This window comes from Mustela lutreola, chromosome 15, assembly GCF_030435805.1.
Source record: "Mustela lutreola isolate mMusLut2 chromosome 15, mMusLut2.pri, whole genome shotgun sequence".
Classification (NCBI taxonomy): domain Eukaryota; kingdom Metazoa; phylum Chordata; class Mammalia; order Carnivora; family Mustelidae; genus Mustela; species Mustela lutreola.
Window position 1 is genome coordinate 10333647 of NC_081304.1, and position 72089 is coordinate 10405735.

Below are 72089 nucleotides of genomic sequence, written 5' to 3' on the forward strand. Positions count from 1 at the left end.
AGTGCTGTGAATTGTGTAAGGCTGATGACTCACAGGCCTGTACCCCTGGCAAACAATACATTCTTTGTTAATTAAAAAAAAAAATGTCCAGCTCTTCAACACCCTTTCTGTGATGTGATCCCATTGGCTCTCCTGGTCCTTGGACGTTCATATTAGGACAGGAATTTCATCAGCAGCTCTCCTGAATTTAGAGACTTGCACAGGACAGAAAAGTGTATGTATTTATAGTCTTGCCCCTAGGCCATGTTAATTTTCCTTCCCTCCTGGGAAGGTAGTCTGAAGGTGTATTAGTCAGTGTTCTCCAGAGAAACCAACAGGAGAGGGAGAGAGAAAAGTAGACATAGATGAGGCAAGACCAAAATAACTACAACCATTCATGACAAATATCCAACAGAGGTAAATCTCATTGGGTCTCAGGGACTTGAAAGCAAAAAGGTAGAAATTAATGTCAAATGGTCAGGATTTTGAAGGAAAAGTGCCACTGGGTCACATAAAAATAAACAAAAAATAGGAATCCACCCAAAAAACATGTAGTGTAAATCATTCAATACAGTGTCACCCCAAAAAGACCATAGATATTCCATAACATTGATTATATCTAAACTGATGTTCCAAATTCCATTGTAAGTGGTTTTATATAATATCTTATAGAGGAAAAGAAAAGGGTTGGAGTAGAGTGAGCTGATAAAAAAAAAAAAAATCAGCCTGTTCTATAAAATGACTATTAACTTGGTAGCAATTGGACTTCTCTGTGACCAATTGCCTATAATATATTAGGAGCAGGAAGTTAATTGGTGAATGAGGCAGAGAAAAAATTCCGTATGGGTTTCCCTTCCCACACATGTGCAAAGGCTAGCAGGAAAAAAAAAATATATATATATATAATGACAGCCCTCGGACGGCAAGTCAGATGGCTCAGACTTTGCCGTATCCAGCCGCAGCCCTGGCACAGAGCGGGCAGCCTGCCATCATTCAAAAATCAGCAATTCCTGGGCATGGAAAAAAAAAATGTGAATGTCTTTTAAAGGGAAAATGTACCCTGCCATCGAAGAAGATGGAAACAAAACATAAACAGATTCAGAAGTATGGTATTTTGATGGCTGAAGTTTAGAAAATGTGGAAAAGGAGGAAATGAGATGAAATAAGAATGCCATCTAATTATCCTTTTTTACTTACCCATATACAGAAATTAGATGTTGGTGGACTCCCAGAGAAAGTTCAGATTCCCACAAACGATTCAAAGCTTGGCCTTAAGTACCAGCAGATTAAAAAAAAAAAAAAAAAAAAAAAAAAAAAAAAAAAAAAAGCAGATACTTAAAAAAAAGACAGATTAAAAAATAGCTGCATGGCTATTTTGGTGTTTATAGCTGAGGGAAGCTTTAGGACTATAAAGCAGTCCAGTTCTTGAACTACTTTAAAATAAATTAAATAATAGAAAATGCCTTGACTGATTCACCCAAACCTGTTGATAGCATTTCAGAAATAAAACGAAAAAAAAAAAAAAAAAAAGAAATACTAAACTTTCCTGTGTTTAAAAACAAACAAAAAACCTCTGATGAGAGTTGAATGTGGTGTTTTTAAGAGTATTAGTTATATTTTGTTAGTGTCCAGGGACCATGATTGTCTATGAGATCCAAAGAGCTACAATGAGCTGTACTTTCAGTAAAGTTGAGAAAATCACTACTTTGAGAAGAAATGACACCCCCCACACACACACCAAAATCTATACTAAGTTGAATTTGGAGATTTCAGAAACAATGCTATACTGCATAGTGGATGGCATGCAAATGAACTTGATGCCTTGACTCCTTGCCGTCTCCAAGCAGTTGACAGGGGGACTGGCCTGGAACACACCCTCACAAGGCAGAAGAACCCGGGGCTTTGTAAGAAGTCAACTATTATAAAAACGTTGGATTTAAACCATTACATGTAAATGAAGGAAAGAAAGAATGGAAGAAATTTTCAAATGTCTTAGAAGAGTAAAAGTGCTGAGTGCCCTCAGCTAGCTTTGTAAAAAGTTTTTTGATACAGTTTCCAAAAGAGGCTTGAGGAGGTCCAGCCCCAGTCCCCACCTCTAGAATTGGAGGATCTTCCAAAGGCAATTGGGTTCACACCCTTGATAAGATATCTGCAGGCAGAGCACACAGGAGTCAGGCTACTGTTCTATCTCCCACTTCAAGGAAAGTGCAGGTTACTCCCCCGGATCCCTGGAAGAATGCCGGGTATCTTTGTGGAAACACTTTCCAGCGCTATGCTTCCAGAAAGAGAAGAAATTCTCATGCATGTCTGTTCTACTCCTTTATCCCATTCCGAATGGGTTCATTTGGAACTGATCAAAAACATACCATGAACTTGTTTCTGACCTGGGTGTCTCTGAATTAAAGCAAAGTGTCTCTCCTTTGAACAGATGCCTAGGACATGGGCTGGGCACCAGGGGTAAGTGGGAGAGTCACGGCCCATGTAAGTTATGTAACATTTATCTGTGGGAACCAGATAAGCGGGCCAGCTGAGGATCATAACAGAAGGCATTTCTTGGAAACACTGATTCACAGAGAGTAGGTGAGGGAAATGTCACAGGCAAGACAACCAATTTTTCCCTTCAGAAGCCGGACCTCAATCAGTTGTAATTGCATCAAAGGCTCTGAGACCCCCGATGTTTCAGGGGGTGAAATGTGAATGATTACATTGTATCATGAGTAATAGGCAAGTCTCAAACATTGCAAAAAGTCCTTTAAATAAAGATTTGCATGTCTGCTCAAGGCATGCAAAGGGCTCAGAATGCAGCCAATGTCAGTGTTCCAGGGGGACATAAGGGATCCATCCTTTATTGCTCCCGGTCAACTAGTTCCTTATAAACCTTAGTAAATTAACTGTGACGCCAAAGGAAAAGTGAGAAAGGGTATCAAAGTCCAACATCACCGGCTGTGTCCTAGAAATAACACATCAAAACCACAGATGAAGACAGCTCTCCAGCTATGAAATCAACCTTATTTTTTTTAATTTTTTTTAGTCACCGAACTCAGAGATCATTGTGAACCTTTTGCTTGCATATCTAATTTCCCAAAGAAAATTTACCTCTATTGAGTCATCAAGTATATTTCCAAATTTCCAGCACAGCAATGGATGATTCCTATGTATGCTTTATTTGTTTATTTACCTACTTATTTATTCATTTATTTCAGAGAGAGGGAGAGCACACGTGCATACGATTGGGGCAGGTTTGGAGATGGGAATGTGGCAGAAAGCAGAGGGAGAGAGAATCTCAAGCAGGCTCCAAGCCCAGCACAGAGCCCAAAGGCGAGTTCTAGCTCACAACTCTGAGATCCTGACCTGAGCCAAAAATCAAGAGTCAGACACTTAATGGACTGAGCTACACAGGCACTCCCTGTTTTTTTAGAAAATTACTACAGTGTTTGGCAAAATAGCGATCGAATGTGAAGCTATTATTTTTTTCTGCATCCATCAACTACCGATTCTCCAACTCACTGTGTATTAGCAAGAACACATGAAATGTGGATCTCAGTTAAATCTGAACATATTTTCCCATCCAAACACGAGCTCTCTGCCAAACTTAGAAGAAAGTGCATCGTATTCTTTTGCTATAGTCTCCAAAGGCAGCCGCAAGATTATAGCTCTGATTGTAGACAGAACGGAGTACATTGTGTTCACTTTCCTGTTCTCGTCATAATCATTGCATGAACATGAATAGTTATCAGTGAGACGTAGTTGGACAATCAAATGACAGTAATCACAAGAGTGTAAACAAATCAAGGAAAACCAGTGGGGATGAGAAACAAGGCTCTGGAAACTTTCCTGTGGAGGGTTCATGCACTCTCTGAATGGCCGTTGACTTGAAAATCCATGGATCGTCAGGTCATCAACGCTAAGAGCCCAAGAGGATCACCGGGTCTCAAATAATGCCTCACGTCACAGACTGATAGATTTAGTGGGGGGAAATCTAGCATTCGATTTCCACAATTTTCCTTTCAGTAAGCTTCTTGCAAGCTTACTTCTGTGGAGTGTTAAAATGAGTATCATCTTTTCATCACTGACCAAATTATTTTATTCCAATGAAAATGAATTGTTAGGATGAAAACAAATGAGGGGTGCACCCCTGCTCCTGACTATTGAGGAGATGATTTTTGGTAAAGTGGAAGAAATCATCTACTGTGATTTTTACGTAGCTAGGCAAAGAAACGTTGATGATATGAAAGAATCAAGAGTATCTAAGAAAAGTAATAACCAAACACTTTGCTGTCAAGGTTCTGAGACCCTGGTGCTTATACAGAATTTGAAAACTCCCATTTCCCACTTTGTCTATCTGCACTGAAATGGCCTGTCCTGGGGCACCTGGGTGGTATTCTTGCTTTGGTGGCTCAGGTCATGATCTTAAGAGTCCTAGGATCGACCCCACATCAAGCTCCCTGCTCAGCAGGGAGTCCGTTTCTCCCTCTCTTTCTCCTCCTCTCCCTGCCAGTATACCCTCACTCTCTCATATAAATAAATAAAATCTTATCAAAAAAAAAAAAAAAAGAAAGAAAGAAAAGAAAAAACAATTGTCCCTTTCAAAGAGCCCACAGCCATAGTGACAAAGTTCATTTGCGTTCTAAGGGCTTCAAATTTTATTTTGATAAAAATGGGATATGGTAGAGTAGATAGATTGTTTTTAAAAGCTCATGCAACTAAACAAAATGCTAAAGTGTGCCATCGCCTAAAATGTTCCAAACTTCCACAAATTAAAGGGGATGATACAGAGTAAAAGTCAGCTGAGAATCTAGATGAAGATCACTTCCTTTAAAGACAGAAAAAAAAAAAAAAAACACAATAGAGACGATCCAGATTGATGATTTTAGTTGTCTCCGTCTGTGGCTGAGCAAAACGAAACAAAACAAACCCATGGAATTATCAGGAATTCATAGTCGAATGAGCATCTTTGCTCTCGGAGAGCACATTGTATGACCTTACACATGTCTTCATTCCCCAAGTCTGAAGCCGTGTCTCTGCTTAGATGAAGCACAGACTTGGCCTTGCAGCATGCTGTATTATGCTCCATCTGAATACACACAAGCTGTCAGACACTCGACCTGAGAACCACAAAGCATGTAGGCTGACCCAAAACGTTTACCTGTTTCGAATCAAACCGTTCCCAAATATCTAATCAAAACCATTTCATTTTTCAGCACCATCAGCACAATTCTTGGCATTTAAAATTTGGGGTTTCTCCCCATCAGCATAAATGGCACTACACCATCATTTAGTGGGTATTATTGTCATCCTCTTGCTGAAAATGGCTCATGTTACATATATAGTCCAAAAAAAAAAAAAAATCTGACAGAAATAAAGAATGGGGCATGAGGTCAGCAGGCCTCCGAGGGGAAAAAGGAACTAGAAGGCCATGTTGGAGTGACCAAGGAACTTGCTCTGACCACACAGATGTTTCTCAGTTGTTACAAAAGAACTCACAGCAATCCTTGGGACTTGTAGGTGCCTTTTAATCCTCTGTAATTACATTCTTCTAAACTATCGTTATGCTTCTACCTTATGGGGCCGTTCTTTTGATGATTCTTTTAAGATGAGAGGTCTGATTCTTCACAGCACCCCATTTTTGGAGAGCCTTGGGTTTCTAACAAAAAATAATTGAAAACTATCTAATATCAATAGCAGGTCATTTTATTTGTGTCTGTCTCAGTTTCTGCCCCCCATCCTTACCAGACTCCTACAGACCTGTCAGAAGGTATAGTGGTGATGAGCCCTGGGTGTTACACGCAACTGATGAATCACTGCACTACATCAAACATTAATGATGCCCTCTATGTTGGTTAATTGAACATAATAATAAAAAAAATTTTTTTTAAAGATTTTATTTATTTATTTGACAGACAGAGATCACAAGTAGGCAGAGAGGCAGGCAGAGAGAGGTGGGGGGAAGCAGGCTCCCCGCCGAGCAGGGAGCCCGATGTGGGGCTCGATCCCAGGACCCTGAGATCATGACCTGAGCCGAAGGCAGAGGCTTTAATCCACTGAGCCACCCAGGTGCCCCAACAATAAAAAAAATTTTTTAAAGTACAGTGGAATGGCTTATTAAAGTGGCCTATCATTCAACCTTACTATATATGATATCCATGCATATATACCTGAATAAAAGATCCATTTATACACTCCAGCATATAGGAAGTTTTACAAATATTTGGATGCTAAATTTGTTACAATTCGCAAGTGCAATGACAAGAAATAACGCACAGTGCTCATTTTCCCACTTCGGTATGGAAAAAGCGGTCTTATTGGTGTGCTAAGGTTTGCCTGCAGTTCTGAATGACCACTCACCAAAGCAACTATGAACAAGCCCGTCTTCCAGAAAAGTCTTCAACAAATTAAAAAGAAAAAAAAAAAAAGGTGGAAACTTCAGGAATTCAGAGAGTCATTTCCCCAAATTACTAAAATTATATTCATTTCAGCATAAAATGCAATGAATCTTCTGCCGTGCCAGCATGCTGAGATTTCCAGGCTTAGCACAATTGTCCCTGTTTACAGTTCTTGTTATTAAGTCATTAACATGACTCAGACATATTCTAGCATTTGAAGCAATGTCTGAACCTTTCCTCCAGTTTGACAGATGGGATACACCCTCACTCCCGGCTCAGTTTCATGCTCTGGTAGCAAAGGTGGGTCTGATTTCTGAGCAGTGAACGTCTATGCTGCTTGTCTACTTTCAATCGTGAATTCGTGCTCAAGATGCCAACTGGTTTCTCAGCCCAATACAAATTAGTTGGAGGGCCTGTCTGTTCATTTCAGGTAAAAATAGGTAGATGCTTTGCTAAAGACCTTTATGACATTATTTCACTCAATTTGTAGTACCCATAGGTTGACAGGCTGAGTTAAAAGAGATTAGGGGACAAGACGTTAAGATGCTGACCATCCATCACACAAGCAATCCAAAATGCTGAGTACCTACTTTCATTGGTCCGTTAGATCTGTCATTAGGAAAGATCACAGACTGGGGAGCCTTAACAACAGAAATTATTTTTCTCACAGTTCTGGAGGCTGAGAGCTCAAGAGCAGGGTGCCAGCATGGTCAGGTTCTGGTAAAAGGTCTCTTTGCAGGCGTGCAGATACCTGCTTTCTTGCTGGATCTTCACGTGGAGTGTGTGTGCGGATGGGATGGAGGATGAGAGGCAGAGGGGAAACTTTGGTGCCTCCTCTTATAAAGTCACTAATCCCAGAGCACCTGGGTGGCTCTGTCGATGAAGCATCTGCCTTCGCCTCAGGTCATGATCCCAGGGTCCTGGGATTATCCTGCATGGAGCTCCGAGCTCCGTGCTCATTAGATACCATGCTTCTCCCACCGCCTGCCACTCCCCTCCTTGTGCTCGCCCTATTTCTCTCTCTCTGACAAATAAATAAATAAAATCTTAAAAATAAATAAATAAATAAAGTCACTAGTCCCATCATGGGGACCTCACCTTTATGACCTCTAACCCCACTTAATTTCAAAAGGTCTCCAAACAACAGGGTTGCAACAAATGGGTGTTGAAGGCGTACAAACATTCAGTCTCCCACTATGTGTCAACAAGGTCACCCAGCGGAGTGCCCAGTAGACAGGTCCCTGGGCAGGAAGACTCCAGCTACTACCACCCAGTAGACTGGGAGATAGAGATTCCTATGTCATGGCTTACATAAGCGAAGCCGTGTTGCTGAGAAACGAGGAATCCACATGATTGGCGCGTGCCAAGCAGATAGATTTATCTTAATTCAAAAGGTTTTAAACACGCTTCTCATTTTCTTAGCTGGCTAATTATTATTACTGCAGCAAGCCCACAGTGAACAGGTAAGAAAAGCAGAAAAACAGAGCGTTGCCCTGTCGCTTTCTACAGCAGGAAGAGGAGGTCGCGGCCAACAGATGAAAGCACAACGGATGAAAGCACAACCTTCCGAAGAACATTGCTAATCAATACTAGGAATTCAATATAAATCTTGAATAAGTGGATAAGCAAAGATTAAGAAAGCTTCAGTGGCTAATGAGTGCCCCGAGGCAAGAAACGGGTATTGAACAGAGGAAATGGATCATCAGTGCATCCCAAAAATCCAGAAGAAAATGTCAGTCCAGAATTGAGCTGTTTGTATAACTACAGTCGGTAAGAATTATCACCCAGAAAGTTTTTAGGGAGAAGGGACTGAAGACCCATACCAGTAGCCAGTTTTAATACCAGAAGCTTCTTGAGAAACTTGACAACACCTGTCAAATAAAAACCTGAACAGTAAACCATCTACAGCTCTCATTACAGATAATGTGATTAGCTAATGTCAATACATTCTTTTTCCTTCTGATATCAAGTCCTGAGTTAAGAGTTCTAACACGTGAATATCTGGGTCACGCTGACCCTTCCTATCAGATTCAATATTCAGGTACCCAGCGTGGGCCAAACAAAACAGAACCAACGTCCTGATACATTTTTTTAAAGCCAACCTTATTTCCAAATATGATGACAAATACTGAAGACAATAATGTTAATAGTAATGACAAAAGAGTAAAGACCAAAAAAAAAAAAAATACTAACAATTTTAATAGGAAAAAGTAATTAGAAACAACAATGCTGATGATTCAGATGCAAAAAGATGCCAGTGGCCCATGGTGGAGAAGTCTGGAAGCTTCTGGATATGCTTAATTTGCATCTAGTACTTAAGTTGCTGTATGAAGACAGAATAGGAAAGAGGTTTCCAAACATCCTCAGTGCACACTGTTCTCAGTATCTCAGGAACTTTTTCATGATGCCACCAGACTAAAAGAAGTACTGAACGATACCATTTTTTGGGTAGCTAGGTCCAAATCACTTAGATACAGGGACCTAAATATCTAAGAGATATTTTTTCCAGAAAAATTAAAATATCCCAAGGTAGCACCAGGTATTAGCTCTAGTACCCCAGAGTGTCTCAGCACACAGTTTGGGAACCACTGGTATATTTTAATTAATTCAGGTTTTTAAACACATAATACATATGTAACTTGTACTTCACCTTTTCATGCTTGAGATTACTCAATTAAAAAATGGATCTGGGAAAAAAAAAAAAAAAGGGAATCTTACTTTCCAGAGTTGTCATTTACAAGGGTCCACTTAAGGTTACCCAGGTACAAAAAAAGTGCCTGGTACTTAGCACGATAAATGTTAACTAAGTTTATCATTGTCGAGCATAAGACATCATAAGGTACTCTCTCTCTTGTGATTTTAGTAAATCTAGAGAGCAGTGGAGATTTTCTTGGGAAAACTATATTGTAGGAGTGGGCTCACATTTTTACTTCTCCCTCCTTAGTGACAAGCTGGAGCTGTCAAGTTCTGAAGAAAGGCTTACCAGGGGACTCCCATGGGTACTTCCTCCAGACAGAGCAGAAGCAGAACCAGGTCCTTGTTTTAATTAAGGTTTAGTCATGCGACTAGTTGGACTTTCCAAGAAGATCATGTCTCTATATCTTTAGCATCTAATCAAATACAAAAAGAAATGCAAGAAGTTAGCCAAGCTTTTGATTGTAGACAAGAAGAGTTTCCAGCTCACTCAAGAGACTGGCATTTGACTCCTGCGCAGTTATCAACAGGAAAAGGTAGTGGGATTATGATGGTTTTTGAAAAAGAAAATTGCCGAAAAGGGAAAACAAGTAAATTGCAGTGAGTTCTTACAGATCTGTATCTAGTTTGCTACATTAACTTTGCCTTGCTGAACTACGGAGTTGGTTTTTAGTTGAAAGATATAGTTTCACGAGACAATACAAAGCAAATTCCAAAGTTGGATCAGTGCCCCTCAGTTTTAATACTAAAGTGATCTTTTTAAGATTTTATTTATTTATTTGACAGAGAAAGAGAGAGATCACAAGTAGGCAGAGCAGCAGGCAGAGAGAGAGGGGGAAGTAGGCTCTCCACTGAGCAGAGAGCCTGAGGACTGATCTCAGAGGACCCTGAGATCATGACCTGAGCTGAAGGCAGATGCTTAACCCACTGAGCCACTCAGGAGCCCCTAATGTGATTTTTTTGACAGTTTTTGATGGTATTAGCGGTTAGGTCCCCCAACAATGGGTCCGTGATTAAAGGAGAGAGACTGATACAAAGCGAAGTTCAAGCAACGCTTTGTTTCGCTTTGTTTCGTGTCAAGCATCAAGAATCAAACCGACCGTCAAACAGACCAGTCAGGGCCGCCCCCCCTTACAGAGAGGGCAACCTCTCTCTGCTTCACAGACTAGCTTTTAAGGGCAAAGGCCATGCAATTGGGCCTGGCCACGCATAGGTGGCCAATGAAATTGTAACACAGAGAAAGCTACACAGTCATTCTAGGTGACCAATTGAATTACAATTTACCCTAGTAGATATTTGAATTAGCCTATCACCTTGGTCAGAATTGGTACCCAAAAGGTGCCCAAAGGGTGGGGCCCATACTCCTTGGTACCTAGGGAGACAGTACGCAACCCCTCACTGATCAGATGTCTCCACCTGGCCTGACCCACCCGTGTATTTGGGTTTTGTTACCTGGGACTGGTTTCCGAGACTTGTTTTTAAGTAAGTTTGGGGAAGGGGGTGGGGGGAGGGTCAATTTAAGTTTTACTGCATAAACAACAAAATGGTATTTCAACCGGGGTGGGGCCGCGCTGGTTGAATAGGCCCTTACAGTAGCTACACATTTCTAGCTATTACAATGATTATCTTTTTAGGCTTTTGCAACCTTTGTACCCTCTATCCATGCCTAATAAGAACCCATAACATTTGCGACAACCTCAATATCCATGCCATGAACTACGGTAGATTGTATTATTTGTTGATCATGTTTCCTTGAAGGCAAAATATATTTTCCCTACACCACTGATTTTGGGAGATTTTGGCCAGTGCAAACATAAGTGAACGGGAGGTACACCACATTTGGCGGAACCTGTAAGCATGCTTCCCTTGTCTGATGCTGCTTTTCTTTTGTCCTTCACCATCAGAACCACATATCCTAAATAGGGGCTGCTTGGTCAGCTTGGGCATGTAGCCAAGCCCAGCACAGCCAGATCACAACCAACCTCATGGTGACTTGAACAAAAGAGGTTTTCATTTTTTTAAAGATTTTATTTATTGACTTACTTACTTGCTGACTTATTTATTTGGAGAGCAAGAGTGGGGAAGGGGAGAGAAGGAGCAGAGGGAGAGGGAGAGAAAGTCTCATAAGCAGACTCCCCCCTGAGCCCAGAGCCCTATGTGGATCTCCATCTCATGACCCTTGAGAGCATGACCTGAGCCGAAAGCAAGAGTCGGATGCTCAACCAACTGAGCCACCCCGGTGCCCCAAGAGGTTTTCATTTTTATAAATCTTTGAAATACTGAGGTTGTTTGCTACCACAGTCAGAATCGACGAATACCTCAAGGTATCAATGCTTCACCTGCCAACTGTACTGATGGCCTCCTCATTAAGGACATCCCCATCTATTATCCAAGAATCACTACCTGATTTCTTTACTTCTGAAATTTTAATTTCCACTATTTCACTGCATCTGACTACAACCCCCTGCTTCTTCAGACTCTCCATTTTTTTTTTTTTACTTCCTTGCTCCTGCAACACACAGCCTTCAAACTGAGACCCCCTGCCCAGATCTGTAACATCACCTGCTTCATTCAATCCATTATCTCCCTTTTCAGCCCTACTTCTTCTCCCCACCCCCCACAAAGGTTCTGCTCACCAGTACCAGTGTGTGGGTGTGTGGACGGTGGGGGTGAGGAAGGGGGTGGGCTGCCCCATACCAAGAAGCCATTCTGGGACTCCAGTGGGGCATCTCACAATTCAACTTAATTCTGATGCTAATAACCCAGAGATGGCTTCAGATCCCCAGGTTAAGGGTTCAGTCCTATAAGACTACCTCCCTGGCCTTCCATTTCAAATGCCCCTTGCAAGCCCAGGTAGCCACTGGTAATGGTCACCAACTTGGAAACTCTCTGAAACCATTTCTTTCAGGGTTTTGAGGCTTCATTACAGAGGCACAACTGATTAAATCATTGACCATTGGCTATTGATTCAACCTATAGCCTCTAGCTACTCCCCAGAGGGACTGGAAGTTTTAAAACTCTCTGATCACCTGGCTGGGTCTCCAGGCAACCAGCACCCCTCCTTCAGTGCAGTCCAAAGGTCACCTTGTTAATATAACAAAAGATACCTTTGTGACTTTTAACACCTAGGGAATTCCAAGGGTTTTAAGAGCTCCGTGCTAGAAATGGGATAAAGATCAATTCTGTATTTCTTATTATAAATTACAATATCACCTGCTGGCCTTTGAACGTGGGTCTCTTACAACAAAACAATCATAAAAGTCAAAAGATATTGGTCCATCACGAGAATCCCATTCAGTCATTAATAACTATTATATCTGTATGTTTCCCAGGGTGAGGCCACTCAGGTTCACAGGCTTTCATAGACTGTATCAGGTTCCAAAAGCAGGAGTAATGTCAGCAATAGAGGCTTCACCTTTTCGGAGATCTGGTAGAACTGAGCTAAGAAACAATTTCCTCTCTTACTCTGAGCCTCTTTTGAAGTGTTAATGTAATCTTGGTGTTCCCTCTCACATTGCATAACTTGTTTCTTCATTCCCTTACCTTCAGATACAATGTTCCCTTTTCTCCATTAAACTTTTCCACCCTTGGAAGGGACATTAGGTTCAGCCGCTGTGCTGGTCTAGAAGGCAGGCAGCAATAGCATTCCAGCAAGTTCCTCCCCCTCTGTCTACTCCTGTTCACATGGGCTAACTAGAGGGCTATTTTTACCATCAGGCAATGTGGCTGAATTCACTGTTGATCCCAATCTGGCAGATGGGTGAAGGCACATCTTGTCCCAACAGGCCCTAAGGAATTATGGCATAAAGCTTCAAAACACAGTTTCTAGCTAGGATTCATCCCTGGTCTGACCCTTGTGTTTGCAGCCCTAGCCCTGTGACCACCACATCAAGCAAAGGGGGAGAAACAAAAGTTGAGGTGAAGTGAGGAACATTTCAGCACCTCCCTCCCCAACCAGCATTCCCCAGGTCCACAAGAAAAACAGCGATCTCACTGGTTGGAGGGACACTCCTTTGACCTCCCTTCATATTCATGTTGACTGTGAGCACACACTCATAAAGGTGTGTAAGCCAGCTCCTCATGCTTTTATCTCCCCCTCTTTTGGAAAACCAATGTTTTAATTGTCCATTCCAATTCTCTACCAAACAAGTTCTCTGAGGGAGCTCCTTCTCTCTGCTCTCTGTTGAACATCACCAGCTGTAAAACGTTGATCTTGATAGCCAACAGGCCCATGAAAAGATGCTCACCATCACTCATCATCAGGGACATGCAAATCAAAACTACAATAAGATATCACCTCACACCTGTCCGAATGGCTAAAATGAACAACACAAGAAACAACAGGTGTTGGTGAAGATGTGGAAAAGAAAGAAAACTCATGCACTGTTGGTGGGAATACAAGCTGGTGCAGCCTCTGTGGAGAACAGTATGGAGGCTCCTCAAAAAGTTAAAATTAGAATTACATTATGATTCAGCAACTGCACCACTGAGTAACCAAAGAACAAGAGAACATTAAGGGGTATAAGTCCCCCTACGTTTATAGCAGTATTATTTGTAATAGCCAAGGTATGGAAGCAGCCCAAGTATCCATTGACTGATGAATGGAAAAAGAAGATGTGGTATATTATATGATTTCACTCGTAGGTGGAATTTATGAAACAAATGAATAAGGGGAAAAAATAAGAGAGAGAGAGAGAGACAAATCAAGACACGGACTCTTAATTATAGAAAACAAACTAATGGTTACCAGAGGGGAGGGGGTGGGGGATGGGTTCAATGGATAGTGGGGATGAAGAAGGGCAGGTGTTGTGATGAGCACCGGCTGAAACACGGAAATGTCGAGTCACTATATTATACACCTGAAACTGATACAACACTGTATGTTAATGAACTGGGATTAAATGAAAACTTACAAATTTTAAAAATGGAGCTCATGATTGGTCATGCCTACCTAAGGAAGCCCCCACAAAAATTCTCCAAGGTTGGTTTGGGAGAGCTTCCAGGTAAGCAAACACATTCACACTGGGAGGATAATGCACTCCAACTCCACAGGGACAGAAGCTCTTGCACTTGGGACTCCAGGCTAGAGGGGACCATCACCCAGAAAATTTGTGCCTACCAGCAGCACAGTCTCTGTTCCCACTGTGTAGGCTCAGACCATCTTACTGATTCCCATTTAGTGTGCCACATTGACAATGCCTCAAGGGGTGGCTTTCTATGCTTTCTGTTTGATACTACTGGCAAGAGAGAGGTTTCCACATCAGACTCAGCGTCCATCCCCATAATACAGTCAGGAAAAGAGACACAACCACTTTACATAAAGCTTGTTCACTCATGCCAACTCTCCCACAAACTTTAGCCTTAATTCCATCAACCATAAATTCCTCACATCCCTCACTGTGGCCCCCATCAGTCTCCACCAACAGGTTCTGGTTGGACAACAGGAGGGAGGGTAGGGGAAGTATTCCCTGGCTAGACATCATATCTATTCCCACAAAACATTCAGGACAAGTTGATATAACTTCAAATAATTCTCTGCTTAAACATTCCAACTTTCACAATCCCATCAACCATTAAAGTTCTGAAACTCTCTCCATCTCATTGTAGCATGCATGAGTCAGGGCTCCACCAGTAAGTTCTGGTACAACTGTTTGTGGAACTTCTGTGTCAAGGAGTCCTGGAGACCTGTTTTCTCTACTCCCAGACCATTTTACCCACTCTTGTGCCAAAGGCTTTGAGTCCCCGGTAAGGGGTCAAGACCAGGGAGCTTTGTCCTTTCATCCATCTTTAACATGGTTAATCTGACCAACCATTGCCCCAAGAAAGGCATGCTCAGACACCCCATGGTAATCTGTCTTCCAGTTTTCCTAATTTCTCCAAATTGGGATAAAGGGAGCAGACTGGCTAGGGGAACTATTAGGGGGTTGCTTCAGCTCCCCCAACTTTGGCAGTGCTATATTAAAACCTCTGTTCTAACTTCATCAATGTCCATTTCATCCATCCCATTTCCCAACCACCATCTAAGAATGTCTATTCAAATGGGAGGAGTCCCCTGACTCCCCTTTCTCCTTCCCCTTTGTTTCCCTCCTATCAATATACACCTTATATATCTTTTTTCCTAATAACCATTTAAAAATGTCCATCTTGGGTGCCTGGGTAGCTCAGTCAATCCAGCGTCTGACTCTTGATTTTAGCTCAGGTCCCAATCTCAGTGTCCTGGGATCAAGCCCCGTGGCAAGCTCTGAACTCAGGACAGAGTCTGCATGAGATTCTTTCTCCCTCTGCACCTCCCCTACACTCATGTTCTCTCTTAAATAAATAAATAAGATCTTACAAATGAATAAAAATAGATAAAATCAAAAATCTCCATCTTATTGGGAAGAGTCCCTTGAGACTTCCCTCACCTCATTCTCTTGTTAATAAACCTTAACTTTTTATTAGCATCTGTAAAACCCAGCACAGGGAGCTGAGATTGCAAATTAGATGAAGCTTCCTGACTATTCTTCAGTTCTATGACAATAAGGTTTTATGGGGTGCTATGTGGAAGGAGCCCCTTACCCAAAGCATTCACCATGACCTGGTAAGGGGCCCATTCAGCAGGTGAAAGTCCCTGTCATCATGAAGCCAGTCTCACATATCTTGCATATCAGGGTGTCCAACTCGGCAGATATAGGTGGAGACAGTCCCCCTTGTCAGGGTAGATAGACTCTACAGGGGCTTTATCCAGTCCACCAGGCTGGCTGTTCCCAGAGAATAATCTCCTTTGTGTCTGGATCATGTATGGCCGTCTGGGATAGCTCCCCAGTGAGCTGTGGGTCCTGTATCAATCCATATACACTCTTTGAATCAGCAGCATTCAAGACCAAAGACAGGGCTCCTAAATTAGTCACTCTCAAAATCTTCTTCAGTATCACTCTGCCCTCCACACAAGAACTCACAGCCCAGAATAAGCAAACCCTTCTAAATCCTCAACTCTGATTTGGATATGTTCCTTCACTGCCTTCTCCATGAACAGGAAGGGCCCCCATAGACCCTGCCTTCTTGGCAACTTTCACACTCAAGGCTGATTTTTGCTCAGACCCCAATAGTCAGGGCCTAGGGGTGAAGTGACCATGTTCTTTTTTCTCATCACCATTGTCTCTTCTAAACTCTTTCCCCTCCTTCTTCCTTGGAATGCCTCCCTGAGTTGAGTGCTACCAGAACATACCTATGCCCACTTTTGTCCTTACCATCATCTGGCAAATCCTGGCTGTTCTTTCTCTCATTTGGAGGGGGGGGTGTGGTATTTTATTCATTTAATTCACTATTTCACTCTTTATTCTTGCTCCTGTCTCCATATGGGTGATTTCAACATCAACATAAATGACTCACCAAAGACCCTGTCCTCTCAGTCTTCTCTCTTTTCTTCCAATAATCTTTTTCTCAGCCCTACAGTAGCACTTCCAGAAGCTCACCCTTGGTTTGGTCCACACCAGGGACCTCACCACCTTCAGAATCCTATTTTGAAGCATCCTGCTCCCTGACCATCACTTCTTATTTTCCAACTTCACTTGTGTTCATCTTCTTATGCCAACTATTCTGTGTGGTCAGCTGAACATATAATTTGCTGGCCCAACTTCTTTTTTAATACATTCATGATACCTTTCTGTATTAGTTTGCTAGAACTACCATGACAAAATACCACAGAATACCAATGGGTGACAGAAACAACAGAATTTTGTTTTCTCACAGTTCTATTGGCTAGAAGTCCTAGATCAAGTGCTGGCAGGGTGGGTTTCTCCTGAAGGCTCTCTCCTTGGCTTAGAGATGGTTGTCTTCTCCCTCAGTCTTTATGGGGTTTTCTCTGTGTATGTGTCCTTGTCCTAATCTCTTCTTATAAGAACACTAGTCCTTTTGGATTTGGGCTCATTCTAATGACCTCATTTTAACTCGATTCCTTTTTTAAAGACTTAACTCCAAATACAGTCACATTCAGAGGTATTGGGTATTTGAAGGGGACATAGTTTGGCCTATAACACTCTCATCTCCTCAACTCCCACCTTATCCAGCTTCGATTCCATGGTCTCTCATTTCTATCATCTTTATAAATACCTTCAGCCCCTTGTTTCTTTATCCCTCTGCCATCATACTCATCTATCTTTTTTTTTTTTTTTTTTTTTTTTTTTTTTTTTTTTTTTTTAAATCCCATACCTGCACTCATGCAGCTACACGGTGCTGGAGGAAAAAATACATATAACCCTGTTTCTAAGCTTCATTTAAATTAATAACCACATTTATACCAGCAGTAAATACTGATTGGCAATCTTTCTAAACATGCGTAGGGTTTTCTGAACCAGCTGTTTCATACTTTAAGTTCCCCCACTTTCTCCTCTCACCATACTCTCAACTCCTTACCTATCTTCCTACATTCTTGACTGAGTAAACATTATTTTGAGGACTCCCTTAAAGAACCACCATAAGTCTAATGGCCTGCCCATGCAGGTCTGCATGCACATTGTCCGCCATACTTCTTGGCATAATGGAGGTCTCCTAAGGCATACCTTGCCCCCAGTTTCCTGGATTCCATCTTTTCTTGCAAAATCAAGAATGAAGGTCCTTGATTTTAACCTAATTCTCTTCCAATATCAAAAATTATTTTTTCCTTCTCTACAGTATCATTCCAATTTAAGCACACTGAGAACATTCCATGTTTAAGTTTCTTTGTCAAAGGGTGCCTGGGTGGCTCAGTGGGTTAAGCATCTGGCTCTTGATTTCAACTTGGGTCATGATCTCAGGATCATGAGATCGAGCCCAGCATCGGGCTCCATGCTGGGTATGGAGTCTGATTAAGATTCTCTATCTCCCAAGCCTTCTTCCTCTGCCCCTATGCCTTTCTCTCTCTCTCTCTCTCTCAAATAAGTATAAATAAATACTTAAATAAAAGTTTCTTCATCTTTACTTTTACATCTATCCACTGCCACATTTTCTCTCCCCTTCAAAATTAAATTCCTGAAAGAATTGTCCATTATGGTCTTCAGTTCCTTGTAAGCCATTCCCTCCTCAGCCCACTTGGACCAGACTTCTGTTTCCACCCCTCTACTCAGACTGCACTCCCTAAGGTGTTGCCGAATCTAGTGGTCACTTTGCTGTCTTCATTTGACTTAGACCACAGCAGGATTCAACACAGTTTACTGCCCTTTGGTGATTAAAATTCTATCTCTTTCTGGGCCTTCCGTGATTTTCCTCCTGCCTCCACTGACGGCTGTTTGGCCTCCTCTGTTGGCTTCCCCCGCCTCTGCTTCATCTTTAAGTATCTGAGTGTTCCAGGGATTAGTACTAAGCCCTCTAACTTTTCTCTTTCTATATTTTCTCCTTAAGTTATAGCTCCAGTTCCAAGCCTTTAATACTGTCCATATGCTAATTTCCAAATTTATTTCTCTAGCACTTACAGTTTTTTCTAAGCTCCAGATTCACATATCCAGCTGCTTAATGTGTATCTACAATTATGTCCAAGAACTTCAAGAAGAACATGATTTAAACAGAATTTTTAAAGATTTTATTTATTTATTTGACAGAAAAAGAGAGAGAGAGAGCAAAAGAGCAGAAGCAGGTGAAGTGACAGGCAGAGGGAGAGGGAGAAACAGGATCCCTACTGGGAGCCAGATGCAGGGCTCCATCCCAGGACCCTAGGATCATGACCCGAGCTGAAGACAGATGCTTAACTGAGGGCACCCAGGCACCATCAAACAGAATTCTTTATCTATAATCCTCACCCCCAGAAAACTACTTCTTGCCCTGACTTTTCCTTAGATTACTGAAATTTACCGATGGAACATCTCTCCTTTCTCACTTTTGCCCCAACATCACCCCCACAGCCCATATAGCAATCGGGGTGATCTTTTTAAACTCAGAATCCTACTTTTTTTTATTTTTGCATAAAACCTTCCAAAGGCTTCCCAACACACTAAAATTTTAGTCTTAACACTCTGTATTGCCAGTACTGTCTCCCACGAATGGCCCTGACACGTATCACTGCCTCATATCACCTGTCGCCCTCCATGACCCCATAGAGTCCCAGATATTCTATTTCTATTTCTATTCCTTGAACATCCCAACATCTTTCCTACCTTAGGAACTTTGTATTTGTTTTCATTCTGCTCGTAATGCTCCTCTCCAGATCTGTATATACCAGGACACATTCTGGTATTTAGATCTTGGCTCAAATACATCCACATCATTGATGTCTTCCTGTCCATTCCATCTCAGTTGGACCACCAATGTTCTTTAGAGTATCACCCTGAATTATTTTTGCTGTAACACTTATAATCTGAATCAGCTATTCATGTGTCTGCTTATTTCTGATGTTTCTTGCTCCTGAAAATGTAATTCTCTGGGCTTAAGTCAATCTCCACCATAATATAGGCACTCTATAAATGTTGGTTGAATAAACATGGGAATTTGGATCCTAGGAATTTATGCTAAGAAGACAATCCAACCATTAGGATAGCTATCCTAGGACTATTCAAATAGCAAAGAACTGGAATCAATCAAAAATGACCAACAGGCTAAGTAAATTATGTGATGTCCATGTAACAGAATCCTACATAAAAGAATAAAACCCAGAATCAAGTGGTAAACCCATATTTACTGACTCAGACAAATATCCACCAGACAGTGCTGAATGAAAAAAGCTGAGTAAACAAAACCCACCCATTTATGTAAAATTATGCATACGCAATATTACATATATATTATGTACTTATACACAGGTGCATGAAGTCAGATGCCTGCAGTTATATCTGGAAATATTAACAATGGTTATCTCTGAGAAAACTAGGAATAATCTTTTACTTTTTACAGTCCTCTAAATCATTTACATTTTTATATGAGCATGTATTGTGTTCATAGTCAGGGAAAAAAAGACGAAAATTTCTACTCCATCTTGGACCCATCAGCTAGGGTCCAAAAAACGAGGATTTTTCCAAGTGATTTTTGAGGAAAAAAAAAGCAGTTATTCAGTACACTGATTCTGAAGCTCTCTATTTATTTTCATTTCATTTCCCTCCCTCCCTGCATCATCTTGTTTTTCTTATTGTTATCGGGAATGTGGAAACACTGTTAGCATTGCGAAAAAGAAAAAGAAAAAAGAAAAAAAAAAGAAATCCAAAAATATTAGGGTAAACTTTTCAAAGTGCATTTTAATATAGCATCAAGCATGTTCACATTTTTTATTGCTGATTATAATGTTCAACAGCCTGTGACACAATAATTCAGACTTTTTGGCAGACAGAGCCCAGTTTCCATTTCTTTCAGTACAAGATGTAGGGTGTGGAAACTTTCTACTTCCTTGGAAACTCTTCTGAAAACGGGTTTCACTCATTTAGCCTCTAAGTGTTTAAGAGGTGACTGAATTTCTGAAAGTGGTCTGACCGTTTTAGAACTTCTGGCAATCACTGTAACTTTCGCACTATGTGGAAGGGGGAAAAAATCCATATTATTAAAAAGTTGCCCTCAATCTCTTTCCCATTTCCTATTTTTTTTCACTGATGCCAAAGTATCAGGATAATTTTCCTATGGAAACATTGAAACTCAGCATCAAAAATGATCGATGTAAATGACCCTATCTCTCAATCAGAATCATGATAATATTATTGTGCTATCGAGAAGACAATTACGATGTTTTTCCTAAATTCTACCGGGTTTTTTTTTTTTTTGATTCTCTTAAAAATTTCTATTTGTTCTTGCAGTTATTTGTTTGTTCTGTGTTTTGTTTTTTAAACCACTATACTACCAAATAGGACAACCATTTCTTTTCAACCACCTGGGTGAAATTCAGAAGACACTTAAACGGCATACTTTTTTTTTTTTTTTTTTTTTTTTTTGCATGTGTGTGGAGAAAAGCAAAAACGCCATCTTTAATTAATTCCTTAACAGGGCAAGATACACTATAACGGATCTGCTGAAATTCTGTCTGCTTCTATCACCCAGCAGTAGGTTGGCTTCCTAGGACAAAATCCTAAAAATAGGTATCTTTGATGTGAAATGTGAATGCAGCCCTTTGCTTTTGTGGACTAAGAAAGTAGGATTTCCACTTCTACATTCTCTGCTGATGAAGTACAGAAGGACGCTGGCCCTGCACTGGTGGGGGTGGGGGGTACGTCCGCTCTGTTTCCAGAGCTATCTTTCCCACTGCCAGAGGGAGGAGAGAGAGGATAGGCTATGGTTTATGATCCTAATCATCCTATATCCTGTGAAGCATCTTCAGAGTTGGCATATGGGCTTTCTCAAGCCCCTACAAGTCACACTGATTTTTTTAAATGGCCAAATCTCGTCAGTCCCCATGGTGTCCATTATCAAATTATCACTTCTGCACCAACACATCTAAATCCACAGCTCCACACCTCGCTACATCCCCCAGCATCAGGCCTGCGTATGTACATGCCTTTCCGCCCACCAAGCACGCTACTCAAGTCACCAACTAATTCTTTCCCGTGGGTCACAGAGCTGCCCTTTCTTGTAGTGCTCTGTGTTGACGGTCAGCTGCACACATCCTTCAGTGCTGCCCGAAATGGAAACTTAAGAGGCAGGATTCACTCTCTCCTTTCCTTCTGCATCACAGACTGTCTCCAAGGCCTACAAACAGCACCTAGGCATTTTCTTTGGACATGGGTCTATTCCCACCTTCCTGACTAAAGTGTCACTTTCAAAGTCAAGTCAGACTTCCCTTGTCTGAACCAAGGCTTGGCAAACTAGGGCCGCTGGGCCAAACCCACCCACTACCTGTCTTTGTAAATAAAGTGTTACCAGATTGCCTGTGAATGCCTTTGCAATACAAAGTCAGACTTGAGCAGTCATGCTAGGCACTGTGTGATACGAGAACCCTAAAATATTTACTGTCTGGCCCTTTATAGAGAAAGTTTATAACCCCAGGTGTAGACCACAGCAACAGCCTCTGAAAGTTGATGTGGCTTATACACTGAACAGAGAAAAATTATTTGGTAGATTAGCAAAGGAAATTTTAAAAAAACCTAAATACAACATTTCCCTTCTCAATAATAGCCACTATAAATCTCTCTATGCTTTTTCTGGGCACAAACATTCATATTATCTTTTATTGTAATTGACTCATATTAAACCTACTATTTTTCATAAATCGACTCTTTCCTGTTAGCCATATCAAATAAAGAGTTCTCCTTTTCTAAGATTTAATGGTTATATAATGTTTGATACTACAAAGCTTATTCATGTCCTAAGATTTTTGATAATATATTTTCAAATCGTCCAAATTTCCATTTTCCAGTTGTCTCTGGAGAAAATGTATGTTTACATTCCCATCAGGATTGGGATTAAAAGAGAAACCAAGCTTTAACTTCTTGAATTCTAGCCAAATACTGGTTTCACTTTTTCTTTTCCTTTTTAATTTTTAAAATTATTTATTTTAATTTTTATTTTCTTAATTTTAATGACATGGTAATTCATGGCTATTTCTGTGAATAGTAAAGTCAAATATTTTATATATTTTATATATATAATATATCAAATATTTTATATGTTCAGTAACCATGTACATTTCCCTTTATGCAAATTGATTAGGACGATTACTTTCCACTTCATGATTTCTGTGAACACTTTTTTCTTCATTATTAGTTTTCCTAATAAAATGCTAAGCATGGTCCAAGGTCACAGGGGATACACGGCCATTTCTACACTGGGTCCTGAGGGTAACTTTTCTTGGTCTACAGACTTAGGAAGTAAAAAACAATGCCTCTCATCCATACTCACTTGATATAAACAATAGTAACTGTTAATAAAACAAAAACAATAGCAATGTAAGCACTTTGTATACATTAATTCATTTAAAACCTCACGACAGTTCTGTGAGCAGGTAATATCCCATTTCATGGATAAGAAAACAAAGGGATAGGGAACCTATAAGATCTCAAGGCCAGGGGCACCTGGGTGGCTCAGTGGGTTGAGATTCTGCCTTTGGCTGCGGTCATGATATCAGGGTCCTGGGATCGAGCCCTGAATCGGGCTCTCTGCTCGGCAGGGAGCCTGCTTTCTCCTCTCTCTCTACTTGCCTCTCTGCCTACTGTGATCTCTGTCTGTCAAATAAATAAATAAAATCTTAAAAAAAAAAAAAAGATCTCAAGGCCAGCTTCGCTACAAAATCTTCTTAGCCAGGACACCACACTGTCTCTTAAACTGATAGTAAAGGTACTAACCTTCTGTTCATCACATCAGCTGTGGTTATTTCGGGAAGTTGTCCTTTGACTTTGTTATGATGTTTTGGTAGAATTACACTCATAAGTAAACAGATATTGAAATAAAACTGCTAAATAGAGCTTAGCCTTTTTTGTCATTATTCATTCAAAATAAACTTATCAAAGCTTACCAACACTATGCACAGAACAGTCTTCTTGGCATTCTAAAAAACACACACTGGAATCAGATTAATTCTCCGATGGTAGAAAACTTAACCCCATGTTATCAATTCTATTCTAAACCATCACTCACAGAGCTGTCAGATACGTATTTCTTAAAAACCACCATCTAATTATGCAGCACAGCTTCCCGAAAATTTTCAATAATATCCCTGATCCCACACAAAAATAAATATATATATATGTATATATATATATATATAAACAAATAAAAATAAAAAATTAAAAAAGGATGTTTCTTTAGCATTCCAGGTCTTGTAGGATCTATGTACAACCCACCATACTAAGTCATTCCTTCCTATTTCTCCATTTCAATAAAATAAGGTATTCACTCTTTCCAGAAGACATCATGTGTTTTTCTGTCCTCCTACCTTTTCTTCTCACCTCTTCCATGGCATAGAAAGACTGCCCCGTTTGCACACCTTATTCATCATCAACTGTGGCATACATGATTACTGCCCTAATTACACAGAATTGTAACACACACCCCATACCCACACAACAGCTTATAACTGAAAGGCAAGGACCACCTCCTAGTCAATTATATTTCCCTCTAGTGAGTCCAACAAATAGGCAAATGTTAGGCTAAAATATTGGTTAAGTCAAACTGAATGGAAGCTACATCGATGTTAATTTGCCCATTCCTCTCGAACGTTCTTTCATCTCCCCTGATTTTTCTCTTCTGTATTCATACCCATGTGGACCTTACGTGATGTGATCTGTTGCAGCAGTAATGCCTTATTCGTACCCTAGAGCTTTTACATGAAATGATTAATTCGGGGGAATAAAATACATGGGATTTTTCAGCTTGATCTCTTTTGCTCAACATTTTGACTAAAAATACTGGCTAGCTATTAACAGAAGGACTCTCAAAGGTAGTAATATGCTGTGAACTTGCGATTTAAAGATCTTAGAAAATAATGTGTTTTTGAAGAAAACTAACTTCTCTGAACCAGATGGAGTTATTGATATTAAAAACCCCAATAAATAGATAGTCATGAATATTTGCAAACTCAAATCTATCCATCCACGGAAACTTAAAACAGGAGAAGAACTTTTATGGATTTTCAGTCATCTAAAGTGACTTGTTAGCCTTATTTCTCTTATTACAGTCTAGGAACGGAATTAGTACTCTCCTAGAAGTTGTATTAGAATCCAAGCATTGAAATTCTTGGACAGAAATTCTTCACAACCTGGGATATAAAATATACACATGAAATGGATATAAAGCAATTAACCAGAAAATCCTCTGTGCACACAGGACACTTAGGACGCTAAGAGAGCACACGTGTGATAGCATCTTGCAATCAAAATTTAACCAAGATGAAATTTAAAACTATGGTTGACTACAAACATACCTTCTCTGACCTCAGCAATACATATTTTAAAACAGTAAGAATACTTCCAGGAACGTTCTAGCAAAAGAGAGTAAGTAGCAGAAATGGACATTTCTGATTTGCACCCATTGGATAAGACTCTAGCTCAGCACATGAACCTGCCATAGTCTCTTTTTCTTGTGTCATCTTCTACCAAGTCACCACTCCGTCCCTCCGGCCATCCGCACCAGGTTCTCTCTCCATATTGCAAAAAAATAACTTAAAAGAAGACTTTTGAGCTCAGAATATTATGTGCAGGTAACCACTCAGCAGCAAACATGGGACGATTGTCATTGAAAGGGAAGATTACTCAGAGGACAGAGCCAAGAGCCATAAGGCACCATTTCTTGGGTAGACAACTAAGCCGCTAGTGAGGGAAATCATAAACGTGCCCAAATGAATTTCAGAATCTATCTAGAGTGTCTTCACTTCATTTTCTTCTTTTTCAATGGAACTTGTCTACAGAATTGATCCTATGGTTTTTCTCATCATTGTTGTTGAGGGTGTGGGGAGCAGAGAACTCGTCTCCTTTGTTCACTGGTCTTCAGATTAAGAAAACCTGTACCAGAGTATTGTATTCAAGGAACTACAACTGAGGGGCATCATGCCCTTGGACATCATTTAGATTATAGGATCCTGGACCATAAACCTGAAACTGATGCCCTGACAGGATGAGGTCTAAGGAGTCTCGAGAAGGGCATAGGTCTATTTCACATGTAAGAGGGGTGTGAACTGTGTCCATCAAGAGACCGTATTTTCAAAAAATGTCCATAGCAATCCTGTCAGTTCAGAATCTTGCCATTCCACCAGGAATGAAGAAGAAGTAGAGGAAGGAAGAAGTAGAGTGTATTTTGAGGCCTTTGACAGCCTCAAAAATATAGAACTTGAAAGAAAGTAATGCTGTATAATGCACAAGGCTAGTCATAAAAGGCATACAGTTTCTCTCTGACTTTCTCTCTCTCAGGACACTCACCCTACAACCCAGCCACCATCCTGTGAGGAAGTGCAGGTCACACAGAGAGGCTGCATTAAGGAGTTCTGCCCAAAGTCCCACCTAAAGGGCGTCTGGGTGGCGGTAAGCGTCCAAGCTTGGTTTCAGCTCAGGTCATGATCTCAGGGTTGTGAGATCAAGCCCTATGTTGGGGTCTGTACTGGGCATGGAGCTTGCTTGGGATTGCTTAGGATTTTCTCTCTCCTTCTGCCACTATCCCTTGCCCCCGGTTCTCTCTCTCTTCCTCTTTCTCTCAAAAAAACCAAAAAAACAAAAAAACCAAAAAACCAAAAAACCAAACCAAACACACACACACACACACACAACCAAAAAACCCACCTAAGTTTTAGGTTGACAGTCAGCCTCAACTTCCAGTCATATGAAGCAACAAGCTCTCCTCAGACAACTTCTAATTGCCCTTAAAGACTCATGACTGGCATTACTACCTTTGAAAATCTTTCTCCGGTCACTACAGTCTGGTATGGCTGCCACTCCCCTGTGCCTTCAACATCCTACACCATTTCTCATAGTGTGATCATTCTGTATGTCAACTATTAATTTATTTTCCTTCTTCCCCCACTAGACGTAAAGAGCTTATGAACAGTATTTGCATTACTTATCATTTTTTAAATATTTTATTTATTTATCTGTCAGAGAGAAATTGAGAGCACAAGCTGGGGGAGCAGCAGGCAGAGGCAGAGGGAGAAGCAGGCTCCCCACTAAGCAAGGAGCACGATGTGGGGCTCGATCCCAGGACCCTGGGATCATGACCTGAACCTAAGGCAGACGCTTAACCGACTGAGCCACCCAGGTGCCCCTGATTTTCTTAATCTTCTGTCCTAAGTGCTTAGCATAATATAGTTGAAACAGAATAGATTAATGTGGTGAATACATGAGATAATATATATAAAGCAAAAATGTATAAAATAGTGTCATTGGTTCAATAGGACAGTTGAGGTAAAAAACTAGCAGACTGGATTTCTGCTGCTGTTGTTATTGTTAATAGAGAGACTGAAAGCTCTCTACAAACTGAGCTCTTTACATCTAGCTCTTTACATTAATAGTTGACATACAGAATGATTCACACTATGAGAAATGGTGTAGGATGTTGAAGGCACAGGGGAGTGGCAGCCATACCAGACTGTAGTGACCTGAGATTTTGGGGTGGAAGGCATGCCGACATGACTGTTTCTGAATGGCACAGCACTGGGACAATGAAAGCGTCAAAGTGCCCAGACCTGAGCCACAGTAGCGGGATTCTTAAACATACTGGCAGCGAGACATTGAATGCCTTTAAATATGACTGAGAGTCCCAAAGAGCATTTGTTTATGTGGGTTAAATGCTATTTTAACAATTAGCCCTGAGGACTTTAGGATATATTTATTTATTCATTTTCAAATAACATTAATGCACCAAATATGTTAGTATAAATAGCATATTTTTATGAAAAATGACTATATTCTCCTAAAAATAATTTAGTGAGAAGAGTGGCATTGTTTTATAATTTTATGTTTCTTTGATGTTTGGCAGAAGACGGCTGAATTCTCCTATCTGATTCTGCCTTCAGTCTGTCATGATACATTGTTTTGGCTGCGACATATGAAGAAAATCCATCCACACACACACACTCTCAAAATTTTTATTTTAATTTTATTTTAAAAAGGAAAATACTGGCTTATTGAGTTACACACATGTTCACAATATTGATATATTTTATTATTCAATATCAACAACTACACTTTTTTAAGAATAATTTATTTGAAAGAGAGAGAGAGAAAGAGGGAGTCGGGGGAGAAGCCGAGGGAAAGGGAGAGAGAATCTTCAAGCAGATTCCCTCCTTGGTGCGGAGCCTGATGTGGGGCTCAATCCCAAGGCCCTGGGGTCATGACCTGAGCTGAAGGCAGATACTTAACCGACTGAGCCACCCAGGCACCCCAACAACTACATTGTTAATATCACCTCTAATCGCATCAGTTAAGGCTTTAAATACTGAGCAGGTGTCAGGTCATAATAAGAAGTGTGGGTTTTTGCTCGAAATGTGTAAGACTGATGAATCACAGACCTGTACCCCTGAAACAAATAATACATTATATGTTAATTTTAAAAAGTAAAAAATAAAAATAAATAAAAAATTTTAAAAAAAGAAAGAAAGAAACCTTACATTTTATCATTAATTTCAAATACTGTCCCTTGTTTCCCTTGAAGTGACAGACCCATCTTGTTCATTTTCACACACACACACACACACACAAATTATCTCCCAAATATCCAAATCTCAGTATCCATAGTTTATCTATCAGTTGACTCTTTGGAGTAAAAAGTTCTTTGTGTTTCGTGGAAAAAACAAAAAAAAGTGAGAATTCCAGCTGACAGCTCCAGCTCCAACACACAAGTGTTTTCCCAGGAAGGAATTATACGTATGTAGGAATGTAGCAGCGATGCTTTCAGGGCATTTCCCATTTAGTCATGCAAAAGTATTTTTAACCAGTCAAAATTGAGATTTCACAAAATTCACAATGATCCCTGTTTTATGCAGACATTCTTAAATAACACTGGCCTTTGTTTTCTGTTCACTGCAAATGCAGGGTGTAGATGTTTCCGTGATCATCGGTCCAGCTGGGTGCCTTTGCCTTGATACGCCATTGTTCTTACGCCCACCAGTAAAACCATCAATGGACCAAAAAAGGCAAGTTGTCTGAAAAAAATTTGACTTCCAAACACCCTGCAAAGATCTTGGGAATAACTGCACACACCCCCTCCAGGGTCCCACAGACCACTCTTCAAGAACCTCTGCACTGCGTTTGCCCAGCCCTCATTAAAGCCTTCACTGGCTCTCCAGTGTGAAAAGGAAAGAGTAAATTTTAGAAATACTAAATAGTTACATCCCACATGTATAATAATCCAACCGTACCCATCATCATTTTTGAGCAGTATCTGTACAAATCTGTTAACCTAAATGAACACGTGCATGTCAAATAATTTATTTGAAGCGAGCAATGATAGTAGATGCAAATATAAACGGAGTGACGGGAGGAAAGAAAAGAGGGAAGCAAGTCCGAGATTTTGCAAATATTCAAGAAATTTAACAGTAGCACCTTGTTTATTAAGAAAAACATGCTGGTGATTCTCTCCCATTGTAGATATTATTGTACACACCTACCTATGCATGCATGTGAATGTGGCTACAAAATCAGTTACATAGAGGTAAGACCACAGAAAGACAGAAAGAAATGGCAGTTGTCTGTAAGCCAAGGAGAGGCATCTCAGAAGACACCAACCCAGCTGACCCCTTGACCTTGGATTTCTATCCTCTGAAATTCCTCTTCCTTCTAACCTCTGAAAAGATAAAGTCCTGTTAGAGCCACCCAATTGGTAGTATTTTTTTACAGCAACCCTAGAAGACTAAGACAGTGTCTTCCAAATTATTCGAAGAATGGTAACCAAATGGAGCTGACCAAATCAACATTACATCATGCCCTTAGTGTCCCCATTCAGTGAAACCATTGAGGGAAGGATGCTCAGAATCACCTACTCTTCAAACTTCAGATTTTCCAAATTCCAAACACCAGTTGCAACATAGAAACATCTTCTGGAAAGTAAGCAAGTCTTCATGCTTATAAATTTTTTTCTTCCCCAACAGCCCTGTCTGTACAACCATTAAAAGGAATTCAACCAGAAATATGAGGTGGCTTTCTGTCACCTGTTGTTGCCCTCCAATCCTCTGGGATCTCTAAATCACTTATACTTGGCGAGTCAAGGAGAAAAGCTTGCACGCACTCCCAATCTCTCATTCATTCATTCACTCATTCATCCATCCATTTATCCTACCATCTTTCTCATTGAATATTTGGACAAATGCATCCTAAAAGCCAGTTAAAATCAAAGAACCATACTATATCCTGGCAATACACATTTTCAAAAAAAATAGCTCCTGTCCTCACCAATAAACAATATCAACATCAACAATAATTACACAGTAGGTGTTTATATTGTATGAATAAAAATAAAAGTAGAGGATAAATCCAGGTGAGGCATTGCTGTTTCATTTAGAGGGACCTCTCTGGTAATGTGAAGGTTGGGACTAATCTGGAAGGAGATGAAGGGACAAATAAAGCAGATATCTGGGAAGTTACATTCTGAGAAGAAGAAACAGGAGATGCAAAGGCCCTGAGATGGGATTTGGGGAAGAAGTTCTATGTGCTTAGAGTAGAACGAATATACAAGGAGGAGAGGCACAAGAGAATAGACCAGAGGATTTGGGTGCTGGCTTTGGAGGTTATCTATCCTAGGGACCACCTGACTCACTCAATAAGACAGGAAAGTATGAGGAAGAAAACCAATCTAACCTAACTTTTTTTTAAAATATTTTATTTATTTATTTGACAGAGAGAGTTCACAGAGAGCCAGAGAGGCAGGCAGAGAGAGAGGGGGGCAGCAGGCCCCTCGCTGAGCAGAAAGCCTGATGTGGGGCTCGATCCTAGGACTCTGAGATCATGACCTGAGCCGAAGGCAGAGGCTTTAACCCACCAAGCCACCCAGGTGCCCCTAACCTAACTTTTTAACAGGACCCATTGGCTGCCATTTGGAGAACTGACTGGAGATACAGCTGGAAACCAGAGAGAACACCTTTCAATAATTCAGACAAGAAATTTGACAGCGGCTTTTATGTAATTTATATAATTGATTCATCTTGGGTTCTTTTGAAAACACCCATTCTTATACATTCTTTAAAAATGCTGATTCAATAGGCTTAAACTCAGTGATCAATATAGTTAGTAAGTGTCTCAGGTGATTCTTCTCACAGGCAAATTTAGGAAGCACAGTCTCAGAGCAACTGAGGATAGAGGAGGCAATACGAGAATCAAATACAAGGAAAATACTTTGAAGGTTAAATGGACAAAAGTAGGTGCTGGGTAGTCGATGAGGAGCAAATCCAAGGTTTAGTTCAGTAATTGGGGTCATCACACGTAAAGAGCAAGGTACCATAAATGAGTTTTCTTCTCATGGAGAAAATAGTGGGGGGACTCTGCACAATCATCCAGTAAGGCCAGTCTAGCTAAAAATCCTACACAGAATTTGCCTAGACACTCTTCCAATTCACTAGTCATTTGTATGGACTTCTCTACCACCCCCATCAAATCCATCCTGCTTATGGACCCAACTGGAAGTATGGGGAAATGGGAAGGGCTGAGGAGCTTGTAGGAGGGGTGGAAATCCCAGGTTCAATCATTTATAGCAACCAATATGCATTCTTCAGGCAAAGCAAAAATTATCGATTAAGAGATGCTCACTAGAAAAATTTTTATGAGTTTCTTTCAAAATGTTGAATCTCCTTTTTGCTTGAGAATCAGCACATGTTTAAACAATAATTAGCACAAGTTGCTACACAGTTTACCTCTGGTTAACCTTCTTTATGTAACACAAGTCTGACTGGACAAACTAACACGGTGGTTAAACAAATAATTCTTTTTCTCATAGGAAATGTCTAAAATTCTTCCTCTAGCCCAAAAGAAAGCAATCTTAAATTTGATATGATTTAAATAGCAGATTTTGTGAAGTGATTCATGTTTTTCTAGTGAAGAAAAGTAAATGTTACTATAACTTTGGTGTGTCTTCTTTATAGAGAGGCATTTCTTGTTTTGTTCCTTTGTGTCTTTTTGTACAAAAGCCAACATATTTTTTTTTTAATTATCAAGAACTGAGTGTCTGAATGTAAGTCACACTTAATTACTCACACATAGAACATTGTGGGGGGGGGGGCGTGGGTGGCTCAGTGGGTTAAGCTTCTGCCTTCTGTTCAGGTCCTGATCACAGGGTCCTGGGATCAAGCCCCACATCGGGCTCTTTACTCACCAGAGAACCTGCTTCCCCCTCTCTCTCTGCCTGCCTCTCTTCCCGCTTGTGTTCTTTCTCTTTCTCTCTTTCAAATAAATAAATAAAATCTTTAAAAAAAAAAAAAAAAGAACATTTTTTGTTTTATTTAACTTATAGGAAGAAAAAAAGCTAAAACACTTTGTCAGAAATCACAATCAAGTTTTAACAACGTTTTGCACTCCATAATAAACAAATGCCTGATTTAAGCCAAAGAATCTCCTGAAAATATTCAGTGATACCTGGTTATAAGGGGATTATAGTTTTGTATCACTGCCTAGACACATTGAAGTTTTTACTGATCACAGGATTAGCCAAAGACAGGTATTTTACTCCCCAGATCCAAACTTTCTTCCATTGTGTTGGCAGCTTCTTCAGGATTTTCAGTAACTGCCATAAACAGTGATTAGTCTTACAGTTAGTATTTGCTCCTACCAATGATGGGTGGAATCTGGGAACCCAGAATCTACTAAAACATTCTCATCCTCCATCATCAGCTGCCAAGTGATGATGGACACAAAAGCATTCAAAAACAGTGGAAAAGTATGTAGCTTCTCACAAAGTCAGAAGATTTTTCCTTCCTCGCATCACTTCCTTTTCAACTCCATGAGCATTTGCTTCTTATCAAAATTCACCATGAAGGGGTGCCTGGGTGGCTCAGTGGGTTAAAGCTTCTGCCTTCAGCTCAGGTCATGATCCAAGGGTCCTGGGATGGAGTACTGAGTTGGGCTCTCTGCTCAGCAGGGAGCCTGCTTCCCCCCTCCCCTGCCTGCCTATCTTCCTACTTGTGATCTCTTTCTGGGTATCAAATGAATAAATAAAAATCTTTTTTTTTTAATTGTCATGAAGTAATGACACTACATGCAGGCCATATCAGCTCTGCCATCCTGGAGCATCCATCCATTCCTCTGATCAACACGTATGTAGCACTTTCTACATGTTCCACAATTTCTTTTTTTCTTGAGATTTTTTATTTATTTGTATGACAGAGAGAGAGAGAGAGATATTGAGAGTGAGCACAAGCAGGGAGAGCAGCAGGCAGAAGAGGGAGAAGCAGGCTCCCCACTGAGGAAGGAAACTATAGATGAGCTTGACCCCAGTACCCTGGTATCATGACCTCAGCTGAAGGCAGTTACTCAACCAACTGAACCACCCAGGTGCACCATGTTGGGCAATTTCTTAAACGTTGAGAACCTGGTGATAAAAAGGACAAGTTCATTATCCTTAGAGCTTAAATTCTGGTGGTAAGATGGACAGCAGATAAAACGAACAAACAATGTCATCCCAGATAGCAATAAGTGCTATGACAAGGATAAAGTAAGCTCCTGGAGATACCAAAGGTCATTGGTTAAAAAAAATTAGTGAAATTTGAATAAGATCTACAGTTTAGTTAACAATATCATGAGGTCGTGATCATTGATCACACTAAACCTAGGTAAGATGTTAATGTTAGAGGACATAGGAGGAAGGATGTAGGGAACTCTGCACTGTTTCCATAGACTCTAAGTTTAAAATTAACTCAAAATAAAAAGTTTAAGTGAAAATAAAGAAAGCAGGGTGGTAGGAAAGAGAGCAGCCATGGAAGGCTGGAGAGGACAATTTTACATGTGATAGCCAGAGATCCCTTCTGTGAGGAGGTGACATTGGAATAGGTGCCTACACACAATGACTGAGGTGAAAAGTCTTCCAGATAGAGGGAACAGCCAGTGCAAAGGCCACAAGGCAGGAGTGAGCATCATGAATTTAAGACAGAGAAAAAGGGTTGATGTGGATGGAATCAGAAGGGCAAGTGGACATTGGTCACAAACTAGACAGGGAACCAGATCTGGCCAGATTGCATTAGAGGGCATACACCATCAGTGCTGAGAACTATGGAAATTTTCAAGGAAGAGAAAATTGGGATCTTATTTCAATGCTTCAGGTAGTTTAAGTCAATTGGAGATAGGATGAGGGAGATAAGAACAGAACAGAGATAAGAATCTCCCAGGAGATTCGATGGGAGACTACTGCACAATGCCACAAGTTACTGAGTTACTAAGAGAACCAGGGCAGATACCATGAATCTCTGGATCCATTTTGAAAGTAGAGCCATAGGATTTACAGATCAATTGGATGTTGGGTCTGAGAAAAAAGGAGGAGGTAAGTAGGACTCCTAGAAATCTGACCCGATTTTCATTGTACACCAACATGGTGTTCAGAGTACAATCTGAAACGTAAATGTGGTCTATGTTGAATATTCTAGAATGTCTTAGAAGAAAGACCATGATACATTGATTTGGCTGTAAATACATGTTTCTCTTTTCATCCTGTGCTGCTGATATGATCGAATTACATGGATTACAAACTTCATGACATCAGAAAACTTATGTATGTCACGAGTTGGCTTTCCCAGGGAGGGCCACCTGATTCCTCCTCACTCCTATGGGACTTGGTTTGTACTGGTAGTTAAAGTAGAAAGATATATGGTTATAGTTCTTGCTGTGGTTATAGTTACACCTAGGTAGAGATATAGTTACAGACACAGTTATAGCTATAATCTGTCTCATTAAAAGTAAAGCTGTTGAGCTATCACATCTTGGGCAGGGGACAGAGAAGGTATCCCTAAGCTCCTCCTAACATCCCAACATAAGAAAACAAAAGAGCAAAGAGTGGGACCTGAAGATTCCACTCAGAGACAGGAAGAGAGATGTGTACGCCGCTGAAAGAAACTACTTGGAAATGCTTTGAATCCTGGAAAGAGACAACACTAAGTCAGCCGGAGTTAGATAAGACACTAGTGATGTTTAAAAAAGAAAAGGATGCCAGGGTTTAAGAGCATACATTGGCCACACAACCATAAAGGTGAGTGTAAGACAGGGGTTTTGGAGTTAGAAGCCTCACTTCAAATCATACCTCTGCTACTAACTTGCCTTGGGCAAGGTTTTTAACTTACTTGAGCCATGGATTTCCAACCATAAAATGAATGCAATCATTTCTCAGGGTTGTTGTGATAAATTTATGAGATTTAGGGAATGCTATCTACACGGTATCCACAACATTCTAGATGTTCAATAAATGAAAACACCCTTCTGCTTCACACTCCTCTCTTTGCCAACCACACCTGTATGCTTCCTCTACCCCAGAGTTTACCCCAAATGTTCAGACAGCAATGCATACCATTGAGCAAAAAGGCTATCACTGTAGGGACTCTAGGACAGTCTTTTCCTCCGGCTGCCAACATTTTCCTAGACTTGGGAGCACATAATTTATGAAGTACTGCAAAGTGTTTATTTCCCATGACATCTCTGCTGAAATATAAAATGTTTGTAGGTTTTTATATTTCCTACTTTAGTCTCTTTTTTGCTAGCCCAAATAAATAATGCAAGAAAATTATGATCACTACTTTATTCAGGAATATATTTCCTGGGAAATATGGGTTTTCCAGGTGTTGAGTCAAATGAGAAAAAAAAAAAAAAAGTGATAATTGCCTCAGAATAATCAGCAGTCCTGATGGTATTATACTTTTGTGTATGTAAGGATGGTCTATATTAGGTACAAAGATATATGAATTTCACATTAAAAATATGGAATTTTATATGCAAATCCTCCCTTAGTCTACTTTCTAATTAAAAGTACAAACTGCGGATGGCATGGAGCACTGGGTGTGGTGAAAAAATAATGATACTGTTATGCTGAAAATAAATAAATGAAAAAAAAAGTACAAAGTGCAAATATGAGAGCTGATGTAACATCAAATTACATTAAAGGAGCTAATGGAGGCAACACATCAACTATCTCCTTTTTCCAAACATTTATTTACCTTAGTCCCCTCCAAAGAATCATTATTTGTCACTTATAAGGACAGTAAATGGAGCACAAAGTTGATCCAATTATCTGATTAGTTTGGACTTTAAGCCTATTGAAGAGACATTAATCACGCCTAATTCCCATAAGAGGGGTATGCAATCCAGAGCCCACAGAAGGGCTGGCTTTCCACTCTCTATAATACACATCATTTTTGCTATTCTCTTCCTCCCCATATTTCCTTCTCTACTCCTTCTTTTCAGGCCAAGGAGTATAAAGGGAAATTAGTGTATAATAATCAGAATAATCTCAGGAGTCTATTTGTGTAAATGTGCAAGAGCTTTTATATTTTGGATTAACTAAAAAGAAGAAATGCAGATGGCACAGGAGCAAAAGGGGCTATTTTTGGAGAAAGTATTTTTTTAGCTTGCCACACACAAAGTGTTCCATTAGACCCATGTGAGAACGAGAGATAAAGATTTGGAGAAAGAACAACCACCACTGTATAGTTTGGGTTTTTATTGACAACTCACTGAAATGGAGATGCTGAGGGCAGGCAAGAGTAAGGTGGGTATTACAGAGAAGAAATCCAAAAGGGTGGAAGGAAGGACAGACACGGCCATATTTATTTCATGATGGGGAGGAGCACCCTGTGTTTGCTTTGAGGGGGATACACTTTCCTACTTTCAGCCCTCATGCTTCTAGTAGAACTCATACAAGCCCTTGGTTCCAAAAGTAAAATCCACAACCAGTCTAAGGCAATCAGCACTTTCCATGTCCCAGGCTCCAAGTTCATATGTGAGAACCTGACCTGAATTCTATGGGGGCTCAATTTGAGGGACTCTATTAAGCTACTGGGGAAGAAGACTTTCCTTTCAATATTTCTCTGAATATCATGTGGGAAAAGTAGCCATCACAATGGCTTGACAATGGAGACATCTAGAGAAACCAGAAATGAGGCATGGATCCCTCCTTCCAATAAGTTAGTCCTGGTCCTGTACAAATAGTCCCTTTTGGCTTACACTAATATGTGTTTTGTTTTCTATAACTTGTAAGGGAAAGAAGCAATATTCCCAGAACTTCCAGTATGATACCAATTTAAAATTGTCATTGACATAATGGCCGGCCTTGTATCTTTATGGTTGTGTTGAGTACAAACACCTCCTACATAGGTCTATACTGGGATGAGAAGAGAATGTTAGTAGGGGTTCTGGAAAACCAAAAAAAGTAGGATGTCTTGGAAAAGGAAAAATCCTTAAAGAAAAATATAAAAGCATCAAAGACCAATTTTGAAGAACTCAAAGTGTCCCTGGAGCCAACTGTGTGTTAATTTAATTCAAACTGCCAAGGGAAATCATCAAAAATGACATATACATTCTTAATATCAAACTAGAGTCAAGTGACATTATAAGATCTGGTCATGTCTAGTCTATGCATTTAAAGTCCAAATGAATCAGGTAATTGGGTCAATTCCTTACTTTAGCAGAACACCACTGAGCTTGAAAAATTAAAGCTCCCAAGTGTGATACAACTCAATTTACTAGTCTTCAAAATATCCTAACATAAACAGTATTAATCTCTGAAAGAAATCACTGAGAATAATGGCATTATTGAAGAAGTTTAAACACCAAAGTTTCTGAAAAATCAAAAGTCTTGCTTCACACTCATGAATCTGAACCTGAAATAAGTTTGAAATAGCATCTTGGTAACAGTATGTAAAATTAAAATTACCAATAAAGGATTGATCCCATGATGCTGGTGCTTTAAAAAGATGCACATATAGAAGCACTTGAAGTTGGAACACAAAACATTAAGCAAACAAAGAAACAAACAAATTGAAAAGCCTATAAGTGGGAACAAGTGCCCTATTACAGAAATCTAGTTCACAAATGAAAGGAAACGTGGTAGGTCATCTCCAAGATGGACGCCATCAATTCTTTCCTTTCCCGTACATGAATGCCCAACCCCATTAGTCTATTCCCTCCATCCCTTTGAATCTGGTCTGAATGAGTGGTAAAATGAGGTTGAAGGGACATCCCAGGATTTCTGAGGTGAGGTCATAAGAAGACTCTCAGTTTACACTTGGGCCTTTTAGCACTCTCTCCAATGGAAAGTCCTTTCTGGAAGAAACTAGACACTAGATAAGAAGTCTGAGCATCTTGCGATCACCCTTTTGTGAGGAAAACCCAAGAGAGGCATGCGGAAAAGTCACATGAAAGAAGGGGATTGAGGGGGAGAGAAGAGACAGAGAAGGGAGGAGAAAGAAAGGGGAAACAAAAAACGGGAGAAGTGAGGAGAAGAGTGGGGAGGGACATGGAAATTCATTCCTACCTGGCTCTACGTATTTCAGTCATCCCAATCTAAGTTCCAGACAAATGAGTGAAGAAGACAGACATTCCAGGCTAGCAGATGTGTTTAGAGATGAACTAAGGAAGTGAGCCCAACCAATAGCCCACCCAGGACTCCAGGGAGCCATCTCACCCAACTCCAGCCATGAAAGCCACCCCACCTCAGGTCCCAGTCATCATGAAGTATACACAGATCAGCCACCCTAGTCTTATGAGGTAACAGATAGCCAGAACAGCGGCTATCATTTGAAGACAAGAGTCTTTGTCTGGATTAGTACTTTCCAACTAAATCGCTCACTACAATCTAAATCTACATCAGGAAGGGGTGGTCTAATGTTCTGCAGAAGCTAAGTCAAAATCAAAGCAAAGTCAAAGCAAAGTCAAAGTCAAAGGTTCCAAGTTTTTTGAATTGCCACACTGTGCTTTGTTGAAGCAGGAGAGCAAGTAATCCATATTTCACAGACTATTTTAAGACACAAAGAAATGGGAGCAGTACTTATGAACCCGAGTTCTGGGACCTAGTCTTGAAAACGTTAAAGATCATCAAAATCATGCAATCAATTGATCACTGAAGGAACAAAAGCCTCTCACCATCTGTTTCAGTCTATTTGGCCAACCTAACTCATACGAGATGAAGCCGTTTTGCCAACAGAGTCTGTGTTTCTGATTTTCTAAACTTACACTACCTCTGACCTTTATGATTAAAATCTAATTAAAAATATGGTTATTTTTAAAAGGTAGAGATGGCGTAATTGTCTCATCTATTAAAGTTATGACTAATTGTTAACCTTCTTAACTTGCTGATTCATTGCCATGCCTTTCATTTCAACCTTTTTCAAAGCAAAGTCCAAAAAATTCGGATTGCAAAACAAACTGCTGAAAAAAAATATGCAATTCACTTTCATTGCATGATAAAAAACAATTTGAGAGGCTTTTACAAATTTACAAGTCTAACCTTCTAGAACTGTGAATTAACTGAGTCATCAATTCAATTACCCAACTTTTCCATTTAAATAAATTAACCAAAAAGATGATTTAACAATTATGACATGCCTGTCCCTACCCTGGGCACTATGAAGGAATATAAAAGAATTATATGGCCTTCCTCATGCTCATAGAAGTTGAAATCTGGTTGGGAAAATAAAAGTTGTGAACATAAACAAATTCAAGGATCATAAAAGAGGTCTGCCTTCCTCCAGGAATATAACCCACCTACAAATGAGAGAAGAAAATCATATATGCAGATATCAATCTTCCAAGCCACTGACTGCCACAAGACTTTTCCCCATGTTCTATCTGAATGCCACCTGGCCTTCCCAGCCAGGCTTAGAAAAATCCTTAACTATTGTTAAATATGTGTCTCCTGCTGTCATCTGATCATAGAATTGCTCATGTGAGAAGCTGCTATGGCAGAAATTCCAGTATCTCAGACTTAGTTCTTGTGACTCTTGATTTGGGGCTCATATGTGCACCCGCCGTGTTCTCTGTCCATGGTCCTCAGTATGAATTTCAAGTCAATTCTGAACAGTCATTAGGATCTCTTGTCTATCTGGTTTCATCTCTTTGAGAGGATGACTCAATGTCTCTCTGACATGTTTCCCAGAGAGTCTCCAAAGTTAATCATTTGTACACCACATAAGTCTATTTAAAGTTACAGTGTCACAAATGGGAAATCTAGCACTTCAGAAACAACCTCCTATAAAGCACTGGCAACCACAAATTTACTTATTAACTTTACTCACTAAGATAAAGAGAACATTTAGGAAAGGCTAGGCATATGTGAATACTGTTGGCTCTCCAAAGGAATTAGGAGAGCCTGTGTACTATCTCCTCCAATAATGTTTTCCTTTGCTAAGTGTGACTGCTTTCGGAAACAAAATCTTAAGCAGAAGTCAAAATAAGACAGATAAAGTGGTATTGCTTTGATGCTCTTCAAAATACCATCTGCTTGTCTCCACCCCCTTGGCTCAGAGCTCACAGCTCCCAATGGACCCATTGTATTTCCCGGAGCTGCTAGGAGTCTGCTGGATGCTGGTAAATCATCTCTCTCTCTCTCTCTCTCTCTCTCTCTCTCTCTCCCTCTCTCTTTCACACACATACACACACCTTCTACCACTGAGTAGTCTTCTGGATTCTGGTAAATCATTCTCTCTCTCTCTCTCTCTCTCTCACACACACACACACACACACAACTTCTACCATTGAATTTTTCTTTTCTTTTTAAAGAACCTCCATTCCTTCAGACTTTTCTACCCAGAGACAGAAGATAGACAAGTTAGAAATGTTAATATACTTTGCCAAAACTTTCTTCCCTTCTTTTTAATGTCACCCCTTATAAAGGATGTCAAGATTAAATGTTCCAAAGCCAAGATGACAGGGAGAAGGAAAGGAAAGGAAAAAGAAAGGAAGAAAGAAAGGGGGTGGGAGGATGGGCTGGAGGGAAGGAAGGAAGGGAAGGGAGGTAAAAGAAAAGAGAAACCAAAAGAAAAGAGAAACCAAAAACAGAACAAGGGGTAAAACAGGTCACCAGCGTTTTAATGGCGTCTGTAAACTTAGAACCAGAGACTTCACTATCTGTTTTTCTCATCTGTCTAATCCAAATTAGTCAAGGTCAATTTTAGGTTTGTGAGAGCTCTATTTTCAGGCAGTACCCCAAACTTACACATCTAAGCCTCTCAAGCAGATACTCTGTGCCATGAAAACATTTTACTGGAATCAGAGGGTTTGGTTCTACAATGTGATCTGAGCTTTGGTTACCCCTCATCTTCACCATCTCCTTTTCCACCATGCAGCTAACACAAACCATGAGCTGTCTGCTCTTACTATTTCTGTGCCAACACTCCCCGATTGAAACCATCTTTCACCCTTACCCTTCTCTGAGTTTAGATGTCTTTGGGGTAAGGTTTGAGGGAAAGAAAGCATTTTGAGTCATTGAGCATTACCTGTTGCTTCTTAAACCAATTTCAAGATGTTCCATGGACTTCACCCCAGTGGTGTTCTGATATCTGAGACCTTTTCCCCTTCAAACCAAAACCAATAGAGAGTCTTTCAAAAGAATGGGTAAACATTCCAGAGATGTTCTTGTTTTTCTCCCAACAGGTCTGCCCATCCCTACAAATTACATTCTTGTAAGAATAGTCCCAACGTGAGTCACAACAACAAAGGAAACAGAGTTTCTCAATGTGGCACAGGCAAAATTTTTCTAGTTGAATTTGCATGTTGTTTATATTTTCAAACAGGAACTGGAAGGAAGGGGTTTCACTCTTCATAGCGTATACCCAGTCATGAGTTCATTTCAAGCTCTGCTGTTTGCTCAGTTCCCCTTAGCAGTGAATGTTTGGAACGCGGCACTATGACTCAATTTCCCTTCCTTTCATCTCGCTCATTCTTTCATCCATCTTTCCCAACACGCCATGAGTACATTCTTTGCCTGTGCTCGTTCCAAGCTTCAGTTCTAACCGCATCTCTCTACCGATCCCTCCCCGTTCTGGAACGTCCAAGTTTCCACCCTTCCAAAGTTCTTTAGAGCCATATCCCCTATGACTTCCTTTGCATGGTAGCGCCTCAGCTGACCTTCCCCACATGCCCTTTCTTGCCTCTTTCCTAGAAAAAAAATACTTGTTCTAAATTGCCTCATTCCCTTCCCCTTCAGTACTTGGTGTCTAGGTCTATAAATAACGACTCTGAATTTCATCTCAAATCATTCTTAGAGGAAAGTCTCTGCTTCAGTGATTATATTTTTTGAGCATTATTCATCATTGTTTGCCTCATATATAACATGCTGCCTGCTAGGTACTGTCTTCCCATACACGTTGGCCTAATATAGAAACAAATCATGTTTGTTCTTGCTGTTGCCAACCTTACTAACAGTGATCTTCTCTTGGGGTAAGGAGAATAAGAATGCTGAATGTCTGTTCTGGTTTTGTCCTGCTGCCAAGATCAGTGTGTGTGATGAACACATTGGATGTCGTAAGCCAGGGCTGTGGAGTAGCCACAGGAGAGAAGGAGAACGGTGTCCTGAAGCTGGACAGGTGAAAGTAGACGGGGAAGGGAAGAGAGGAGGTAAGTTGAGAAGCAGGAGAACCAGAGTAAGCAGCTTGGTGGGAAAAGGATTAAATCCAAATTTATCATAATTTTTTGTCTCATCTTAGGCAAGGGATCTGTACGACAGTTTCAAGATTGAGTAGGAGGATATTCTAATGTGTAGGAAATCCTAGGATGGCAGGAGGCATAGAAACAGAGGAACAGCAGTAGGGAAAACTATAACGCAGGGGAAATTCTAGGTCACCCAAAGTGTAAAATAGAATACGGAAGCCTCATAGGTTATGCTGGGTGGGTAGAATTGGAACTGACATTTATTTTAATACTTCTTGGGTCAGGATGGCCAGGGGAAGAGAGGGAGACTGGCTCTATGCGGAAGGAAATAAGTAAGACCAGCTCTGGAACAAAGAAACCCAGCGGTGATACTCATAGTCACATGGATAAATGGCTCATTTTATTCATTCTGCTTCTATTTCTTTTTTTCTTTTTTCTGTTTTTTTTTTTTGTTTTGTTTTGTTTTGTTTTGTTTTGTTTTGAATAGGCTCCACACACAATTGGGAGCTCAAACTCATCAAACTCATCACTCTGGGATCAAGACCTGAGCTGAAATCAAGAGTCGGCATCTCAACCAACAGAGCCACCCAGGTGCCCCTGTTTCTAGTTCTTAATCTGTAAAATGGAGAAAGTATTTGCTCTTTGGCCCCTTGGATGGGTCTGAAACTCAAAAGAGAAAGGGTGGGCCACTGAAAGCCAAAAGAGAGATGACTCTCACTCCCCATATACTCTCCTCTCCCCGCTGTCTCTTTCTTTCCCCCTCTCCCTCTTCTTCAGTTAGGCACTCTACTGGAAGTCTTAACTAAAGTCTAGGTCTCTTGCATCAAACAATAATATAAAATCTGGAATATCTGAGAAGTCACCTGTTGTAGTGGAAGGAAATCAGTCCATCAACTCTGACTAATGAACCTCAACTTCATTCACTTGGCTTTAAAGCTACATGACGCTTAATGATTTGAAAGAGAATGAACCGGAGCCCAGAACTACCATTCTAAGAGCACTGGTCACACCTGTGTTCCTTCTATCGCATTAGAATGAAATTGAGACAACAAAGAATAAATGCAAACATTTGTGCATTCCTGACCATCTCCTAATGATCTATGCAGCTGCTCATTGAATTAGATGAATATACTTGAGAAAGTAAATGTTATAAATGAAATAAACAAGCAATTTGAGGTGGTGAGAGGAGCATTATTTTTGAGTTCCTGCTCACTTTTTCAACTTTCTGTTGTTGTTGTCGTTGTTAGACTTGGTCACTGTATCAGTCTGCTCAAAGTTAAGTAAGGGCCTACCGTGTGAAGATACCGGGTAAAAACCAGGCTCTTGTGGTTGAATGAAATATTCAAAATGGTAGTCTGATTTTCTTTAAAGTAAAATCCACAGCAGAATAGAAATAATTCTAAGAAAGTAATAGCCATATTATTTAATATATTATTAATACATCTGTTAATAGTCATATCAACCTCACACTCAGGGACTGTGCGTGATTGAGACTGACAGCAAAGTTTCACTGAGAAAAAATACTATCCCTGGTTGTATTGATATTGTATTTATAGCTACTATTTCCCATAGAGACAGCAGTTTATGAAGCTAAGAATTGCAGTCGAGTCTGAGTAAGAGCTCCTCTGGTCCATACTGGCAGTGGAGTACTTCTCACCAAGCGAGGAACCATTCATGACTGACTCAAATGCTGAAATGCATATTTGATGTAAAGAACCATGAAGCAAGGAATACATGATAATTAAATAAGAGTCTATAGAAGCTTTAAATAGTAACACGGCCCATGCGAAATGTTCTCTGACTATATTCACATCCTTTATTGAAGCCAAAAGTTCAAAACCTTTTTCTTGGAACTCTGCGTAAAGCAGACTTGTTTCTTTTAACGAACTCCCTAATATTCCTGGGACTGTTCTTTCTCAGGGATATTTCACTTGCTCCTAAGGAAAGATGCTCCCACACATGGCTATCACACCTTTCTTGTGAGAGTGCTTCCCTAGAAGCAAGATAGAGTACATGTCGTCTGTCTATCACCTCCCCACTTGCCTTGTGTCTCATCAGCCTGGAAGTTCAATTAGGAATCAGGTCCTGTTCTGACTGCCAGAGCAGAGAGGGGTCCTTCTTTTAGGCACACACTTCAGGAAGAGTGAGTGCTCCCTGCCTCATGATAGAGATCTCTCCTCCTCCTCATTTCTGTTGATTGGCTCCCTGAGTCCAGTCCTTTGTGGGTAGCTCCTTTCAAATTTTCCATTTAAGTAAATTAACCAAAAAGATGATTTAACAACTACGACATGCCTGTCCCTACCCTGGGCACTATGAAGGAATATAAAAGAATTATATGGCTTTCCTCATGCTCATAGAAGTTGAAATCTGGTTGGGAAAATAAAAGCTGTGAACATAAACAAATTCAAGGATCATAAAAGAGGTCTGCCTTCCTCCAGGAATATAACCCACCTACAAATGAGAGAAGAAAATCATATATGCAGATATCAATCTTCCAAGCCACTGACTGCCACAAGACTTTTCCCCATGTTCTATCTGAATGCCACCTGGTTATGCTTTTTGCTGAAGTTGGTACCGTAAAAGAAGCTCCTTTCCAGATCAGAAGGAAAAAAAAAAAAAAGATTAATGGAGAGATAGGTGAACAAAGGCAGAGATGAATTTTGGAATCAGACCCATACTAAAGTTACTAATAGCGTCAATTACTAATTGCATGACCTTGGCTCTCTGGCTCTCCACTTCTTCTACCTCTACGTGGGAATTCAATGTCACCTGGATCATAGGACTCTTCTGAGAAACCAAGGCAATGGCAGTTGGGAGTTCCCTTGCACTGGGCCCTTAAGGGGATAAAAAGAAGTTATATAACCATTCCCCACTTTGCCATTCTTGTAGCATCCATGGATGTGACACAGCCATGCTGGAATTAGACAGAAAAAGTACTTGAGCTAGATTGTATACAGTACCGTGTCACTCTGTAAAGAATGGGATAGTTGAAAGTGGTTAAAAGCAATAGTCTGGAACTAAAAATGGAAAGATTGGGCAAGATATTAAAAACAAACCAACTATAGCAACCTCCCAAGTCGTAACAAGAATTGGGCAATAGAGGGGTGGCCTGAGTCACCATCAAGGAGAGGATTCAACAATAGGTTAGAAAGTGGATGAAACCAAGCTGGAATGACCACAGATGGAGACCGCTTGAGGTTGATGATATAAAATGGTTTTTCCAATCCCAATCTAGTTTATTTTTATCTTCCTTGTGAAATGTAAAATAATTCACATGACAATTTGATTGAGACCTTATGGGTACCATTTCCATTGTGCAAGACAGGAACATCTAGGGCAGGGAGCCTTTGCCAAATGGTAACAGAAGATGGCCAGTGTGAGCGAGAGTCGAGTAGAGGATTGAGCAACAAGTTTGTGAATTTGGGGGAGAGGAGGCCACCGGTGTGGATAATCCAAATCAATGTTTTCTTGTCATCATTAGAGTCTCTTCTCATTTGCATCATTCATGGGCTTAGAAAGGGAGGAAGTCATAAAAGCCTAAAAGTCAAGACCTTTGATCAATGTCCTCTGGTCTGTGTTTTGGGGTTGCCATTTGGGGAGTGACTATGCATGTCTATATAAGACCCCAGGCAGGTCCCACACGCTCCAAAAGCTTACCCGTTTCCAGAGCAGTGCCGGAAATCTACGCAAAACTATAAAGGTGATACGGTGGACTCACAAGGAACCAGTTGTGGGTCCCTTAAGGTTACTACGTGGTATCTGCAACAATCCAGAAGAGATCTTAAGATCTCTAAAAACTCTAAAGGCCTGTGTAGACCCACTTTTAGATGATCTGGTCCTAATTTTGCCTTGCCCTTGGAGGACTATTACGAGTTTAATAAAAGGACTGCAATTCCGATGCTGGCCCGCTCAGGCAGTTAGTCTCAAATATATGGTAGAGAGTGAGAATAATTAGAGCTATGAAAAACCAGCCCCTCCTTTCAACTCCCAGGTACAGGCTGTGCTGTTGTCGGGCAATTTCATAATCTCATTTGCGCATCTGTGTTTGTTTAATGCTTGAGTGTGCTTGGATGTGCTTTTACAAATGGCTATCTATAAATCCCCGTCCATTAGGTAGACTGGGACTCTCATAAGATGATCCAAAGAACTAATGAAAAGAACATTTTGGTAACAATTCTTTGTTTATAGAGAGGATCCTTCCCCCCCTCCTCCAAAGAGCTCAAAGTACTTTTCATAAAAACATTACAGCATGTCTGTGAGGTAGGTAGTAGATTGCAATCAGTAGCTCTATATTTTATAGATGAGCAGCTAAGCCTCCCGCCAGAATGATGGAGTCCTTCAGGGACAGAGGCAGAAACCTCCAACCCAGAGAAGCTAACGTGCACTCCACACAATCCTTAGTAGCACGTAAGTCAAGTAAACTTCAAGTTTAGATCACTGCAGGGACATGAATACTGAATCAACTTGTAAAATGTATTTCCAGTGTATTTCTGTTAAATGCCTTTCCCAGATATAGAGGTTTGGGATGACAGTCTAATAATAACACGGAGTGTTATATGCAAACAATGAATCATGGACCACTACATCAAAAATTAATGATGTATACTATATGGTGACTAACATAATATAATAATAAAAAAATAGTAACAACATGGAACCCACATTTGCCTCTCAAAAACAGAGAAATACTTTTATATGTGGTAGGGAGATAAGACCCAAGAAATTCATCACAAAAAGGTGAGATCACCAGGGGCGCCTGGGTGGCTCCGTCGGTTGAGTGTCTGCCTTTGGCTCAGGTAATGATGCCAGGGTCCTGGGATCAAGGCCTGTGATGGGCTCCCTGCTCAGTGGAGAGTCTGCTTTTCCCTCCCCCTCTGCCCCTCCTCCCCTCCATGCACATGCTCGCTCTCTCTCTCCCTCAAATAAATAAATTATTTTTTAAAAATGTGAGAACATCAACATTAATTCACAAATTTGCCCTTTCAAAGATGACGTTAGTAAGATACATTTTATAAAATATGTATGGTAATGCTCACTATATGTACATAAATATGTATCTGTGTATTCATAAATATAAGAAGAAATAGCTCAAGATAAAGTAAGAAAAAAACTTCCATTTAATGTAAGGAAAATTTTTTGAATAAAGAATAAGAGATCTCTAAAATAATTTACCAAGACAGGTTATAGGAAGACCTGCCTTTATTTCAGCAAGTTCCTTAATTATGCTGTTATAATAACGACCCTCACAAAATTTGCAATATTCGAAGGGTAGAGATTAAAAAATTAGAATACAGGATGTAATTGTATTCAAAATATACAAATTTGGGTGTATTTTCATTTAAAAATTAAGTGTGAAATATTAAAAAGTGAATTGTTGTCCAAGAAGTTATTTTCCTTCTAATGATTCAAGATTATCTGTTAAGATGTAAAAAGAGGGGCACCTGGGTGGCACAGTCGGTTAAGCATACAACTCTTGGCTTCAGCTTGGATCATGATTTCGAGACCATGAGATGGAGCCCCAATGGCCTCGGGATCTGTGTTCAGCACAGAGTCTGTCTGGGACTCCCTCCCTCCCTCTCCCTCTGCCCTTCCCCGTCCTGCCCAAATTAAATCAATCAATCAATCAATCTTTTTTTTAAAAGGTAAAAAGAAAACACAAATCTTAAAACACTTTTGCAAAAACAAAGCTGTTAGCAATTCTAAGATCTATCCAGTTGGCATTATAAAGAATCAGTATCCCATATCGCACATGTCACATACACGTATACAAATGTGAGAGTAATATGGATGGTTCAATATCGTGAGATATTCCTCAGCTTGTGAATCACCAAGGAGAATGTGAAGAGAAGCAAGAAAACGAGTGTTTGGTCCTATTAGAAAATAATACTTTGTTATACAAGAATCTGTCCCATTCTTACTATATAATAGCCTATCAAATTATTTGACAAGCTAATTGGTCATTCCTCTAAATTAAACTGTTCTATGGCCTCAATTTTCCCTAAGAAGCAATATCCATCTCTGCTGTCAGCAGACGTACGATTTACAAAACTTCATGGCATCTGGATACACATTCTTTTGTCTTGAGGACATATGGTAAGAAATATGGGGGAGCTTTTCTCTGGGACTTGAACAATATTGGTCCCAAGAGCAGATGTTAAGGGTTATTGGTAACACTGTGCCAACACCAAGTGCTAGACTCAAATGACAAAGAAGCCTGTGTGTTCATTATTAAATCTACTCTGTGTGTGTGTGTGTGTGTGTGTGTGTGTGTGTGTGTGTGTGTGTGTGTATTATATGGCCCTCTAGAATACAGAGCCCAGAAGAGCCCCTTTGCCTGGGTCTAAGGGTATTATTGGTTATAGGATCTTGGAAACCTTACTTTCAAGATGCTTTCAAGTAGTTCCGCTGAAGTTGTTTTGGGGACTGAGGGAAAGGAATGCCACATCTTAAGGAATGATTTGTCTATCTTCTTACAAGTGAATGTATGAGCAGGTCATCTCAGATTTATCAACCAGCTTGTTGGATTAAAACCTCAGGATAGAGTTCAGATAAGGATCCTTTGTAAATCTGCAAGAAGGGCATAGTACAGTGTTCTAGTGTAAGACTAGCAAAAGGGGAGACACTGTTTTCTTTTATTTAGTAAAGCTATACCTTAGGGTAACACTCCAAAGTGTCCATACATCCACCAAACACCATATACATCGACAAGCAGAGCAAGTAAAACCTTCCATAGGCCACACCTCTTGCAAAACTGGAAAACCCCAAATACTACACTCTGGTTTTTGTACAAGTAGGTAAATACACACTGAAACCAGTGTGTATTTGATCCAGAAATACACATTTGTATTTGTATTACTTGTATTACTTGTATTTGATCTCATGAAAGATCCAGAGCCTACATCACAGCAAAGAATCAGATGACAAAGAGGCAATTGTGATGGGTCCCCAGTAGTAGGAGAAACCAAATAACATCACCCACAGAAAGAGAAGGACCCATCCTGAGTGGGGAAAATACAGAGAACAGGTCTGACACCTAAGGAATCAGAATTCTGACACTGAAGCTTTCAAAGGAAAAAGACTTGCAAGTGTGCAGGTTCAGATGTGTTTTAATTGAGAAGGCTGCACTTTTGGGAGAAAAGGAGATGACACGGGAGGGAAAAGCATCTTTGGGGGAATGGGTATTTCCACCAGGAGCAGGAGGAGAAGGAAGAACGTTGCAGGCATTTGGGGTTCTGGGCAAATGAAAATCATTCCAGCAGAATGATATGCTATTTCCATAGATGGGTTTCCAAGCATGTTCTAAACAAATGAACAAAGAAGGCGTTCCAGAAGAAACAAGAGGGTATACATGCTCAGGGTTGCTGTCAGGTGTTACATATACAATATCCCTAACCTGGTAAGGATGAAGAATAATCCTACTGTCTTTTCTCTCTTCTACTCACGACTTCTAGGGCATTAGACATGCAACAGCTGTTCTAAATATTGATATGACACTCACACATGCCATAACTGTCGTTTCAAATCAAAGGAAAAAGAAGTACAGGGGAACTCATTTATGATGCTCTGGGTTGTTTATTTGTTTTTGGAAACAATGAGACAGAGGAACACTGACATCCCTCATATCCTAGGGCAAATAAGTCAAAACAAAAAATAATCAAAACAAAAAAGTACTTGGGACACCTGGATGGCTCAGTGGGTTAAGCCTCTGTCTTTGGCTCGAGTCATGATCTCAGGGGTCCTGGGACTGAGTCCCGCATCAGACTCTCTGTTCAGCGGGGAGCCTGCTTCCCTCTCTTTCTCTGCCTGCCTCTCTGCCCACTTGTGATCTCTCTCTGTCAAATAAATAAATAAAATCTTTAAAAAATAATAATAATAAGGGTACCTGCGTGGCTCAGAGGTTAAAGCCTCTGCCTTCGGCTCAGGTCATGATCCCAGGGTCCTGGGATAGAGCCTCACATTGAGCTCTCTGCTCAGCAGGGAGCCTGCCTCCTCCTCCTCTCTCTCTCTCTCTCTGCCTGCCTCTCTGCCTACTTGTGATCTGTCTGTCAAATAAATAAAAATCTTAAAAAAATAATTGATCTTCGACAAAACAGGAAAAAATATACAGTGGAAAAGGGACAGTCTCTTCAATAAATGGTGCTGGGAAAACTGGACAGCTATATGTAGAAGAATGAAACTCGACCATTCTCTTGCACCGTCCACAAAGATAAACTCAAAATGGATGAAAGACCTCAACGTGAGACAGGAATCCATCAGAATCCTAGAGGAGAACATAGGCAGTAATCTCTTCGATATCAGCCACAGCAACTTCTTTCAAGATATGTCTCCAAAGGCAAAGGAAACAAAGGCGAAAGTAAACTTTTGGGACTTCATCAAGATCAGAGGCTTCTGCACAGCAAAGGAAACAGTCAAAAGAACAAGGAGGCAACCCACGGAATGGGAGAAGATGTTTGCAAATGACAGTACAGACAAAAGGTTGATGTCCAGGATCTATATTGAACTCCTCAAGCTCAGCACACACGAAACAGGCAAACATATCGAAGAATGAGGAGGAGGATATGGACAGACACTTCTCCCATCGACACATGCAAATGGCTATCAGACACATGAAAAGGTGTTCGTCATCATTGGCCCTCAGGGAGATTCCAATTGAAACCACCTGGAGATATCACCTTACACCAGTTAGAATGGCCAAAATTAACAAGACAGGAAACAACGTGTGTTGGAGGGGATGTGGAGAAAGGGGAACCCTCTTACACTGTTGGTGGGAATGCACGTTGGTGCAGCCTCTTTGGAGAACAGTGTGGAGATTCCTCAAGAAATTAAAAATAGAACTCCCCTATGACCCTGCAATTGCACTCCAGGGTATTTACCCCAAAGATACAGATGTCGTGAAAAGAAGGGCCATCTGTACCCCAATGTTTATAGCAGCAATGGCCAGGGTCGCCAAACTATGGAAAGAACCAAGATGTCCTTCAACGGACGAATGGATAAGGAAGATGTGGTCCATATACACTATGGAGTATGATGCCTCCATCAGAAAGGACGAATACCCAACTTTTGTAGCAACATGGACGGGACTGGAAGAGATTATGCTGAGTGAAATAAGTCAAGCAGAGAGAGTCAATTATCATATGGTTTCACTTATTTGTGGAGCATAACAAATATCATGGAGGACAAGGGGTGTTAGAGAGGAGAAGGGAGTTGGGGTAAATTGGAAGGAGAGGTGAATCATGAGAGACTATGGACTCTGAAAAACAATCTGAGGGGTTTGAAGTGGCAGGGGTGTGGGAGGTTGGGGTACCAGGTGGTGGGTATTATAGAGGGCACGGATTGCATGGAGCCCTGGGTGTGGTGAAAAAATAATGAATACTGTTTTTCTGAAAATAAATAAATTGAAAAAATTAAAATAATAATAATAATAATAAAGCAGTTCTCACATAAAAAAAAAAAAAATACTGACAGATCTTTGAACAAAATGCCCTGCTACATTATGAACCAAATCACCATTTTCTGTAATGATGACCTCAGAATTCTGCTGAGAGGAGATTAAAACACTTTGGACTGAAATTCTTCCCTTCTTAAAAAATAAAAGAAAACCAGCTTCTAAATGCTGCCAAAGATGTTGATCCAAAATCAAAGAGAAGAAAGAAAAAAAAAAAAAAACCCAGTGTACTTGGAATATTCTTAAAAGGCATTTCTGCTCATTTCTACCCACCCCACCACCTCCAAAAGCAAAGTCATTTGAAAAATCATGAGAACACTAAGCACTGGCAGGTTGTACAAATTGCTCCTGGATATAGATCGCCTAGAATTCCACGTTCTTTTAACAGATGTTTGAGTTCTAGGAAGTTTTACTTTGCAAAGTAGAGTAAATGAGCCTGGATTGCAGCTCATTTTTTTTTTTTTTAATATATGTATCACCTTTGAGCCAGCTGTTAGATAAGCCTGGAACTTATTGGTGGTTTCACCACCTGCCATTACTCAGATGGAAACAGAGATGATCATCTGCAGACTCAGTGGGAAGGATGATGGGAAAAGTCTTCTTGCCTTCTCCTTCCCATCCACCACTCCAGGAGCCGAAGAGCAAGGCATTCACCAGCCACCGGCCTTCCTAGTGGGCTATCATGACTAGTCGTCAAATTCGCCATGGGCCAGAAGGAAGTGGGAGAGACCAGCTGTTCTTCTCCAATATCTGAGACATGAGAAGATGGCCATAATTGGTCCTGGGAATAAGTTAACACAGACTGAAAAATGACAAGTTATGTATTACATAAAATTTGGAGGGGCACCTGAGTGGCTCAGTGGGTTAAACCTCTGCCTTCAGCTCAGGTCATGATCTCAGGGTTCTGGGATCAAGCCCCACATTGACCTCTCCACTCCGTGGGGAGCCTGCTTCCCACCCCCCCACCCCCTGCCCAGCCTGCCTCTCTGCCTACTTGTGATCTCTGTCTGTCAAATAAATAAATAAAATCTTTAAAAAAATTTGGAGACACTGAATAGACTAAAGGTAAAATGCAAAATCTCCTACCTCAAGTACTTAGCAAAAGAAGAAACCATGTCAGACAATGATAATATAATAATAAGAAGATGAACATTGAATATGTGTTGCTCACTTGTTAGCTATGAGACATGATGGTAATTCTTTATGTGCATTATCTCATTTAATCATTACAATGATCTTCCCAATTTACTGATAGGAATGTTTAGGCTCAGGGAGATAAGACAACAGGCACAAAATCAGAGCTGAAATTCCAGTTCAGGCTTTCCTGACACTACAGTTCAGCATCTTCACTACTATATCTTATGGGGAAAAAAACCAAAAAAACAAAAGGAAATTGTAGGGTACTTAAAGAAAACATTGACAACACATGACAAAAGGGTAATTAATAGCCTTACTATAAAAACAGCCTTTACTTTTTTCCAAAGGTTTTATTTATTTTAGAGATAAAGTACATGTGCACACTCAGGGGGAGGGGCAGAGGGAGAGGGAGAGAGAATGTCAAGCAGACTCCACGGGGAGACTAATACGGGGCCAATCCCACGACCGTGACATTATGACCTGAGCAGAACCAAAGAGTCAGATGCTCAACTGACTGCATCACCCCGGTACCCTTAAAAACAGCCTTTAAAAAAAAAAAAATCTTAGAAGAAAAAAGCCAAAATCATCAAAATAAAAAATACGTTAAGGGCCAAGGAAAAATAAAACATAAAAAATCAGGAAAAAAATATGAAAAAATACTGTTGTTTTATTAGTTTCCTATTGTTACTAAAACAAGTTGCTTAGTGATCTAAAACAGCATAAATTTATTGTCTTCTCTGGAAGTTCTAGAGGTCAGAAATCTAAAAACAGTCCACAGGAATGTGTTCCTTCTGGAGGCTCTATGGGATTCCTGTCTTTGTCTTCTCCAGCTTCCAGAGGCCTCCCACCTTTCTTGCCTCATGGCCCCTGTCCTCCATCTTGGAAACCACCATCATAGCCTCTTCTCTCCTCTGATTTCTGCTTCCATCTGCACATTGTCTTCCTACTGTTCTGACCCTCCTGCCTCCCCCATAAGGATTTTTGAATTACATTTGGCCCACTCTTTGCTACATAAGGTGACATATTCACAGGTTTGGGAGGGTTAGGACAATGGAATTGGTAAGGAGGGCAGGATTTAGTCTACTATGGTTGTAACCAAAAATTCCACTCAAAACACAAAGCAGCACCATTTTCCATCCATTAATTGGTAAGAGTAGAGAAAATTGACACATTCAGAGTCTATTGGAGGAGCCAATTGGAATCAATTTTCTGAAAGGCAATAGAATGTACATTCCGCCACATGTTAATATATACCACTGGATAGCAAAGAATTTAAAATGTTAAAATGTTATTACCCCCGACCAGAAATTTAGTTCATTGGGAGGTTGTCATAAGGTAATCACCAGAGGCGTTAACCAAGGATGTTAACCTCAGTGACAATGACCTAAATTGTTTCAACGCACTATGATATGGTCATCTTCTAGTACACAATCCTATTGGAGCATTATTCAAAATGTAAGAGAAAATCCTATTACAGAGAAATATTTAAAGACATGGGAAATATTATTTTATAAGTGAAAGGCTATAAATAAATGAGTATATATTTCCATTTTACAAAGAATATTAGTAAATAAAATTGGGGATAATTTTCATTGTTTGCATATTTCACATCTTTGTGTCAATGAACATATAATACTATTATAATGATGCCAATGTTATTTCTAAAAAACACCTTGTTCTTTAGCTTGAGACCGAGCAGGGAGAGCTCTAGTCTTGTAAGGCACCAAGGAAAAGGATGACATCATCTCCTGGGGCCTGGCCAGCCTTGGAGTTCTCTAATTTTCCTTATTACCAGTGAAATATATGACAGTTCATGAACATAGAGCACTAGAAACCAGGAAAGCACAGTGCAAAGATAAAGAGCCTTCCATCAACAAACTAAATTGGAAAGTCAGCTTAACTTTTTATGGGCAGTGTGATCTTGAACAATTTATTTAGTTTATCAGAGCCTTGAGTTATCATTTGCAAAGGGATACCGATGATTCTTACCTTCCTGGACTGTCATGAAGAGTAAATGAAATCATGTAGCATTGGGCTCACACCCACAGGAGCCTTAGGGTCAGGGGACCGGGACTCAGAGCCTGGGCCCTCCCTTAAAACTAATAACATGAATAGGATCAGGATGCTTTTAGCCTTTCTATCTCTGCCTCTTCCATATATAATGGAGTTAATAGCACTTAAAACGTAAATGCTATAAAGCACTTAATAGTTTAGCGCAATGCCTAGGCTCCCGTTATCTGGTGAAGAAATGACAGAACAGGTATGTACTAAATTGTAAGGTTTTTGTTATTGTGATTACAAATTACACAAGCATGTTCTGACAGTCCCTGCTTATCATCTTGAGTACAAAAGTCAGGTCATTCTTCTCTTTACTACTACAATTTGGAATAACTAAGTAGGCAAACCTTCATCTTGGCCAGGTGCAAGTTTGAAAAATAGGTATCTTTCATGCTCTCTATGACTCATTTCTCGGGGTCACTGAGGATGGGGATGCTTGGGATAAATGTTCCTACATTGATTACCCATGGTAATGAGCCCTCAAAATTGTTTATGGAGAATTTGCAGTAATTCCTTTGATTTTTTTTTTTTAAACAAAGTCTCAAATCTTCTTACATAGAGCTCCTACAATGTGAAATCTTTTTACTGAGTATTGGGATAGGGATCTTTACAAGGAAAAAAAAAAAAAAAAACAAATCACATATGGCTACAGCCCCCAAAAAACATCAAGTCTATTGAAGGGGAAAGAATCCATACAAATGCAAAATACTTAGGACCATATGCATAAAAAGACCCAAAACTAAGGATTATGGACACAATATATTAATGCTTCAGGAAAAGTGGAGTTAGAAAATTGATGCCCTATTTACATTGGATTTAGGGACACTTTCAATATCCCTGGTTAAAGATCTAATAAAAGACTTGAACCCAAGTCTTTCTGCCTAGCATTTGAACTTAGTCTCTAGACATGAGACACTGAAGTTATGTGAATGAAATTCTCTTTACTAAATTTATCTGTGGCATCTTACACTGCTGACCACTTCCTTCCTCTACAAATTCTCTACTTCTGTGAATTTGGTAACACTGTTAACACACATTTAACTGCTACTTTGCTGGAAATCTCTTCTCAATGTCTAGCTCATACTTCTCTGCTAATTTCCTTAATGTTGCTGTTCCTCAAAGTCCCATACCTCTCCGTCTATGTGCTCCCTCGGGGAGAGCATCATTCAACCAACATCAATACTTATAATCCCACATTTACATCACTGACCTGTTCTTTCACTCACACTCCAGACCCTGTATTTTTGTCTTGTTGACATCTCCAACTGAAGTCACAGCATATCTGAACCCAACTTGTTCAAGACACAATGAATCATTCATCAGTCTTTCTCAAACCTATCTTCCTCTTTTAGGATCTTGGTATTGACTTCATATTCCATAGAGTTGTATAAACCAGAATCTCAAGAGTTGCTACAGATTTCTCTCTCTTCTCTACCTTCCATAATTAAGAGTCAGCACTACCTAACACCCTACCAATTGTTGCTATCAGTACATTCCTCTCTAGAGCAATTGTCAATGCTTTATTTCAGGAACACATTGTTTCTCTTAAAATGCAGTCACTTTTTCAGTGGACCTTCTTCTCTACTCTCTCTCAAAATACCCTCTCTTATCTTCATTCTCACACACTGGCTAGAGTCATTTATGTGAAGTCCAAATTTAACCAAGTCATCCCTCTTTTATCCCTATAGAGAATTCAGCAATGGCTGCCCTCCATGTCCAAGATGATAATCCAAACCACTTATAGTAATCTTAAAGGTCCTTTATCATCTCACCATTTCTTCTCTTCCATCATATCCCCCACCATGCTCTCTCACACAACTTACCCTTTAGAACTATAAAACATTTATTAAAATTCCACAAAGCTGTTTGGTTTTCTCAGCCCGGAACACATTTTACCTTTTCCTATCTTCTTCCTCCTGCTATTTATCTACTTGGTTCATTTTTTTTGTTTTTTGTTTTTTTGGTTTTTTTCCCTTTACTTTCTTTTTTTTTTTTTCTTTTTTTTTTCCTTTTTTTTTTCTTTCTTTCTTTCTTTTTTTTTTTTTTTTAAGAAATGGAGAAAGGATGGGCAGAGAGAATCTCTTGAGCAGACTCCATGCTCAGCAGACCCCGATGCGGGGCTCGATCTCACAACTCTGATGTCATGACCTGAGTTGAAACCAAGAGTCGGATGCTCAACCAACTGAGCCACCCAGGTTCCCATCGATTTGGCTCATCCTGAATGTTTTTTTCCAGAGTCATCTCAGTTGCCATTTTCTCTTGTGAAGCTTTTTCTAACCATTCCAGACTGAGTTAAAAGTCCCTTCTTTGAATAAAGAATAAAGCCCACCTTGGAATCATGTACATTTGCAAAGGCTAGAGCAGCACTGTCCAACAGAATTTTCTGCTATGAAGAAAATGTTCTATATATGCCCTATCTAAGACAATAGCCACTAACAACAAGTGGCTACTGAGCACTTGAAATGCAACTGGTGTGACTAAATCAGAATTTTAATTAAATTTTATTTTATATTTAAGTAGCCACTTGTCTTACACAGTACGAGTCTAGAGGTTAATTAGGTGCTTGTGGTCCACATGCAACCCCAGATACTTTGATAAAAGCTTCAACCACACTTTCCTGGATCAACATTTTCTTATTGTTTAGGCCTCTCAGAAGGACTTTGCAGAGGAGCAGATAAAATATTTAAATCAGAAGCCCTTACACTCTGGGGAGAACTTCCATCTTGCAGATTTCCATTCTTGTAATCTCAGCTGTACACTCTGAAAACATGCACAGTTGGCCAAAACTTCAGACTCAGGATGTGATGTTAGGTTGGGAAAGAACTTTAGTTACCATCTAGTTCAACATTCTTATTTAACTTCCAAGAAGTTGTACCCTGCATTATTGTTCTCATGTCACTTGAAGTGACTCAAAGTTTTCTAAACTTCCATGTAAAAGTTGGGGAGTCCTCAGGAATAGGGTACTTGGGGATCTGGGGATGTTGGAGAAGACAGCTTAGGCCAGTTGCAAGCTGGCAGACAAGAGTCATCTCTTCCCAGCTTCTGGAGACAGCAGACCATCTGCAGGACCACAGACATGTCCCTGTCTCTAGGTCTCAGCATCCTCAAAATACAGAGGCATAAAATCATATATCACATCTAAGGTTTCCTCTAGCTCTAAAACTTTACCAGTACCTGGGGTCCACCCCCCTCTGCATTTAAGTTGTATTTTCTCTTTGACTCAAAGTGAACTTCCTTTCCAGATGGGCTATGCATTGGAAAGAACAGAAGATCTGGAAACAGAAGGATCCAAGTTTGGCGGCTGCTCTCCAGTTCCTAGATGTATAATATTTGCGAAGTCCCCAGCTTCATTCATAGACTGTTGTCTCTACTAAGGGAATAATAACACTGCTGGAAGAAACAAAGGACACATGGCATACACCATCCATAGGGCAGTATGAGACACACAGTAAGCACTAAATAAATATAATTAGTGTTGTGAGCAAACCATCTAAGATTGCCCTCCTGCTACACTACGTCCCAGTTTTCTTCTGCTCTATCTTTAATGCCTTAAAAAATCTAACATAATCAAATTTGATTATCAGTTGTTTCCAATTTTAAGAGATCCCACCTCTGTGTACTTAAAGGAGAAATGGATCTGAACTCCACCTATTAATCCACAAACCCACAGATACCTGGAGTATACAACCAGCACCCTCGAGCTTTACCCACAGTTCCACCACTTACCAGCAGGATACTTCATTCAAAACAGCCCCTCCAAAGTGACCTTAAATTCCATCCATACTTCTTCCAGCATTCATCCTTCTGAGCATTATCTGTGTGGTCCATACCAATTTGCAAATTGTCCTTCAAGGCTGAACAAGGACATTTACAAAACAGGGACTGACTTGGAGAAAGACCTTGAGAACGGCTGCTTATCTGACCCTTCCAAGAAGGGGTGGGTCAACCTCTTGCTTCTTGTCTCCTAAAATTATAAATCATGGTGAGACTCAACATTTAATCCTTATTCTGTGTTAAGCATAGTATTATACTTAAGAAAGAGACCTAGGCAGGGCACCTGGGTGGCTCAGTGGGTTAAGCATTTGACTTTGGCTAAGGCCATGATCTCAGGGTCTTGGGATCAAGCCCCATATCGGGCTTGCTGCTCAACTGGGAGCCTGCTTCCCCCCCCCCCTCTCTGCCTGACTGTCTGCCTACTTGTGATCTCTGTCTGTTAAATAAATAAATAAAACTTAAAAAAAAAAAAAAAGAAAGAGACCTAGGTCACATCAACAAAGCAGAAGAGTGTGATGTCTGTCTCACTCTGGGTGTCAGAGCATGACAGAGATAGGATAAATGAGAAGGCATGAGGTGCAAAGAGTCAGGCCTGGAAACCCCCATAGGACATTCATGAGAATTCTCTCACTGCCCCTTTAACAAAAATAAAAGCAGGATACTCTCAAAACCAAAGATGGTGGTCTCTGTTCATCTGTCATGATTCTCCCAAATCTGCATGGTTTTGCCAGAAAAGGAAGAGTCAAAAAAAAAGCCTGGAATTCTGGGGAAAATGAGCCTCACTTCTCTGGGAGATCCCTTGAGAGCCTGGAGGTACAGGAGCTCTACCAAGAGAACAGGAACAGTCAGTGCTCCTGGGTGGAGGATGATTGTAACATTGTGAAGTGAAACAGCAATTTTTTCACCTAGGACTAAAATAGCCATAGAAACCTGAGCTACATTCAGATTAAAGATGCTAACTTGCTCTCACCCACTGTCCTAACAACACATTCCCCGTGCTTCAGACTTCTGATGGGGATTTTCAGGTAGATTTTTCATCCACAACCTCCCTGACCCTACACTGGAGTAGCTGGTTCCACCCATATACTGATTGCATCAGTGCCCCAAGTACTGCTGGGAAACCTAAGTCACGCTGGTTCCCAGCTTCCCCTCCAGGCCTACTGCTGTGTTCACACAGAAGTAGGCTCAGCCCTCCTAAATTTCAGTTTGCTGTCCTGGTACCACCTCACAGCCCAAGAGATAGATGTTCAAAGCCAAGATTTCTTCCATCATTGAACTCAGATAAAGCAAAAAGCATTAATTAGATTATATTCCAAACACCAGGTCTAATACTTTGTGATAGATTTAGTACTCCTGGAAATGAGAAGCTAGCAACAATAACGGCAGGTCAGGCCAAGGAGAACCATCCCTGAGGATGGACTCTTGCCCACTGGTGCTGCCAAGAGTGTTAGCACACAATACCCTTGACCCCTCTACCGCATCTCCCAAGATGTCTATCTCAGTCCTGACCCTCAACACATCTGGCTGTGATCTGATTGCCCTGGGCTTTCTTAGAACAGTGATCAGAAGAAGGGAACAAGTTGTCCGGCACTTCTATGGCAGGCAAGGATTTTTGCCATTGGCGACTCCCTTGGATGGTTGAAAGATTTAAAGATTTTTCAACTCAAGTGTACCGCTCTGACTTTCCCACTTTCTTGGAACCCCTGATCTCAGCAGTCTGATCTCTGGTTTCCATCCCCCAACACTCCAATAATAATGCTCTTTCCAAGGTCATGGACAACCACATTCCGAATAAATCTCAGGGCGATTTCTCTGTTCTCCTCCTCCTCCACCACACCCTTGTTCTTAAGTATCTCTTGTCTTCCCTTGAAGGTTATGAGCTCTAGTCTCTTGACTTGCCACCTTTTTGGCAACTCTTCTGTCCTTATTCCTTCTTTTTTCCTGATATTTTTCTGCTATGGATGCTCCCTAAGTGTTAACTTCCTTCTACTCTTTTTTTTTTTTTTTTTTTTTTTTATAAACATATATTTTTATCCCCAGGGGTACAGGTCTGTGAATCACCAGGTTTACATACTTCACAGCACTCACCAAATCACATGCCCTCCCCAATGTCCATAATCCCAACCCCTTCTCCCAAACCCCCTCCCCCCGGCAACCCTCAGTTTGTTTTGTGAGATTAAGAGTCACTTATGGTTTGTCTCCCTCCCAATCCCATCTTGTTTCATTTATTCTTCTTCTACCCACTTAAGCCTCTATGTTGCATCACCACTTCCTCATATCAGGGAGATCATATGATAGTTGTCTTTCTCCGCTTGACTTATTTCGCTAAGCATGATACGCTCTAGTTCCATCCATGTTGTTGCAAATGGCAAGATTTCATTTCTTTTGATGGCTGCATAGTATTCCATTGTGTATATATACCACATCTTCTTGATCCATTCATCTGTTGATGGACATCTAGGTTCTTTCCATAGTTTGGCTATTGTGGACATTGCTGCTATAAACATTCGGGTGCATGTGCCCCTTTGGATCACTACATTAGTGATACCATTTGTATCTTTAGGGTAAATACCCAATAGTGCAATTGCTGGGTCATAGGGCAGTTCTATTTTCAACATTTTGAGGAACCTCCATGCTGTTTTCCAGAGTGGCTGCACCAGCTTGCATTCCCACCAACAGTGTAGGAGGGTTCCCCTTTCTCCGCATCCTCGCCAGCATCTGTCATTTCCTGACTTGTTGATTTTAGCCATTCTGACTGGTGTGAGGTGATATCTCATTGTGGTTTTGATTTGTATTTCCCTGATGCCGAGTGATATGGAGCACTTTTTCATGTGTCTGTTCGCCATCTGGATGTCTTCTTTGCAGAAATGTCTGTTCATGTCCTCTGCCCATTTCTTGATTGGATTATTTGTTCTTTGGGTGTTGAGTTTGCTCAGTTCTTTATAGATTCTGGACACTAGTCCTTTATCTGATATGTCGTTTGCAAATATCTTCTCCCATTCTGTCAGTTGTCTTTTGATTTTGTTAACTGTTTCCTTTGCTGTGCAAAAGCTTTTGATCTTGATGAAATCCCAGTAGTTCATTTTTTCCCTTGCTTCCCTTGCCTTTTGCATTGTTCCTAGGAAGATGTTGCTGCGGCAGAGGTCGAAGAGGTTGCTGCCCGTGTTCTCCTCAAGGATTTTGATGGATTCCTTTCGTACATTGAGGTCCTTCATCCATTTTGAGTCTATTTTTGTGTGTGGTGTAAGGAAGTGGTCCAATTTCATTTTTCTGCATGTGGCTGTCCAATTTTCCCAGCACCATTTATTGAAAAGGCTGTCTTTTTTCCATTGGACATTCTTTCCTGCTTTGTCGAAGATTAGTTGACCATAGATTTGAGGGTCTATTTCTGGGCTCTCTATTCTGTTCCATTGATCTATGTGTCTGTTTTTGTGCCAGTACCATGCTGTCTTGATGATGACAGCTTTGTAATAGAGCTTGAAGTCCGGAATTGTGATGCCACCAACGTTGGCTTTCTTTTTCAATATCCCTTTGGCTATTCGAGGTCTTTTCTGGTTCCATATAAATTTTAGCATTATTTGTTCCATTTCTTTGAAAAAGATGGATGGTACTTTGATAGGAATTGCATTAAATGTGTAGATTGCTTTAGGTAGCATAGACATTTTCACAATATTTATTCTTCCAATCCAGGAGCATGGAACATTTTTCCATTTCTTTGTGTCTTCCTCAATTTCTTTCATGAGTACTTTATAGTTTTCTGAGTATAGATTCTGTGTCTCTTTGGTTAGGTTTATTCCTAGGTATCTTATGGTTTTGGATGCAATTGTAAATGGGATTGACTCCTTAATATCTCTTTCTTCTGTCTTGCTGTTGGTGTAGAGAAATGCAACTGATTTCTGTGCATTGATTTTATATCCTGACACTTTACTGAATTCCTGTATAAGTTCTAGCAGTTTTGGAGTGGAGTCTTTTGGGTTTTCCATATATAGTATCATATCATCTGCGAAGAGTGATAATTTGACTTCTTCTTTGCCGATTTGGATGCCTTTAATTTCCTTTTGTTGTCTGATTGCTGAGGCTAGGACCTCTAGTACGATGTTGAATAGCAGTGGTGATAATGGACATCCCTGCCGTGTTCCTGACCTTAGCGGAAAAGCTTTCAGTTTTTCTCCATTGAGAATGATATTTGCGGTGGGTTTTTCATAGATGGCTTTGATGATATTGAGGTATGTGCCCTCTATCCCTACACTTTGAAGAGTTTTGATCAGGAAGGGATGTTGTACTTTGTCAAATGCTTTTTCAGCATCTATTGAGAGTATCATATGGTTCTTGTTCTTTCTTTTATTGATGTGTTGTATCACATTGACTGATTTGCGGATGTTGAACCAACCTTGCAGCCCTGGAATAAATCCCACTTGGTCGTGGTGAATAATCTTTTTAATGTACTGTTGAATCCTATTGGCTAGTATTTTGTTGAGTATTTTCGCATCTGTGTTCATCAAGGATATCGGTCTATAGCTCTCTTTTTTAGTGGGATCCTTATCTGGTTTTGGGATCAAGGTGATGCTGGCTTCATAAAATGAGTTTGGAAGTTTTCCTTCCATTTCTATTTTTTGGAACAGTTTCAGGAGAATAGGAATTAGTTCTTCTTTAAATGTTTGGTAGAATTCCCCCGGGAAGCCGTCTGGCCCTGGGCTTTTGTTTGTTTGGAGATTTTTAATGACTGTTTCAATCTCCTTACTGGTTATGGGTCTGTTCAGGCTTTCTATTTCTTCCTGGTTCAGTTGTGGTAGTTTATATGTTTCTAGGAATGCATCCATTTCTTCCAGATTGTCAAATTTATTGCCATAGAGTTGCTCATAGTATGTTCTTATAATAGTTTGTATTTCTTTGGTGTTAGTTGTGATCTCTCCTCTTTCATTCATGATTTTATTTATTTGGGTCCTTTCTCTTTTCTTTTTGATAAGTCGGGCCAGGGGTTTATCAATTTTATTAATTCTTTCAAAGAACCAGCTCCTAGTTTCGTTGATTTGTTCTATTGTTTTTTTGGTTTCTATTTCATTGATTTCTGCTCTGATCTTTATGATTTCTCTTCTCCTGCTGGGCTTAGGGTTTCTTTCTTGTTCTTTCTCCAGCTCCTTTAGGTATAGGGTTAGGTTGTGTACCTGAGACCTTTCTTGTTTCTTGAGAAAGGCTTGTACCGCTATATATTTTCCTCTCAGGACTGCCTTTGTTGTGTCCCACAGATTTTGAACCGTTGTATTTTCATTATCATTTGTTTCCATGATTTTTTTCAATTCTTCTTTAATTTCCCGGTTGACCCATTCATTCTTTAGAAGGATACTGTTTAGTCTCCATGTATTTGGGTTCTTTCCAAACTTCCTTTTGTGGTTGAGTTCTAGCTTTAGAGCATTGTGGTCTGAAAATATGCAGGGAATGATCCCAATCTTTTGATACCGGTTGAGTCCTGATTTAGGACCGAGGATGTGATCTATTCTGGAGAATGTTCCATGTGCACTAGAGAAGAATGTGTATTCTGTTGCTTTGGGATGAAATGCTCTGAATATATCTGTGATGTCCATCTGGTCCAGTGTGTCGTTTAAGGCCTTTATTTCCTTGCTGATCTTTTGCTTGGATGACCTGTCTATTTCAGTGAGGGGAGTGTTAAAGTCCCCTACTATTATTGTATTATTGTTGATGTGTTTCTTTGATTTTGTTATTAATTGGTTTATATAGTTGGCTGCTCCCACATTGGGGGCATAGATATTTAAAATTGTTAAATCTTCTTGTTGGACAGACCCTTTGAGTATGATATAGTGTCCTTCCTCATCTCTTATTATAGTCTTTGGCTTAAAATCTAATTGATCTGATATAAGGATTGCCACTCCTGCTTTCTTCTGATGTCCATTAGCATGGTAAATTCTTTTCCACCCCCTCACTTTAAATCTGGAGGTGTCTTCGGGCTTAAAATGTGTTTCTTGGAGGCAACATATAGATGGGTTTTGTTTTTTTATCCATTCTGATACTCTGTGTCTTTTGACAGGGGCATTTAGCCCATTCACATTCAGGGTAAGTATTGAGAGATATGAATTTAGTGCCATTGTATTGCCTGTAAGGTGACTGTTACTGTATATGGTCTTCCTTCTACTCTTATCCCTTCCCCACACTCTTCCCTTTCTTCTCTTTCTCTTATTCCTCCTCCTCCACCTTCTTCTCCTTCTTCTCCTCCTTCTTCTCCTCCTCCTTCTCCACCTTCTCCTTCTTCTGCTTTTCTTCACAGCACACCCTCGGCATCACTTCTGCTACAAAGCCACTTAGAACCCCCCAGGGGAACTTTTCTCCCCAGCCATCCACAGCTCTGAGCAGTGGCAGAACCCTCTCTGCATGGGCCACTGGGACTACCAATCCTGGCCCACCCACACTTAGAACAGGGCAAATCCTGAGAAAGAGAAAACACATTCGTTTGCAGATCAGTGATCCTACCTCTACAATGCTACCTCTTCAAACCCAAAAATCACTGTGTGGTTTCAGAATGAAGTTCAGAGCCTGGTTCACTTGAAATTTACTTCTTATTCTTTAGTTCCTACAGACTAAGACTGATGCTCATCTTGATTTGTTTCCATCGAAGCCCCTTTCAAATTGCTTGCCTCAGCCCTTTTCCTCCGACTTCTTAACTTTAAATGTGGCCTCTCCCCCTTGACTTGGCAATCCTCATACCCTCTTCCTACAGATCTCACTGCTTCTATTCAATCACCCACCAGGGGCAAAAGGCACCTGAAATGGAGTCTTGGTTCTCATGGAAGGGGCAAGGAAGGCATCAGTGAAGAATTTTACATTTATGTAGAATTACAGACTGTGATTAAGGGTATGAAGGAGGTTTACAGATGCCATGCGAAGGTCTACAAGGGTAATGTGATCGTGTGTGGAGACTCAGGGAAGAGAGTATGTGTAAGCCAACATTTGGAAGACAAGAAGCAGTTAACGATTATGGAGTCCAGTAGGAAGAACATCACAGGAGGCAAACGTGGAATGTGCCATGGTCCTCTGTTTGAGAAGTGGAATCATGATCCATTTGAGGATCTGAAGAATATGCCATCAAGACTGGGCTGCAGAGAATGGATTTAGCAGAACCTAGGAGGTGAGACCAAAGCAAAATCAAGAGGGGTCTTAAAGACTGTGATAATACACCCCTATCCCCACAAGAATAGAATATTATAGGATATTATTATACTACTTTAATCTTGACATGACCAGAGTTGCCATTTATGCAGAACAGATTGGGGCCTGGGGGGAGATGCGGAGATATAGGTTAGGAAGTGAGAGATGCATAAGGTACAATGACTAGTTTTCAGGAGCTCAGAGTCAGTAGGAGAAATGATTAAGATCAGTCAAGCAGGACTATACCTTTTCCCTCCCCCACGCAGAAAGGGAAAATGATTTCTAGTGATGGGAATCAAGACCTCCAACTTCAGCCCTCTTGTGTGTTTTCCTAGTAAATTTCCCACATTATATACAACAGAAAGAATGCCTTCCTTAAGACTCATACATAAAAACTAAGACATAATTATACAGTTATCAAAAAAGAAAAGGCTCTACAAATATGTGATATTGCTGCTGCCTGAGTTGACACTTTAAATTGCAACCTGCTCTTGGGGGCAGTGGGTAACATATTTAGGGAAACTGTGTACAAAAGCCAGCTGGAAACTATTGTGCTTGTGTTCTCAGAAAATGCTAACACAACAACAATCACAAAGGTCTCTGTAATGCCACACCTGACAAAAATTTGGGGAGATAGTAGCCAAACTGGCTGGGAAGCCAAATGAACTGGTGTGCAGTTCATTCATAGAAGGCTCTGGAAGATGGGCTCCTGGCTGATTACAGTCTTTGAGTTGTATGTTGTTTCGGGCTCCTGCAAGCTGAGCATGGTCACAGGCAGCAAACAGCAAAGGCAGAGGGATTAAGTGACTCTCTTCATGTGTGTTGGCCCTATAGCAGAGTCTAGAAGATGCCAACTGGCACTCAAGCTGAAACTCCCATCTTAAAGAGAAACAAGCTCTCTCTTTATACAGACCAAAATTTCTCCTTCTGGTTTAACCCCTCCTAGAAAACCATCCTTGGCTTTGCAAATGGATGTACAAACACAGCCCCCCATCTTTCCTGCCTCCTCCAATGTGCATCTGCAAATCCCTACAAGGCACAAATGCAAAAGAGTTGCCAATTGCCCTTTTCCAGATTCATAGGGCAACCAGCCAATTGGCTGCCTGCAGGTTATTCACACTACAATAGGAAACAAATTTCTTGCGGCAATTATCCTTAAATTTCTACTGTTTACCCCAGGAATAAACTAATTGCTGCTGTAAAACACCCTTTCCCACACTGTCCAGCACACATCTGTAAATTCCAAGAGGGATGGGGGTGAGCTACTTGCCAGTTGGCTTCTGGAAAAGGATGGCAACTGGCCAACTGGAAGCCAGTTTATTATTCATGGTGGAATAGAACTTGAGCTTCTTATTGCAAATACCCCTGCATGCATCAGTGCTTACCTTTTAAGTACACAACTTGGACCTCAATTTGTAACAAGCCTGTGTTTATTACTGGCTGCGGACTAGTGGCAGAGGAACAGGAGAAGGGAGACAACATCATACCTCAAATATTTGCTGAATACTTATTAAACGCCAGGTGGTATGTTGGATGTTAACTGTGGCACATGGGAGTTTCCTATCACTAAAAGAATTCATAGAAGCAGGGTAGAATATACTGTTTTTCCATCACCACCAACCATGACCTATCAATGGAGGCTTAGTGTCAAATATGACCTTAACTTCCCCTCGTTATGCTCCCCTCATCAAGACTGGTAGTCTCCTGGAGATGTTCTACAGTGTTTGCTGAAAACCTCTTCTGAGGTAGCCCACCCTCAGAATGTTTATGCTCTTGTGCCTTCGAACAAACTGTTGCTTCCACCTGAAACCTTTTCCTCTGGCTTCTCTGATTGTGAAAAACATACAGATCCTTGAAGCCCCAACCCAAGTATGGCAGGTGGGGGAGAGACAAGTATTCCATAAGGATACCGTAGACAACCTCAAAGGCAAAGGACCACAGTGAGCCCAGAGTTGCAAAGATTGGAACTGGGGAGCCCTTCAATAAGTCTTTCAGATGTTCTAAGCTCTTTTCCCATTCTATGCTTCTCTCTTCTCTTTTCTGGCCCTTCTTGTAGATTACCAGCTTCTTCTGACTGCAGTGTCCAATACAGACAGCAGCCTCATGGCTCTATTACCTTCTAGGCTCCATGCTCATCATCAGTGATGACATTCTCTCTGTTGCTTAAATACTTAAGAAAGGATCTAAGGATAAAAGGATCTTAAATACTTAAGAAAGGATCTATCACGGACTGGCTCTCCTTAGGTTAGGTGACCCGCTCTGGATGAATCACCTGTGGCTAGGAAGCAGGGCAACAAGGCATTAGCCTCCTAGGTCTATCATTTCAGCAAGGCCACAGACAGGTCCATGGAAGATTTTGTGAACAACACAACAAAGCAGTCTGTTATGTAACTTCACACACTTCTGTGGTCACTGATGGATGCGTCTGTCTGCCCACACACACTCTCCAATCCATTACGCTATTTATACCCCTCCCGGCCCATATGTTAATTTTCTGCTACCTTATCACTTGGCATGGTCTCTGGCAAATAAATAGGCTTTCAATCAATGTTTGTCAAGTAAGCTTTTCAAAAATATAAATTAGATTATGTCACTCTCTTGCTTAAATGCTTCAGTGGCTCCTCATTGTATCTAAAATAAAATCTAAATTTCTTTTCATGACCTAAAAGGCATAGGGGAGCTGGTCTCTCCTGCCTCTCCAAATTAATCAGATGCCTCTCAATTCCTTCACTTCTTCCTTCTCTGTCCTCAGTCACACAGCTTTTTCTTTTTCTTTCTTTTATTTCCTCTAACACATCCAAACCTTTCCAGCCTTAAGACCTTGACAAATACGTCTCCCTCTGTCTGTAATGTCCTCTAGTCCTTCACACAGCTGGCTCCTTCTCATTCTTGCTTCAGGACTCAGCTTAAATGGTACCTCAGCAGGGAAGCCCTTCCTGACCAACCCCTCTTTCCAACAATGTTCTCAATGGCTCCACTCTGTTGGGTTTGTTCAGAGTGCCTACATGATTTTATTTATTTATTTAAAGATCTATTTATTTCAGAGAGAGAGAGAGAGTGAAGTGGGAGGGGTGCACACAGAGGGAGAGAGAAACTCAAGCCGACACCACACTGAGCACAGAGCCTAAGACAGGGCTCAATTCTATGACCCATGAGATCATGACCTGGGGAACTGAAACCAAGAGACAGATGCTTCACCAACTGTGTCACCCAGGCACCCTAGGTCACAATTTTAGATTATTAATTAGATGGTGTGTTTACTCGTTGACCATCTTTATCCCAGGTGCGACTGTAAGCTCCGCAAAGTAAGGGGTATGTCTCTTTTGTTCCCTCCTATTATGAGTGGGCCCTCACACAGTGCATGGCACTGTGTTAACCAAGAAATATTTGTTGATGGATGAATGTGTCAGAGGATAATGACTCCAATTCTGGCTTGGTCACCAACAGTGACCTTGGACAGATTGCTTCTCCTTTCTAAACTTCAGTCTCTTCTTCTGCAAAGTTGGAAGATTCCAGAACTGGTACAGTGGTTACCCCTGTTCACTTAAGAACTGCTCGAGGCCCCGTCTGTGAGGTGCTTTCCTGAACTAAACTATCGCATTCTGAATCACCAAATGCTGATGCTGACATACTATGTTTACAGTAGTTATCTTAGGTATTGTAAGGAATTGGTGGCTCTCAGAGAAGGAGATAATTCGGGGTCACCTGGCATTTTTGAGAACCCTGAAATATCTTTTAGGAAGGAAGAAATTCCTAAATATGTTTACAAAAAATACGATATTATATGATGCTTCTACTGAACACATTCATGTTTTCAACACAGAAACGTACAATGCAATATAGCTATGCTGTAGGGGCACCTGGGTGGCTCAGTAGGTTAAGCCTCTGCCTTCAGCTCAGGTCAAGATCTCAAGGTCCTGGAATCGAGCTCCTCATTGGGCTCTCTGCTCAGCAGGGAGCCTACTTCTCCCTCTCTGCCTGTTGCTCTGCCTACTTGTGATCTTTCTGTCAAATTAAATATATATATATATACATATATATTATTTATATATTTTAATATTTTATGTTTATTATTTTTTATATTATATTTTTATTTCTTATTTTTTTATTTTATTTCATTTTTTATTTTTTATTTTACTTTATTTATATTATTATATTATTTATTTATGTTATTTTATTTATATTATTTATTTTATTTATTTATTTTATATTTTTATATTTATTATATATATTTATTATTATATATTTATATATATTTTATATTTATATATATATATGTATATATATAGCTATGCTGTAGATACAAAACTATCAGCACTTCCTCCAACAGAAATAAGATCCAAGTGTTGACTGAGTGTCAATCTCATGCATTAGAGATTATTATCCATCAAGTATCTCAGTTGCTATGACAAAGCCTGTGTAATAGGCTGTGATTTTAGGAATTCCCAAGGAACCATGTCTCCTAGTTTTCACATCCTTGTGATCCGCTTTGACCAATAGGACATGAGAAAGATGAATGCAGTGGGAGCCAGATACGTGCTTGCCCACTGGGGCATGCCCTCTTGAACTCCTCCTCCGTGGAGCCCAGCCACCATGCTTCAAGAAAACCCAAGCAGCCACACAGAGAGGCCCACATGTGGACAATCTAGGGACAGGTCTTAGCAAAGCTCCCCAGAAGCAGCGAGCTCCATTTGCCAACCACACGAGTTAAGAATTTTGGACCTTCCATACGTTCCACAGTGACAGCCCATGAAGCAGAACTGCCCGGTCCACTGACAGAATCAGGAAAAAAATTAATTCAGTGTTGTTTTCAGCAACCAAATAATTGCATGGTATGTTAGTTGGCAACAGATAACAATAATGCCCTGAGAAATAAGTATTATCTCATTTGCACAGAGGAGAAAACAGAAGCTCAGAGAAAGCAAATGTTCAGACTCACATCACTGTTCTAATTCCGACTTATACTTACTGCCTTTCTGGGAGCATAGTGAGTTCACCTTCAAAATAGCCAATATGTCCACAACCAACTGAAAAGGGGACTCTGGGTGAATCATAGGCCCTGTTCCTCCTTGCCTCCCCCCCAAAAAAATCACAAATGATTAAAAGCAATTTGCTACACACTTAAAAACAGCCAAATCATTGGGCACCTGGGTGGTTTAGTCCTTAAGTGTCTGCCTTTGGCTTAGGTCATGGCCCAAGCGTCATGGGATCAGCCCCATCGGTCTCCCTACTCAGCGGGGTCCCTGCTTCTCCCTCTCCAGATCCCTCTTCTTGTATTCCCTTTCTTGCTTTCTCTCTTTGTCACAAATACATAACATCTTAAAAAAACAAAACAAAACAAAACCAGCCAAATCATCAACTGACCTGTCCCCAACCGCGTAGTTTGGAATGGCCTAAAAAGTCAGAGTAAACCCATCAGGTTCCCTTCCCCAGGATTTTAACTGAAGTTACTAAGTGACTGTCAGAATTAAGCAGTAGAAACCGAAGGCAAAGGGATAGCATGAGGTAGTCAGTGGGTTAAGACAGATCACGACACACTAACGCTATGAGAAAGCATCAAATAAAATAGCATCAATAAGCAGAAACTAGACGGCAGGAAAAATAACAGAAGGGGTTCAGGTCAATGTGTTGCTGATTCTCAGAAGCAGAAGGATGTAGAGGGAGCGATACAGAGAAGTGCAAAGAGGGAAATGTGCTGTGGTTGGAGGCTCCAGGTGGCCCCCCATAGCTGCTGGCCGCCTGATGGTTTTCCAGTTATGAATTTAAGAGGTTAGGGTCTTTCCATAAACGGATCTTTTCTTAAAGTAATTGGAGAAGTTTTCTAATCCCCGTGGCCTTGACAGTCGCACTAAGACAAATTTCAAGCAGGAAATCATTCCCACTATGGAAAATTCACCTAAGAATGATTATGATCTTTCTAGTTCCTCTTAGCAAGTGTTTAATTTCCAAGAAGCAGCTTCCCAGGATGACTAGAGGGAAGCAATCAAGGTGGAAAATCCTGGGAAAAATCTTGTTTCCCGTGACAATTTTCTACCCAGGGTGACTTTCTGCTGGACCGAATAATTGGAGTTATCTTCATTATTCGATTGTCGAAATGCTGGGTGTAGAGTTTACGAGCCCAGTCCCTTCTTCAGATGCTTGCATCCAATAACTTCCCATTTGACCCAATTTTCTTTGTGTGTGCATGTACATGAGTACATGGTAATTCATGGCCAGAAACTGTTATCTCCCATGAGATAACAACCTTACAGGTCTGAAAAGGAAATGAATAAATTAATCAAGGCGGGGAGGGGAGAGATCTGTGCTACAAGAGAGGTTAATCCTACAAATAAATTTTTATTTTAAATCTGACTTTCACTAGAAGTTTTGAACCCTTAGAATAATTTACTTTGGTTTTTCTCAGTCAGATTTATGAAGTTCTCTCTTTAAAAAATGTGTATATTGTTGAAAGATTGTAAAATTTAACAGCAAACAGATTACACACTTAGGAATAGCCTAAGCACAATTAGCACTCACATTCCTCCCACTCCTATAAATAACTCGGTTTCCTTTCCATGTCTGCAAATTTCATTA